The sequence below is a fragment of the Silene latifolia genome, chromosome X (genome assembly GCF_048544455.1).
Source record: "Silene latifolia isolate original U9 population chromosome X, ASM4854445v1, whole genome shotgun sequence".
Lineage (NCBI taxonomy): Eukaryota > Viridiplantae > Streptophyta > Magnoliopsida > Caryophyllales > Caryophyllaceae > Silene > Silene latifolia.
The window spans coordinates 24,916,254-24,988,342 of NC_133537.1; the positions used below are offsets into that span (position 1 = coordinate 24,916,254).

A 72,089-nucleotide genomic window follows, 5' to 3' on the forward strand; every position below is an offset into this window, starting at 1 on the left:
AATTAACGGGCAGGGGGAAGGTGGACCTGTGCGAGCTTTCGCTCGGGAAAGGTGGTCTGGGCCAAGGTCCGTCAAAGCTGACGAATGACCTTCCTCGGGGCAGTAGTGTCGCCCGTAAAGGAAAGGTCGAGTCTGGTACCAAACTCCTCCAAAGTCATCGAAAAGGTTCGGTTGAACAACCGGAATGACACGGAAGGACTAGTGGGGGCAGCGTCGTGTGCCCCGGAGGAGAATGTGAAGGAGCTGAGGAACTCAAGACTCAGCTCCAGAAAGGTGTGGCCACTCATAGTGATGAGTCCGGCCATCCCTGTGCCCCGTAAAAGCTCACAAACTGACTCGTAGAAGCCGAGTCTCTCAAGTGCCGGTCGGTCTAAGAACCGGGTAGGGAAAAACTCACAGCCAACTAAGTGGTAAAACCTCTTACGATGTACACCGTTAACGAAAATTACCTGCGGGTACTCGGGGTGAGAGTCGAGAGAGTTGTCCCCTCGGACAAAGGACGTGCCGAAGGAGCAAAGAGAAGTAGAAGTACCAGGAGCTGGCGTAGAACGGGCACGTCCACGACCTCGGCCCCGACCTCTAGAACCCGAAGTAGAAGCCCGTCCAGTGACGGTGCGAGGAACTAGAGCCGCCCGAAAAGCAGCTGCAACTGCTGGTGAGTCCGCCACAGGTGTACTCACCGTGGTCAAGTAGAGGTGTGGGTCTTTGTGACCACCACCGAGGAAGAAAGACTAGCGGCGGTGGTGGTCATGGATTGAAGTGGCAGCCGAAACAGGGCTAGCAGCAGTGCTAGCAGGTGTAAAAACTATACCAGCAGCAGAGACTAAGAACACAGGGGCTGCGGTACTAACAGAAGTGGAGGCGATGGCAACAACATGGGCCACCGTCTCAGGCAAGTATGGACTAGAAGTCGAGCTAGTCGAGGGCAGAGAGCTAGAATCCATCCTGAATAAAAAGGGAAGGGGAATTTGATAAGAAAAAGCATGAAAACAGCATGGTAATCAGCCTGAAAACAACAGAAAATTCCCCTAAACAGTCGAAATTTTTGACTTACAGCACAAAAATTCCCAACTTTCCTCAAAAACTCGTATTACAGCGGATAAACAGCGATAGGGGTGGGGTAGCAGGCATCAATAGCAGCAATTGAGCAACAACTGAAGTAAATTAAGCATATGACAGCATGAAAACCCAGTTGACAGTCGAAAATTTCGACTGAAAATCACCCTTAATCGCGAATTTCGCGCAAAATTCGAACTAGGCAAGTAAATATCAATGAGGATACGGGATGAAGCATCAAGTAAGCTAAATAGGGCAAACAAGTACAGTCAAAGTCGAAAAACTCGGCTAAATAAGGGATTTCGAACCCTAATCCTAATTCACCTCATAAAAATGCGAAATTAGTGAAATTAAAATGCAAAGAGGTGTAGGAGATACTTACTTGATAAGAATGAACCTACAAGTTGCAATTAATCGACAAATAACAAGCAGAAATGGCGATTTTTTGATCGAAAAACCGCAAACCCTAAAATCCCCAATAGACCGAGTAAAATAGCGAAAATCAGAGGGAAATTAGAGGGCCTTTGACGATTAATTAGCAGGTAACAAAATGTAGGTGACAGATTTGGCAAATGGGCAAGAAATATGAAGGATTTGGGGTGTTTTTGATCGCAAAAAGGAAGGGTTGTCGAAAAAAAATTGGGTTAAATGAAATAAGAACGAAAAAGAAAGGAGTTAAAGGAGACTCCCTGCGTGTCTTTTCCCATTTCACTCGATCGAGTGGTTTAGAACTACTCGATCGAGGACTTTATGGATCCATCTACTCGATCGAGTAAATATTTACTCGATCGAGAACTCCCCTTTTCAGCTTTACTCGATCGACTAAAATGGAATCACTCGATCGAACACATTTCACTCGATCGAGTATAAAAAGCACTCGATCGAGCTCTTTTCCTTGTGTAAGCTCTTGAATTCGTCATTCTTCCTTTGAAATTGCGTAAAATTCCCCAAACCTGCATAGAAACACTCACAAAAGTATCCCAAAATACCAAATACGCAAATTAACAGTCTATAGTCTCTAATCTACGCTAAAAATTGTCTAAATTCTAAATGTCCTAATTAAAAGCAATAAATAAAGTTCAACGGAAAATTTAAAAATTGTTTTTACAAATTGGTACACGGGGCATTTCCCCGCTCACTTCCCAAGGCAATTCAGTAGCCCCTTGGAGGGCTCCTGACTGGAGGACGTCATCTCAGCAACATTGACTGTCCTTTTCATTTTCCATGAGCTTGAACTTGAATCATTAGGAGGAGAATAGTTGACATCCACATATGCGCGAACTTTTCTCATCCTTGCTTCTTTCTCACCGGCTCTAACATTGTCACTCCCACCTTGACTGACATTAATTGCACAACACCCCTTGACAGCTCCTGCATTATTTTCATCTGTACCTGCAGCAAGGAAAACAGACGAACTTTCCTTCTTTTTGCTCTCAGCCTGAGGCGGAGGGGTCACAATAGCAGCACAATGCTCCAAATTTTCATTTGGAGTGTCAATAATAGGGTCAATAGAAGAGAGGGCATTGCAAGGCTGAGCTTGCATGGGAGCCCTCCGGAACATAGACTGATGGAATATCAGCTCCTTGTCCCCAACCTAAAAGGTCAATGTCTTGCCCCCGACATCTATTACTGCACGGCCAGTAAACAAAAATGGTCTCCCTAAAATAATAGGGGTACGGGCATCTTCGGGGATGTCAAGTATAACAAAATCAACGGGAATAAAGAACGTCCCGATCTTAACAGGTATGTCTTCTATTACACCTAGTGGCCGTGATATGCTACGGTCGGCCATCTGAACAGTCATGTTTGTGCAATTAAAATTTGTCAAACCAAGTCTCTTAGCCAGAGACAACGGTAAGACACTCACGCTAGCGCCAAGATCGCATAACGCGTTATCAATCAAGTGGGTACCAATATGACACGGAATCGAAAAACTACCTGGGTCTGACTGTTTGGGAGGTAACTTATTCTGAACTAGGATCGTCCCTACCTCGGTCAAAGCTACCGTCTCATGATCATTAATGTGCCTCTTACGCGATAAAATTTCTTTCATGAATTTAAGGTAAGAGGGTACCTGTGTCAGCAGTTCGGCGAATGGCACAGTGACCTGCAAGCTTCTCAGGAGTTCGGCAAATTTGCCGAATTGTTGATTAGCTTTAGTACTCTGCAAAGGCCTCGGAAAGGGAACCGTGATGGGTATCTCGAGTCCCTTGTTCCTCTCTTCCAACGTGTCAGCCGGATCAAGCTCCAAATCCTTCGAACGCTTCTTTCCTCTCGAACGATGTTTTTTAGGTGATTTCTCACTCGATCGAGCACTAGCAGGCTCTCGATCAAGCTGTCCTTTATCCATACTACTCGATCGACCAAAAATCCCATTCGATCGAGTAGTTTCTTCAACAGAGTCACTCGATCGAGCAGAAATTTCACTCGATCGAGCAGTTCCTTTTTCCTGTTCACTCGATCGAGTAGAAATTCCACTCGATTGAGTACTTTCTTTAGCATTTTTACTCGATCGACCTCCAGAAACTAGTCGATCGAGCACTTTCTTTGCCGTCAGCTCCTTTTCTTCGACAGAACACTGTTCAGCAGCAATATTTTCCTTCCTCGGGTCTGATTTCAACACTTCCGGTCCCTCATATGAACGACCGCTTCTCAAATTAATTAAATTTACCGTCTCATGTGGATTTTTGTCAGCTTGTGACGGTAAATGGCCCGGTTTCCTTGCAGACTGGTTCGCGGCTAACTGGGCAACTTGAGTTTCAAGTGCCTTGATTGATGCATCTTTTTGTTGATCACTCAGCTGCCACTGCTTTGTCAAAGACTGCAGCATTGTCTTCAACTCACCAAGTTCACTTATCCCACCAGAAGAGGATGCACCTTGATTAAGCGTAGGAAAGGAATGAGGCTTCTGAAAGCCTTGTTGAGTCTTATGTGGAGGGACATACGGCTGCTGCTGCTGCGGAGGATGGGTAGGATTCAGCACATTTTGACTAGTCCACCTCAAGTTAGGATGGACTGCCCCTTGGTTGTTATAATAGGAATCCCCTCCTTGCCTGTATTGTTGGAAAACAAGGACCTGTTCCTTCTCCATGAGACAGCCAACAACAGTGTGTCCGTCATTGCTCCCACATCCCTCACATGTAACAGTCTCCCCTCTAGTAAGCAGATGAACCGTCTGAGGCTCCCCAGCAGAATGCAGCTCCAACTTATCAAACCTAGCATTCATGGCTTCCAGCTGAGCCCAACCTGCTTATCGACTGCATGAACTGTTCTAATACCATCCCTCGGGTTTCCATACTCAGCACAGTGGTTCACCATCTCGTCAATAAGGGCCCATCCCTTATCATCGTCAGTGTTCTCTTGGAATCTTCCGTTAGATGACGCATCAAGTATGGCTCTGTGATCATCATATAGCCCATTGTAGAACTGGTTAGACAGAAACCACAGATCAAAACCATGGTGAGGAATAGACCTCACTAACTTCTTGAAACAGGACCACGCTTCATATAAAGTTTCATCAGGTGCTTGCTTGAAACTTGTGATCTTTGCCCTCAGCTTATTGGTGCGCTGTGGAGGGAAATATCTCTTGTAAAAAGCAAGAGCAAGGGTCTCCCAGTTAGTAACCCCTGTGGCCGCGCGGTCCAAATCAGTAAACCACTCCCTGGCTGAGTCAGTCAAAGAAAAAGGAAACAGAACCTCCTTAATCTTGTCTTGAGTTACCCCCTTTGTGGCGGGGATAGTAGAACAGTAGTCCGTAAAGATGTCCATCTGCTTCCTCGGTTCTTCACCTGCCACACCTCTATAGAGATTTCTGTCCACCAGATTGATATAGGAAGGACGGATGTCAAATGTATTCCCATCCTCAGTCTGGAGGTTGAAACCCTTTGGAATTGAAGCTGTTTTAGGCTCCGAGTGACTAGCAATGTTCGGCATCTTTACTGGTTGGTTTACAGAACTAGAAGTATCTTCTTCAAAATAGGGATTTTCTGTAAAAAGGAAATGCTGAAGCTCTGGTTCAAAAGTACTCAAGGCTTCCTTTCGTGATTCTCTTTGCAGACGGAGTCTATGCCTAAATAGTCTCTCTGGCTCTGAATCAGCTGCAACTAACTCAAACCTGTCTGACCTGGGCATACACAACACTGAAAGAAAATAAATAAGAACTGCCTCAAGGAATGAAAATTCCAAGAGACGGATAAAATAAACGAAACAAAGACAGATAGGGCAATTGCCTCCCCGACAACGGCGCCAAAATTTGACAGGGCTGTCGTATACCTATCAAAAATAACTAACTAAACTAACTATATAGCTAGGGAAGTCAGGTCGTTCTCCTCAGGGAGGCAAGATATCTGTAAGAGTCCGTCTATTTGGTCACAAAATGGGGGGTGTTTAAATTGGTTTTCTAAACTAAAAGGTTTAAAGGAAGAGAAATAGAGAAAAGAGCAATAAGGGCAGAAAAAGATGAAAAACTATCAAAAGAGAGGGGACATGTCAGGATTTCGGTTCACTACGGTAGTCCAGTGACTCAACTGTAAACAACTTAGATAAATTACTGCGAGACGGATATGGAAAGGTCCTTCCGGTCCACTTTCTATCCTAAATTACCACTAACTTAACTTCTGTCCTCGTCAGGGTAGTCTACTATTCATAGCAGGTCTATTTAGTCCAATCTTCCGATCCAGGATTAAATTTAACCAGATTAAAAAGGTGACTCAGAAGCGTGCACTCAACTAAGCCGATAAATACAGTTATATTGCTATGGTGACAGAATCTCACAATTAATTCATCTACTTTATTCACTACATCGTCACATTTCTACCGTAGATCCCCTAATCCCAACATGAAACAAGTTTAGCTACTCATATCGCTATTTATATCAAAACTAATAACAAATGATGAACTAACAATAAACATAATGAAACAATAAATAAATTGTATAAAAGTGAATTAGGGCAGAAATTAAATAAAGCAAAACAAAGAATTAAAGTAAACGAAAGAGAAATTATTATTAATAAAGGAGAAAGAGATATACAATCGTGAGAATCCGGCGTAAAGAACGAAAAAATCCGAGCGAAATAACCCCGAAAATAAAGTTACAGTGAAGTATGATAGATGAAAAACTGGAAAATAAAGTGTCGATGATAATAGAATCGATAGCTAATGACCTAGTTGACGTAAGCTTAAATAGAAAATAAAATAAGTCCAAAAGCTAAAATAAGTTCTCGGGCTAATTAAAGCCCACGAAACCAAAAACCACTCGATCGAGTAGTTTGAAACCACTCGATCGAGTGAAACTCCAGAAAAGTTACTCGATCGAACATAAATGTTACTCGATCGAGTAACTCCACTTTCCAGCACTTCTTGATCGAGTAATAATCCACTCGATCGATCAACCAAGGCTATAAAAACCACTCGATCGAGTAATAAAACCACTCGATCGAGTATTCTTCCTTCAAATCAGCCCAATCTCGTACCCGACTGCCTCGTGAACCGTGCCTTCACGCATCCCAATGCAGAAACTCACTCCGAAAAATCCCGTCTCCTCAAAATGCATGCAAAAAGGAAAAAAAAATGGTACGATTCCACTACTTTCGCGTTCATTTCTACAAAACGGACAAAACGAACCAAAGTAGCCAATTCGGGGGCAAAATGCAGTATAAACAGTATGAAAGTGCATATAAATACGTGCTAAAATAGGCTAAAAAAACTATATAAAATGCATGTATCAATGCATAACAAAAATAACAAAGTAAGAAGAAAATCATCAACTTACAAAGGTGGTGCCACACGGTTATAATAATTGGTCTCCTATCAAATAAGTCTTCGAAAAATACGAGAGCTCCAAAGATGAATTTAGAACCAATGGTATGATCTACTCCTTAAGGAATTGTACCAAGATAATCACCCTTAATACTAATTTATATATTAACTAGATACATTAAATTAGTGACCTTAAAATTAATCTAATTATTATTTCTATTACTACTTTTAGTAATCTAAATATAAGATTTTGAACAACTTTGTTTTCTATTCTAAAACTCAATTTTAGAGAGAAGAGGAGAAGAGTAAGTAGTTGAGTTGTGTAAGAATGAATGAATAATAAAAGAAGAGAAAAAACTCTCTCTTTTCTTATGGGTGGCCGGATGGCCTTGGGTAGTATGCCCAATCCATGCTCATTATTGTTCTTCTCAAGATGTAGAGTGCAGGGCTAGTAATTAGGTCTACTAGAGACATCATCATTGTGCTTAATTCTCAATTAGAGCAACAATTAAGTCCTAAAACTCCCCAACCCCTTCCACTCACACGACACCCTTGAGATAAAAGGGTCCATTTTAAGATTGTCAATTGTTCAATTTGTGTAGTGTGACATATTGGACATGTTACTAGACATGCTATTAAATAATGCATTTTTAACTTATTAAAAATCATTAGATTAACAAAATAAATCACATACAAAAATTAACTAGTAATTCACAATTACAAGTACTTAAAATGGGTCATAGAATTATAAATCACAACAACTTGTATTTATAATAAACCATTCATTCTTATTATAATTGTTTCATAAACAATTAATAAACCTAAGTAATAAAATAATTTTACATTACTTAGAATGAATTTTATTTAATCGAATTACAATAAGATACGTAATCTCGCTCACAAAACCATTTGTTCAATTTTAAGGAATTAATTAACTTGTATCATCATACAATTAATTAAATAATTAATTAATCAATTAAGAGTGTTACCCTAGATGTATGACCTTAAGGGATCAACTGATCACCACCATCATACGACAGTAATGTCAAACTCTAGTCAGCCAATCATTACCGATTAATGTGGATCAGTTGACAATAAAATATTACTTTCCCTCATGTATTCTTATTATGAGATTTAAACATGTGATCGCATTATTGTTGAGGACACATACTCCAACAATCTCCCACTTGTCCGCGACAAGTGTGCGTCACCAATTCTCTTGTCCCATTACTATCTCCCACTCAATGCAAGGTGTCTTGCAGGTCGTACTTGCATTTGATCATATCACGAGTGGTTTCCTCGATCTGGAGAATAACTGTCTGACCGGAATTATCTACAGTAGATACCTTCCGAGCGTGGCCACGCATTTCCAGTTCATTACTCCTCGAGTGGCCTTGAGATATAAGATAACCCTGACGGGGATGGACAATTCCTCTTGCACTTTTCCCTTCGATTAGCCACAGCTCATCATAACCCAAAACATGCCCATTTGACCCTAATTACGAAGGTCGTAGAGCATAAATCAAAATCATTCTGAAACTGTGCCATCTTAGGAGAATAGTCTTTAGTCGAAGAATCGCCTCATAAGAATACTATAGCAGCTCTTGCCACGACCAAGGTATAAAAATTGCCAGAACTCTATAAGCGGTCATTGCCCGACAAAGTGTCCCATACAGTCTGCCTATGTGATTGACTAGTCATCTCTCATGACTCTATGGCACTTGAACTTGCCATCAATCGCATCACACTCTAGTTAGTTCGAGACCTCACCTCATATAAGCAACTAGGGGCCAATACTATGTCAATCCAGTTCACTTTAATGGGGTTCAATATTGTCCCAACAACCCATTTCGATGTAACAAAGTAATAGAAGAGTTTTTAATAAAACTCAAATGATGAATGCATTATCACATATGTAAAATTGATACCATATCAATTACTACATAATCTATAATCCGTACTCAATATTGAATACAACTATACATCTCAACTCAATTTAAATGGCATGACTTATCATGCTTAGCCTATGAAAAGGCCTTGGTTAGCAAGTTTTAGCAACACTTTGTACTTTCCCTAACCTTATACTATTTCCCTTTGTATAATCTTTATTATAACAACCTTTTGAGTACATGTCTAGATCCAATCTAGAGATAGGTTCCTCAGCCTTGGAATCACTCCCACTGTCCTTACAGTGTGTAGGGATAGGACCTTCGATTGTTGGAACGAACTACCATGGTTCCTCTAATTCATAAAACCGAATCCTAATAACATCCCTTCCTGCTTGCATTTTTCATAATTGCAAGTGTACTCAATTTTCGTTGTAAATCTCTCATTGTTCTACTGCCTAGAGCATATCTAGCAGATATCCTCCTTAAATAATATAGCCAAGATGGTTCTCTAACCATCCTTATGTGTTTAGAACATGGTTTTTGTGTAACTCCTTGCACATAAATCCATATTAATTCTAATCACTTAGCTCCATATTTTTAGTGCTCCAAGAGTACTAACCAATGAACTATATGGCTATATAGAGACTTCTCTCAAAAATTTGATTTGCAACTTCTCGTCATACTCCAAGTATACGAAATTTAAGAATGGTGATGCATCTAAGCGTAATGAATTAATCCCGCAGCGGAAGCAAGTGGATTCAATTTTTATATGTTCAATACCTTTGAACATGACTAGACTCTTATCAATATAAGAATATTCATTTAACGCTAATATCCTCTCAGCACTATCTTTATAGATCTGGATATCTTAGAGATGTATTATTCTTCTCCTAAGTCTTCCATCATTCACAATGATCAATATGTCCCTCACATATAAGACTAAAAACACCATATTACTTCCACTAAACTTCATGTATAAACAAAACTACTTGATAATTCGAGAAATGTTTATCACATGATCAAAACATACAATTCAACTCTTTGACATCTACTTAAGACTTCCTCTTAAGTTCGCATCCTACTTTAGGATAGTTGCGATTTACAAAACTCATGCAAGATGATTTTAAAATCCAACTATATCAAATCATATCCGAATACAATGAATCGTTGTTGTTGCGTGTAAAACCCTTTGCCACCAACCAACCAAGCTTAATAACCATCTTCATGTTTATTCTCATTTCGGACTTTTGCGGAGTTGAAACTAGATAAAGCATCTTAATAAGTTACAGGTTTGTTACTTTTAAAAAATAACATGACTCCTGTCTACTTAGATTTCGAAGAAATATTTACTGATTTTGACCAAGAAGGAACATCTTCCCACGTCTTATATTCAGTTTGTGGCTCTTGAACATTTTCTCCCACTCTGTCATTAAGAAATAATTCTCATTTATTTAATAGACAGCATCACGAGCCACAAACATGTTGTTCTCTTGATAGTTGGGTTAGAAAGCCACATGCTTTCTTTCGAAACAAGCTACAACTTAGATACCATGCCTAATCATATCATATATGATTTGTACTTGATTGCTTTAACTATGTTTTGAGTTAGTGGAATAAATAAATACTTGACAAATTGTGATAGAAACTACTTCCAACTTTTTAGTAAAGATTCAATCACATCGTATAGGATTCTTTGTCACTTTCTAATATTATGAAGGTGAACATGTGATACCATATCACACTCCTTTTGGTGCACAAAAGTCTTCACTTTATTGTTCCCAATTTTAACAAAGTACCAATACTTTGGTTTTAATCTCTAGGTTTTGCTTCTTTTAAACATTCATTTGAACTTATTCAAAGAATTCTTCTTCATACCTCATTAAGTGGATATCAAGTATTTACCTAGTTCGTTGGTAAAAGAGATGAAGAAGTAATAACCCTTTTTGATTGAAATTGTATTCGACCATACACTTCAAAGTGTAAATAGGGCGAATATCTTGCTTTATTCATAATTCTTTTCTAGAAAGAATTCAAGAATTAATCTTGCTTTGAATACAAGATTTGCACACATACCAAGAGATTCTCAATCAGATGGTTGGAACACTAGTCAAAACTAGTCTCTAAATGCAATTTCCATCGAGAATCGAGAAATAATTGGGGTCACCAATTTGAGTCTTATACAATGAATACACTATAACACTTATATGTCTATGCATGAAATAGCAACTACTCTAGTTCCATTCAAGTAACTTTCTGAATTTATTCTTGCTAATCGCCATACGATTATTCAATTTTAGGATTCTAAGGATTTAAAAAAAAACCTCGGATTGTGTTATGAACACATGCTCCTCTAAATACCCATTTAGAAATGTGGTTATGACAACCTTTTGCTCATGACGTGATAATTCGCAAGAAGGTTATGTCAATGTCATACATATTCAAGAAGGAATATGTTGGTGTCACACGACCAACTTCCTTGATCTTTACTTATTTAGGAATTTGCCTCTGTTAATAGAGTGTCTAACACCTTCTCTTTCGAGCCTAGTTCCATCCTTAACAATTTAGATAGGTACTTACTTCTTATTGCTCCTACTATCTTTAAGAATTTCCATTTGATGAAGACTTATCTTCATATAAATTCCTAGTTTATCCTTCACAAGGATGAACTTTAAGTGGTATTTGGTCAATCAAAATTTCTCACAAATTAGTTTACCAATTTCACATTGTCATGTGCTTAACAACTTAAGTGTTTTGATGACAAGTGTTTAGTTTGAGCAATAAGACTTTTGAACCGTGGATGCATAGAAGACATTATCAAAACATATTTTGATCAAGTACTACTTCTATTCATATTCTTCACAAGAGAATATAGGTATGTAAGGAATTTTAAGATGTTAATCTTATAGTTGCATAGGACGATTCATATCGAGTTCTATGGAATAGAACGATTCCTATGGATCTAGTCCACAACCTATGATACGGTTCATTTTAGAAAGAGATTCTATTTGTCGTAAGTAATAGTGGTTTAACGGAGACTCGTGTTACAATCGAATTGATATCATTTATGAGTAGGAGCGATAATAAAGAACAACATAAAACAACGAAATAGTGGGAAAAACAAACATTCATCGTTATATTTAAAACATTTAAGCATGTCTTAGCATTTATATAGTGACCTCTACCCAACTACTATAAATGATCCCGAGATCCAAATTCATATTAACTCGGACACGGTGAGCCGATTCATCCCTAATCAATATAACTCGGTGGATTAACTCTTTAATCGATTCTACTTCTAGAACTCTCGGTCGATAAAATTACTTTAATATTTATCTTTAGCCTGGAACACATGCGACTACGGTCACGAATACTTCCGTTGAGCTCAATCCAAATTTCGATGTAGTAACAATTTACCACCCACTTACCCAACGTAACAAGTTTAGCACCCCGGTGAGCCGAGCCTACTTCCTTATGAAATTGGGATTCAAGGTTTCTACTATTTGGTAAGGCTAATTCTCAATTATTATTTAGTGAGATGTCTTGTCAATTTATTATCTATCAAGTTTTAAGTAAACTAAAGCGGTGAACTACGATAATTATAATTGGCACGGTCGATGACTCGATAAAAAGATATGCATGTGTAGTTATGGCGATTTGGCTATGCATGCAAACATATAAAACAAATGCAAAACATAAAGATAAAATCCTAGTATGACATTCCTAAAATAGTAAATCAAATAAACTATTTACAAATTCGGAAACCAACTCCTTTGGTCCTTTGAACTTCATTTGGCACCACTTCAAGGTAACACCGTCTTTGTCGGACCACCTTCTCGAATTACACCATCTTCAAGGAACTCCGAAATAAATAAATTACAAAGCTTTTCTACTTTATACAATATAAAAAGAAAAACAGAACTAAATAAAATAAAAGTGATATGAGATCACATTAATTACAACTGAATCGATATCCCAATTCATTTCGGGAACCAATTAAAACTAAGGCCATACTAAGTACAAATTACATAATTCAAAATTATATAAAATAAAATATGACAATTATACTAAAAATGCAGCATTAATATATGTATAAATCATGCCATGTTATGTGCCAAATTGCCCTATTTAAGCTAATATCGTATATATGGTCCGGTTTTATGGATTATTGTGACAATTAACCTATTAAAATCACAAAATATTACATAAATCACATCTATGTCCAAGTTAATTAATCTAACTTCTTAGGACTCAAAATTTAGTCTTCACTAAATATTTGACAATAATTCAACTTGATATTATACAATTGCTCTTTAATCACTATTATTCATAATAATAAGGAAATAATTCCCAAAAAGTCATAAAAATTCGAAAAAATCAAAATCAAAATTTTTTATATTTTGGAAAATTCCCAACATCCCAAAATTTTAAAAAAAATTGCCCTTTAATTTATTTTAATTTATTTCACAAATAAATCGTATAAAACATAATTTTAACCCTTTAATTCCAAATTAAACATAAAATTATGCAATAAATCAAAATTAAAATTTTTAATATTTTTAACAAGTTTATAGAACCTGGAAATGACATATTTTAAGCCCAAAATTCGAATTTTTATTTTAATGACTATTAAAGTTGCTATTTATCAATTTATATCCCGTAAAAATTAATAACCATTAAATCATACGAAAATTAGCATGCAACTTTATATCTGAATTTCATATCATACATACAACATTGAGAAAATATTTCGTGCCATAAAATTTATTTTAGCTATTTTTGCCAAAATAGTCACTATTTATTCAATTTTTACATCTAAAAATCATAAATCATGCAAAATTAAATCATTTGATCTAACAATTTACATACAGTGTGTAAATATTTTATGTGACAACATACTAAATTTTTATGGGCAGGAACAAAGTCTAACCATTTTTAACATAAATACCTCTATTTAATCGACTTTTAACATGTAAAAATCATAAATCATGCAATATTAAACCATTTTATACGAAATTTTACATAAAATGTGTAAAATATGCATGTGAGGTCGTGTAAAAATTTCAAGATCTGAATCATAGTCTAACTAATTTTAGCAATTTAAGTGACATTTTATTCAATAAAATGTAATAAAAATACTAAAAATCATATTAAAGAGCAATAAAATACCATAAATCATCAAAATGAACTAAAATCAATTTAGGAACAAAAAGTTATTCATGCAAAAAATTTCGTGGCTTTATCATCATAAATCACAAAATACAAGTTTTATATGTATACATTTTAACTCGAAAAAATTAAACCGATTATGCATGCAACAACTCTTGCCCTGATACCAATTGAAGGATTCATTAATATCTTATTAGACATTTCTAATAACTTTATAATTTTAGTTTAGTCATAAACTAACTAGATCTTATGCATGCATAACAAAAATAACAAAGTAAGAAGAAAATCATCAACTTACAAAGGTGGTGCTACACGGTTATACTAATTGGTCTCCTACCAAATTAGTCTTCGAAAAATCCGAGAGCTCCAAGGATGAATTTAGACCCAATGGTATGATCTACTCCTTACGGAATTGTACCAAGATAATCACCCTTAATACTAATTTATATATTAACTAGATACATTAAATTAGTGACCTTAAAATTAATCTTATTATTATTATTTCTATTACTACTTTTAGTAATCTAAATATAAGATTTTGAACAACTTTGTTTTCTATTCTAAAACTCAATTTTAGAGAGAAGAGGAGAAGAATAAGTAGTTGAGTTGTGTAAGAATGAATGAATAATAAAAGAAGTGAAAAAACTCTCTCTATCTCTCAGTCTCTCTCTTTCTCTTTTCTTATGGGTGGCCGGATGGCCTTGATTAGTATGCCCAATCCATGCTCATTATTGTTCTTCTCAAGATGTAGAGTGTAGGGCTAGTAATTAGGTCTATTAGAGACATCATCATTGTGCTTATTTCTCAATTAGAGCAACAATTAAGTCCTAAAACTCCCCAACCCCTTCCACTCACACGACACCCTTGAGATAAAAGGGTCCATTTTAAGATTTTCAGACATATTGGACATGTTACTAGACATGTTATTAAATAATGCATTTTTAACTTATTAAAAATCATTATATTAACAAAATAAATCACATACAAAAATTAACTAGTAATTCACAATTACAAGTACTTAAAATAGGTCATAGAATTATAAATCACAACAGCTTGTATTTATAATAAACCATTCATTCTTATTATAATTGTTTCATAAACAATTAATAAACCTAAGTAATAAAACAATTTTACATTACTTAGAACGAATCTTATTTAATCGAATTACAATAAGATAAGTAATCTCACTCTCAAAACCATTTGTTCAATGTTAAGGAATTAATTAACTTGTATCATGATACAATTAATTAATTAATTAATTAATTAATTAATTAATCAATTAAGAGTGTTACCCTAGAGGTATGACCTTAAGGGATCAACTGATCACCACCGTCATACGACAGTAATGTCAAACTCTAGTCAGCCAATCATTACCGATTAATGTGGATCAGTTGACAATAAAATATTATTTTCCCTCATGTATTCTTATTATGAGATTTAAACCTGTGATCGCATTATTGTCGAGGACACATACTCCAACAGATAGGCGCGTTATACAGAGAGGTATGTCGTTTTGCGGTAATAATGAAGAGTTGGTGTGGTGATTTTGCTACGGATTTTGTGGTATAGGTTAGGTGGTGTTCCGAATGAATTGAGATATGAGAACTGTTTAAGTAAGAGAGCCTTGGATATAGGAATGGTGAGTGTTTAGGTTATAGGCGGTTATCTTTGACATGCGGTGGTAATGAGGATAATGAGAAGATATAGTCGAGGATCTAGTATTAGTGAGTTACGAGGACGTAACATTTATCTTAAGAGGAGTAGGATGCGGCAAAGAGAGTTCGAGGGTTGTATATGTTGTAGTAAGATTGAAAGTTTGAGTCTTGGTGGAGAATAAATAATGGATTTGTATTGTGGTTGATATTATTAAAGGTCATGGCCGTGCTTGTAGTACTTCGATGTTTAGAAATGGGAGAATACTTTGATAGTGTTGACAGTTGGATGATGATGTTTATGAGTGTGAGTGAACTTCGAGGACGAAGTTCCTTTTAAGGGTGGTAGAATGTAAAATTCCGTTTGATGTTTATGAGTGTCTTGATATTGGATTTTCTAGTGGATAATATGTTAGTGAGACGAAGCTAGCGGCGTTTGTGGTTGGTATTCGGTAATGTATGGAGTTGATGTCGAGAGGCTATGATGTGGTTGATACGATATCGTGAGCCGTGTTGCGGAGGTAGGCATAGTTGGTGGAGTGAGTGTTAGGAGTTCATGTTTTGTGGTTGGGTTTGAACTTCGGGGATGAAGTTCGTTTAAGTAGGGAATACTGTAATACTACGGTTTTCTATGTCTATGGGTATCTATCGAGTGGGGCTTACTCTGTCGAGTAAGTATGTTTTTATACAAAACAGTAGTCTACCTGGTGGGTACTCGATCGAGTATGTGTGACACTCGATCGAGTAAGGGTCACTCGATCGAGTAAGTCGGTATTACAGGTTATTTTGCCGGGTTTTGATAGTAACGCGAGAAGGATATAAAAGCATCTTTCGCCAGTTTCTTTTCATTTTACCCTATTCTAAGTTTCATAAGAAATAAAAACATGTTACGTTACTCTCCTCTTTCGCATTGCTATCAAATCCTAAGGGCAAGAGTTATCAGATGAGATGAGCGGGGCTTAGGTGGGAACGGCTACGGTCCCCCACTGGCGGTGTGGAATACCTGTTGCGATGGGTATTTTGGCAGGACTACACACTTTAGTGTGTAGTCATGTGTGTGGAGCTATGCTGGAGATTGAGTGATTGTGTATTGTTTCAGTTGAATCGTTTTTGTGTAATCAGTAACTGACCCCGTTTAAATGTTTTGAAAACTGTGGTGATCCATTTGGGGGTGGTGAGCAGTTGTTTAGCAGGTATATCTTGGATACGCGCGGGATCTAGCTGGGGATGGAGTCATCACATACCAGAGTCTTTAGTCTTCCGCTGTGTTTGATAAGGCAGTTTCACTTAGTTAGTTTACAGTTTTGAGAACAGTTGTATGTTACTTTACAGTTGGTTTTGTTATGTAATCACTTTAACTTATCTATTAAAGTACGTTCTTTTATGGTCTATTTGATATTCATTGCCTTGGGTAACCGAGATGGTAGCATTCTTACGCTTTAGGTGGTCCTGGTAAGGTACTTGAAGTATGAGCGTGTTACAGATGAAGTGTGGGATTCCGTAAAAGACTTGCCAAAAATAGTTGATGCTTTTGATCAAGAATTGAAAAGATTGAAAGACAAGAATGAAGGTTGGCGGAAACAAAGCATATTCTTGGAACTTCCTTACTGGAAAACGTTGTTGATTCGACACAACTTAGACGTTATGCACATTGAGAAAAATATTTTTGAACAGCTTATCAACACGATGATGGATGTACTAGGTAAAACTAAATTTGGCCCTAAGGATAAACTCGACTTAAATGAACTTTGTTATAAACGGGCCATATCATCTTGGTTTGTTTTAGAAACTACGGAGAAAAAGGCTCTATGTGAATGGGTTGCTAATTTGAAATTCACGGTGGTTATGCTTTAGATTTGAGTCGGTGTGTTGACCATAAAAATATGGTTTGCATTCCATGAAAAGTCATGATTGTCATGTCTTTATGGAACGGCTACTCCTTGTTGCCTTGAAAGAGTTGCTCCCGACTAGTTCTTGGAATGCAATAACTGAGATATGACAATTTTTTACAGACCTGTGTACTTCTACGATTAGAGTTGATTCTATAGAACGTCTAGAGTCAAACAATCCAGAGATAATATGCAACTTAGAGAAGGTATTTCCCCCGTCTTTCTTCAATTCCATGGAGCATTTGCCTATTCACTTACCTTATGAAGCGAAGATTGGAGGACCTGTTCAATATCGATGGATATATCCATTTGAGAGATTTCTTAATCAAATATTGGCAACAAAGCTTGGGTGGAGGGTTCCATATTCAATTCTTTTTTGTTAGAGGAAATTGCAAATTTCTGTTCCCTATATTTCGAAAGTCACATTGACACAAAAGCGAAAGACTTAGATGTTGGTGTGAATTTCGATGACGACCTAGATTCAAATTTACCTGAGTTATTCAATGATGACATAGGAACTAAAACCGGGAAATGTATTCAGAGGTACTTGGGTGAGAAAGAGTATGAAGAAGCTCATTTTTATGTGCTAAGGAACTGTGAAATTTTTTTATAGTCTTATGAAAAGTAAGTTATTACTTCGTCGTTATTCAATACATTTTTAATTATCAAATTAGATCAAAATTATAGGTAATACATAATTAAAACACTTTTTTGGTACATATAGGGAATTTGAGACACATATCAAACTCACATTTCCTGATGTCACGTCCTCTGATGATGTTTGGAGCAAACATGACAAAAGTTATCCGAAATGGTTCCGAAATGAAGTACGTAATACGTTTGCTTCATACTCATATACCAATGCACGTTTTGTTTGTCCATATCTTTAGTTATTGAGAATAATATATATAACACCTTAATTAACATATTGTTTTATTGATAGTCTTGTAGATTAAAGGACCCTTTAATAATAGCTCTAGCATTAGGTCCTAGTAGCAAGGTGAAGACATGGAGACGATATTCTATCAATGGCTATAAATTTCGACCTTATAAGGAGGGAGTTGATCTTTCGAAAGCTATCTTAAGTAATGGGGTTTGTGTGAATTCTACAGAAGGGTTGGACTACTATGGAACCCTAACTGAAGTAATTGAGCTTGCTTATTATACCGAGCAAAGGATTTATAGGGTGATATTGTTTAAATGTGATTGGTTTGATAATTTCCAACAAGGACTTAATATCCATAAGGTATACGGACTTGTAGATGTAAATGAGAACAAGAAATTTCGTGGACATAACCCATTCGTGGCAGGTTTTCAAGTCGATCAAGTTTGTTATGCTCCTTATCCAACCACTAAGAAAGGCAATCAATGGTCCGCGGTTTTTAAAATCAAGGCAAGATTACATGTTGATGCTCCTGTTAACGAAATTGTTTTCCAAGATGATGTGGTTGTCAATGATCACTCATTTTCATCAATTTTGGTGGAAGAGTCACAAAGTGAAGATGAGTATGAAGTGGTTGTGGAAATGGGTGAAAGGGAATATGACGGGGATGTCGGAGAAGAAGAGGATAATGAAGTTGAAGTTGAAGAAAATAGAATAGAGGAAAATGGGGAAGAAGAGGAAGAAGTCGGAATGCTTTTTACAGATGATTAACCTATTTTGATTCGTAGTGATAGTGATGAGTGATGAGTGATGGGAGTTGTTGTAATTCTACAATATTAATATATGAATTTTAATCAAATCATTTTATGTATGAATTTTAATCATTCAATCAAATTTGAAGCACTTGTAAGGAGTTTGTTTGATTGCATTGTTCATAGTTAGTGTTCATGACACTTCATTTTTGTTGGACTAACAATTTGCATTGTTAAATTATATACTTATTATATTGTTCATGACACTCCATTTTTTTTTATTAACAATTTGTACTAACGATTTTTATTGGACTGACAATTTGCATTGTTTATAATTAGTGTATGGCAAATTTCTTTCGAAGGATGATGGGGAGTAGTAGTGGGGGATCTCGTCTTGAGGAGGATAACGAAGAGATTCATGATGACGTGGATGTTCAGAATCCAACAGCGGAACAGGAGAACATGCAGATCATTCTCTCACAAACACAAGAAGGCAGTCAATGATAAGTGTTCTAATATTTTATTTTTACCTTTATGAAAAATATATCATTCAAATAATTTTATTTGAATTTCTAATATCTATGTATGTTTTAATTTTTCAGGTGGAATGACAAGTCTGTAAAACAATATGTCACTTGGTCGTTCACTAATAACATCACAGATGACGAGTACTTCGCCAAATGGAGTGAGGCGAGCCATGCACAACGCATGAAGATGTGGACTTGGTTTAGGATAATTTGAAAGTTACCTATTATTTACTTTACGTTAATAATTTGTATTTTTTATGTAATTAAAGTCACCTTTTCTATTACTATTAAACACTTATTTTTGAAATAGAAACATGTGAAGTCCGTCGACGAAAACCATGACGCTAAGCGTGAATGGCAAAAGGCGGTCACGAGGTGGATTACCAAGATTTTTAATGGACTCAAATATTCAAAGAAAAAGCTCAATTGGGTCCCCGACACTTGGTGGGAGAATCTCAAGGTTGGGGAAGAATCAGATTGAATTTGCAAAAATTTCTAAAATAAACACGGCAAATAGAAAGTCGGGTGCTAAAGACAGAAAAGCATTAGGCACCGACACTCTAGGCCGTCAGAGTTGCTCTGATGCTTTCAAGGAATTGGTAAGTATTGTATTTATTATTTTCACAAATTGGTTAGAATTACTGATTGCCGAATATAATCAGTTTATGTTTTTATGCTACTTTCAGGGTGAGTCGGCCACACCCTACAAGTTGTTTGAGAAGACCAAAAAAAACAAGAAGGACGGGTGGGTTAATCTTCGAGCTGCTAAAACCGACGTAAGTTAATATTTATTGTATTTCTCTCATTCTTAATGTTAATATTTATTGTACTTCCCTCATTTTTAAATATATTATCATTTTTTCCTTATTTGTTGTTTTTTCAGGCCTCTTACAAGGAAGAGATGAGTCGACCAACGCCTACTGGAGAGGCTCCAGACGAGTACCGTTCATTCTACAACGTTGTCGATGGCTTTGACAAGAAGTCAAGGATATTCGGGAACGGAGATGTAGGGGCCGAAGTGTGGTATGAACCTCCATGTAACAAAGGTGATCGTCGATCGTTCTCTTACGCTCCTAGCATGGTTTCTCAAATTGCCACCCAAATGAACAATGAGCGAGCCGCATGACTAGCTCTTGAGGAACAAATGCGCAACACTCAAGAAACAATCCGTCTCCAAGCTAATCAGATGGCAGCCATGCAAAAAGCTTGGGCTCATATTCAACAATCTCAACCCCCTCCCTCGTGCTCAGGTTTCCCCACCCCTTTTCGTAGAGACGACATTGCGGATGACGGGCATGCCTTTGGAGGTAGTGATCACGTTGAGCCTCTAGGTAATAATTAGTATCGTCGTCTATGTTATTAGGTTAGTCTTTATCTTATGTTAGTATGTTAAGACTTTATCTTAGGTTAGAAACTTATGATTGTGGCTTAATATTTTAGTTGGTATGTAAAAGACATTGTTTTATAAGACGTACAAATTTAACCAAATTTTTTATGTAACAACTTCGTTCTTCCAATCGTGTTCGGTTTTCTATCGATAATTTCGTTGTCTACTCTTGATTCCCACTCCTGCGGTCGACATGAAAATAGATTCCCGCTTGGCGATCAACGGTTGTATATGGTTTTTTGCAGGTTTGGTTGTATTCGTTTGGTGTAAAACAATACAAATTCGACATTGTGGCTGGGCAGCAAGCTGCTATTTCCAGCCACTGCCTTTAATTTTGCTGACGGATTTTTCCGTCAGGAAAGTCAACATTCTGTTAACTTTCTGACGGAACAACCGTTAGAATTGTGAAAACTTTTGACGGATATTCCGTCAAAAAGTCAACAGAGTGTTGACTTTCCTGACGGAAAATCCGTCAGTAATGCCAATTATTTCCTGATGGTTTTTCAGTCAGGAAAGTCAACATTCTGTTGACTTTCTGGCCCATCCTAGATTAGGCCTTTGACGGAAAAGTCGTCACTAATCCGTCAGAAATGGAAAATCCTTACGGAAAAACCGTTAGGAACCCGTTTTTCGTGACGAATCGTAGTGAGGTCAATTCCTGACGGCAAAACCATCCGGAACCCGTGTTTCTGACGGGAAAAGTGTAATACCCGTCCTTTTAGGGACCCGTTGACCAACGTTGACCGACCTAGGGAACAAGTAATAGCCCTTAGTGATGCGTGTCAAAGCTACCTTGTGCCTTGCTTGCCTTTGGATTTGAGTGGTACTCGATAGAGTAGAGGCTACGCGATCGAGTAGCTTGGATACTCGATCGAGTAGGGGCCACTCGATCGAGCACATTAGTTACTCGATCGAGTAGCGTCTTTTCAGCGAGGGTTTATAATCGTGTTTCGTCAAAACCGCAAATCATTTCCGCCTCTTTTCTCTAAACCTAGATGTCGTCCCTTCCTCTTCCCTTCACCAAATATCTTCCATGGGAGCCTTTGAGTGTGCTTGTGCCATAGGATTGCATAGCTTGAGTCGGGTAGCAGTTCCTTTTCCAGATTTCCACATGTAGGTATGTCATCATCATCATCCGTGTCTTTGTGTTTTCAGTTAGGGTTAGAAGAGTAATGATAGAGGTTGTATTGTGTGTATAGGTGTTGCTTGATTTGCTGAGTGTTGCGTGTGTGGACATGGAATCATTGTAGTCGCTTAAAGGTAGGTTCGCCTACTCAGTTTCTGTTGATTGTCTAGTGTGTCGGTTGCTGCGTTGTTATTGTGTTGTTGTCGTGACCGTGTGGTTGAATATATATGGTAATCGGTTGGTGTATGTTTTTTTTGTTGATTGTTGTTGTATTGCAGATGTTTATGATTATTGTTGTTGGTTCTCGAGGTGCGTCCTCGGCTGAGTGGAGTCACTTGCGGGAGTGGCTTCACGCCCTAGTTTCGCCCTTCGTGGAACCCGCCACGGGAGGGGATGTGGACATTAATGGGACAGGGTTATCGCTCGGTATGATGAGCGGGGCTTAGGTGGGAACGGCTGCGGTCCCCCACTGGCAGGGCTGGTCCAGTGGACAGTCGGTGACGGTGATTGGTTGGAGTGGTGGTATCTGGTGTGTGTGCTTAGTCATGTTTGTGGTATACTAATAGTTGATTGTTGTGTCTTACCTCAGTTACTGACCTTGTGTGGTTGTCTTGTTTGTCTTGTGTGTCTACCGTGATCCCTTATGGTGAGCAGTCAGTTTTAGCAGGTGTTGTCTTGGATGATTGCTAGAGTCCGGGCTGGGATGAGTCCTCACGAGTTACGACATGAAGTAGTATATAGTGATGAGTTGTATCTTTCTTTTAACAGTTTGGTTGTAACACTTGTAAAACAGTTTAAATGTTCTTCTATTGACCTTTGATGATTACTTTCATCGGGCAACCGAGATGGTGATGTCCTTATATGCTAGGGAAGGTCTTAGTAAGGCTCCTTGGTATATGGGGGGTGTCACAAAGTGGTATCAGAGCAACGATTTTGGAACCTGTAAAAAATGAACCTAATGAACATAGTGAGTCTAATAAAATGAACCTGGTGTATGTATAATGGGAGCCCCAGCTGATGCTAGATTTTGGGTGAGTAGGCGCCCTCATTTCAAAATCTTGGCCCCATTGTACTTAAGCCAGACACTGGGTATGGGAATGTAGAGTCGGTAATCATGTGCTTAATGCGTATGGTGACTATGCTAGAATTGATTGTGTTCGAGTCTTTGTTGAAGTTAACATGTGTGTAATAGTTAAGTTAAGATCATACCTGGTAAAGTTTCGATGGAGTTAGAACGTGTGTGTGATGATAATGAGGAACGTGGAGGGTTTAATTCGATAGAAGTGTGCGAAAAGAGTAAGAACGTGTGATGTGGTAGGGGATGTGGTAACGGCTATATTTGCTTCAGCTTGATGGTAATGGTAGTTTCATACGATTTTATAAGTTCTATAATAGTGCTAATGTTAGTAATTAAGATAGTTATAGAATTGTAATGAGAGTTATAACACGTTAATGGATGAATGTGATACATGTATGGCTGAAAGTTTCCGCGTATGATGTGATTAATTTGAGTAGATTAGTTGCTTAGGTTGAAGCATAATTATGTTGCTAGTATACTTGAATGATGCCCGTGAATTTAATATTAGATGGGTAATTAGAGCAATGTGTTTACAAGTTTATTAGCGGAATAGTAGACAAAGGTTTATCTATAAAAAAAAAATATAATAATGCATTGAATGTATACATGAACGATTTCATAATGTGGTAAACAATGTCGTATGAAGTTTGTTATAGAATAATATGATATGAGTTCTAGTTGGTGAAACCGTTGCGATACACTTGAGTGGTAATGGTATAATGTGAATGAATATGATAACAAGTGACGACTTCCGAACTTGGTTTGGAATCGACACGTGATGTTGTTTTGCAGGAATCTTCAGTTAATCTCCCAACTTTAACCGTGTACCCAACCTTACTTGACCGAGTATGAGTGCCTACTAGACCAAGTAGACCTCATTCGATCTAGTTAGGAAGCTATAACGTCGAGGGTGTAGGAATTTCCTACGGATACCCGATCAAAAAGCGCCTACTCGATCGAGTAGAGGGCACTCGATCGAGTACCCAACATACTCGATCGAGTAAGCTACAGTACAGGGGCTTCCGCGGGATTCATAAACTCTTTTTCTTTCTTATTCTTCCTATTCTTCTTCATAATCTCGCAAACCCTAACCTCCATATCTCTCATCTTGCTCTCAATCTTGTATTTGTGGTGATTTGTTGGGTGATTTCTTTTGCTTATAATTGTTCTTGTACTTCCTATTTGATCAAGGTATGAATTTCCTTTCTATTTTAATGTTCTTCATCAATTAGAAACAATTAGGATGCTAGAAAAAATCTGAAAATTCGATTTATATGTGAGAAAATTTGCTTATAATTGATGTAATATGATTTATATGCTTTCCTTTTATGGTTAATTGTTGTTATAATACAAAAACTCAAATAGAAATTGCATATATGGATACCGAAGTTTCTAGGGTTTGAGAAGTTGAATTGATTTTTGACTGTCTTTTACATGTTGAAGGATGAAGTTTGAGTGATGTATGTTGTATATGTTATGTGGGGAGTTGATTTTTGTGATTTTCACCTCAAAATTTGCCTTAAAACTCCGTCTTAAAAGTGCCTCAAATTGAAATTTGTTTCATATAATTGGGATTTTGTGTTGTACATGGACGTAATTTGAATCTAGGAGTCCTAGAAATTTTAATAGATGAATTAATTCATGTTAATCGTGCCAAATTTTTGCAGCTGTAAAGACCGTCTGAACTTTGAAAATTTGAATTTTACTTGTAATTTGGGAAATTGTTGGTGATAGTGTGTACTTAGATGATTCTGTCATGGCATAATTTGTGTAATTAGCATGTTTTGGTGCATACATGTTGGTGTATTTAAATTATATATTGAACAGATGCCGAGACTAAACTTGGGAACCCGACAAAGTAAGAGGGTAAGGGCTTCTCAGCCCGAAGTTGGGGAGGGTAGCGGACCAGTAGTACCGGCTGTACCAGAGTACCCTTAGGTAATTTTGTAGACTTTAACCAACGGAAGAGGTTTGTAGCTTTACAGACTCGCAAGATGAGACCAACCCGTTGTGTTGACACGACTATCTTAGAGGACCTGGGTATTGAGACGGATGTCCGTCACATTTTCGAGACTTTGGGCTTTACTGGGCTATATCGACTACGGAAGCATTCTTATGCTTTTCTGACCCTTGAGTTCATGAGCTCGTTTAAATACGAGCCGGTTGAGCAGACTGTGCAATTCCGTCTTATGAACACCAGTTCCCTTTTAACCACGGACATTTTTGCCTCCCACCTTGGTTTGGCTAAGCCTCCCAAGGGATCTCTCCGTGACATTCCAGCTGAGTGCGGGGTTTGCCGCCTTATGCCCTGCATTACCGGTGTAACGAAAAATTTTGTATTGCGATAACTGAAATACAAAACAAGGAAACAAAATGAATTTTTATTAATATCATAAAAGTTCGTGTACAATCTCTAATAATCCTCTGATTCTAACTAAACAAACAGGATACGCATGCACGATCCACGTAGGGTGTGCGCGTGCGTTTTGTAGTGGGTGCGCGTGTAGAGGGTGTATGCACTCTACGCGCGACGTTGACTTGTATTCTTGGAAGGGTCGAACGACTTGAGTCTCTCTTGAATGTTTGAATGTTTGAATATTCGAGTTTGAATGTTTGAATATTCGAGTTTGAATGTTTGAGTTTTCTTGCGCAGGCGGCACGAGTTTGTTGTGCTTGTTGACTGCTTACGTTAAATTTCACGAGATTTTCAGAGAGAATTCCAGAGCTTTTCTTTTCTTCAAATTTTTCTATCCTTTCGAATGAAATGAATTTTGCCTCTATTTATAGATAATAGTTGGGCTTTTTTGCGGGCTTTGGGCCATTAGTCCCGTTTTCGGCTTGTTTGCAAAGTTGGCCCAAATTGACTTTTGTTTGGGCCCGAATAACTCAAAATGGCGCGAATTTGATTTAAAAAGGACAAAATAATTAAATTGAGTTAAAATGTTCATTATTAACTCAAATTAATTCATTTATTTAATTTTTGACACTTAAAATAAATTATTAGTGCCTACAAATTGCCCCCTTGAGACTTTGTCATGCCCACTTTCGAAGTGTGTTAGCGTGACGGGGTCTCGACACATTCTTTTGGTTTGACTTGGAAGTCGACGGGCATCCATCATGTTGCATCGATAGCATTTTTTTGGCCATCCTGTCATTATCTGACTTGGCGGATGACTGGCGGCTCTTCTCGATATTTATATCACCCTGGTCATTTTGTATCCTTGACGGACGACACTTGAATCTATGTCACCCTGGTCATTTTGTATCCTTGACGGATGACACTTGAGTTTATATCACTCTAGTCATTTTGTAATCTTGACACGTTGACAGTTGAGCAACGAATATCTTCAACTGATTACTTCACGAGTAGGAAATGTTTAAATTGGCACCACTGTCCCAACGTATCAAATTTCATTTGACTTGATAAAATACAATTTATTACACGGACTTGAGCAAATTGTTATTTTTTAGAGACAAAATGTTTTTTACTGGCTCTTACCAACGGTGGATCCGGCATAGATTTCCTTGTAGGGTAAGTATTCTCTTTTCCATCATACACTGTGTGTATATATATTCCATGTTGCTTTGTTGAATTTAAACAAAGGTAATAACCATTCATCTTGTTATCGTTTACTTGGGATTTATTTGCCCCTTTTTTTGTTTGATTTCTTCCTTTGCTTTGATCTTTTGTTTTCTCTTTACTTCACTTCGTGCTGCTCTGTTCTTGTTCTCAATACCTTTGTTATTTGGTTGTGTCAAATTACCATGGTCTTTTCTTAGTTTTATGGTGTATGAACTGTAGCTGACCTTCCTCTACTTTATTTCATTTTCTCAGTGCATTGAAGAAATAAGCTGAGATTCATGGCCGTTGATGATTGCGGACATGAATTCGAAGCGACGAATTAAAGAACCGTTTTCGCCTTTTTGAACAACCTGTCAGCGAGTCACAGCTGCCAAGAACGCCACGCAGGTCCATTTATGTACCGCTTCGAAGTTGAGGATTATTTGCCACTGTTTTCATTCCGTTGGCCACATGCCTATTCACAGTGACGAGCTTGCTCATGACGGTCGTCGTAGCCTCATCCAGTACTTGGTCTAAAGGTCTATCATCAGGCGTGTAGTCTATCATCATGCTTGCCGTCGCCGAGTTTACATGTTACTCCACCTTTTTTTTTCTTTGTTTGGTCGTGTATATGACAGACTATTCATGATCATTGAGCCTTGGTTGATCTCCTGATTCTCGTCTCAGGACTAAAGATACAATAGCTTTGTCATTCTTTATTTTGCATTTTTTGGTTCTTGTTCTAAGGTCTGCATTTTGGGGAAGAAGAATTTTCATTCGCAATAATTTTGTTTGTTCAACTGGTGTTATTGCAGGGATTAAATGTTGTATGTTGGATCTTCGAATTTTCTTCTTGAGGATTTTATCACTGTGCACTAATAATCCATTTTTTTTATAGTTATCTTGAAATAAACTTCATTCATTGATCGTTGGAACCATTGGAAATTCTGTTGTTCTATGCCAGACGAGGATGGTCTATCAACCCTTGGAGATTTTATTATTCCAAGTAACATCATTCTACGTTTTCTTGGTCGTTTATTCCATGGAGAATTCATTGTTTCAGGAGACGGCCTTCCTTTGTCTTACCAGCTATCATGCAATCATGCAATGAACCGACCTATCAACAATTGAATATCATGTGAAGCCACATTTCATGGAGACCATCATATTACGTGTCGAGCCCGAGCCTGAGGCGTCGTCTTGAAGATTTTTTTTTTCAGGGAGATCATTCTGATTCTCATATGAGTTACCATGCAATGAACCCGTTAGGGTCATTTCGGTTAACATATGAGCCCATGATGTAGAGCACCGAACTGTCAAGCACTAAAGATTAATTTGGAGAGCTGATTTCAATTCTCACGTGAGCTACCATGCAATGAACCCTTTGGGTCATTTCGGTTAACATGTGAGCCACCATGGAGTGAACCCATCAACTGTTGGAGATGACGACAAGCATGTGTTATTTCAAATCTCATATGAACTACCACGCAATGAATCCACTGGGTCATTTCGGTTATCATATGAGTTATTATGGCGGCCAAGCTTTGGAGATTATTCACTCCAATGACTGAAGATTATGACAATGTGAAAACGATTTCGAAGTTTCTTCGAAGTATTATACAGTTACTTGAAGAAGATTATATTACTTGAAGATTCCTGAAGAGGGTGGAAGTCTTGAAGGCTATTTGAAGACGATGGAAGTCTTGGAAGACTATTTGAAGACTAATCAAGCTGCTTCTTGCTTCTCAGAACCGTTTAGGCTATATTGGAGCTCATCCATGGATTTGAAGATAACTAATGTATCTTGAAGTGTCTATAAATATTATTGAAGACTGGAGATTTAAAGGTAATTCAAGCCTCTTGAAGAGAAATGCTTCACGACGAGTATTGGAGTCTTTCAAAGACCATTGACGCTTTTGAAGACCGAATTATCTCATGGAGTTTCGTGAAGACTTGTTGAAGACTATTATCAAGGCTTTACGGAAATGGTGTTTGTGTGGAGGGATGACTGCACTCGAGCTACATGTTCACTCAAGCTGCCTACGTACTTGCAAGGTGACAAATATGACAACTCGCAAATATGACAACTCGCAAGATTAAGCCGACGTAGTTCTTTTTTTTTTTTTTTTTTTTTTTTTAGGTATGATACACTTTTTTTTTCGTGGCTGCACTCAGGCTACATGTTCACCCAAGTTGCCTACGTACTTGCAAAGTAGAAACAGTACTTCACAAGATCAAGCCGACGTAGTTCATAGAGGTTTGCAGTTTTGACTCTTGCTTAGGAGCATGGCTTGCAGTTTACGCTCTTGCTTAGGAGCATGGTGTTGTTTCAAGAGTAGTAACGTTTGAGAAATTTCCCATTTATTGGGCCTATGAGCACACCGTCTTCATCCGCAATCTTATATGCGCCATTTGTGTAGACTTCTTGTACCATATACGGGCCATCCCACTTTGAGGTGAATTTACCAACTGGCTTGTGAGAGGTGATAATTGGTCTTCGTATTGCAAGGACTAGGTCTCCTAATTGAAAAGAACGAGGATGTACTTTTTTGTTGAATGCTCGCGACAACCTTACTTGATAACATTGGAGCTTCTGTTGGGCATCTAGTCTTTTTTCATCGAGTGCCTCTAACTCTGCTAAACGCAACTTGTCATTTTCATCCTCTGTAAGTTCCTCTTGAATAGCAATGCGTAAGGATGGGATCTGCATTTCTAACGGCAACACGGCTTCTACTCCATACACTAACGCATACGGGGTTGCTTGAGTAGGAGTTTTGTATGTGGTGCGATAGGCCCACAATGCCTCGCCAATTCTTTCATGTCAATCTCGTTTTGATTTTGCTACTACTTTTCTCAACAAGTTGCAAAGTGTCTTGTTAAAGCCTTCAGCCAAGCCATTTGCAGGAGCGTTGTATATCGATGACTTGTACTGTCTGAACTTGAACTTCTCTCCTAAACTTGTCATCATATGGTTATCGAACTGTTTCCCATTATCAGTTATGATACGTTGTGGTACACCATATCTATATATTATTTGAGTTCGGATGAAATTCACAACATTTTCCTTCTTGACTTCCCGTAATGTGATGGCTTCTGCCCATTTTGAGAAATACTCAGTACCAGCGAGAATATACTCGTGTCCATTCGAGGCTTTCGGAGTAAGAGGTCCCACAATGTCAAGTCCCCAAGCTTCGAAGGGCCATGAAGATACAGTCGGGTGTAATGGCTCCGGTGGCTGATGTATGAAGTTTGCGTAGAACTGACAGGGTTGACACTTTTTTGCGAAGTCCATGCAGTCTTAAACCATGGTTGGCCAGTAATACCCCATTCTCTTTACACGATCATAAAGTTTAGGTCCAGATTGGTGAGCGCCACAAATTCTAGAGTGAGCTTCGTGCATTGCTTCAGTAGCTTTATCTTTATTTAGACACCTCAACAAGTGTCCTAAGAAAGAGCGTCTGTAGAGTGTCCCTTTGTAATGAAGAAATTTTGGAGCACGTCGGCGTACCTCTACCTTGTGCCTGGGATCATCGGGTAATTTTTGGTGGTCCAAGAAATCGATGATAGGCTGGCGCCAGTCATCTTCATCAGCCGTGTAGACGCAAATCATGGTTGTTGTACCTATATCTTCTACTCTTTCAAGCAAAGATATTGCCCAGCGATTGCAGACTGGCACTTGCATAGATTCTTCTGCCCCCAATGCCAAAGTGGCTTAAAGGTTAGCAAGCTCGTCAGCCAACTTATTGGCACTCCTCGGTACATGACCAATATTGATGGAGTCAAGTGGATTAAGCAGTTGCAGCGCCTATCGATGGTATGGAATCAAGTCTTCCTTTCTTACCTCATACTCATCGAGGACTTGGCTGATCACCAATTGTGAGTCTCCGTAAATATCCATGTCCCTTACGCCTATTTTAATTGCCATTTGAAGACCTAATATCAAAGCTTGGTATTCTGCCATGTTATTTGAGCAAAGCTGTGTGAGTGTAAATGAGTATGGCATTACATGGTTTTGCGGAGATATGAACACAACTCCTGCTCCAACTCCGTCTCGCCTTGCAGCACCGTCGAAGTACATTTTCCATGGAGGTAAAATGTCCACGTAAAATATTCCTTCTCCTGGTAGTTCGTCTGAAAGTTCCCACTCTGTCGGGACTAGATGATCAGCGAAGAAATCTGCAATAACCTGACCTTTTACTGCTTTTTGAGACACAAACACTAAGTCGTATTGTTTAAGTAACACTGCCCATTTCGCAAGTCTTCCAGATAAGACTGGTCTTGAGAGTATGTACTTGATTGGATCAGCTTTTGAGACCACGTGTATGGTATGCGCCTGCATGTAGTGCCTCAACTTCTGGATGGCGAACACCAAAGCAAGACATATCTTCTCTATGGGCGAGTAATTTAATTCAGCTCCAACCAAGGTACGACTCAAGTAGTAGAGTGCTCTCTCCTTGCGGTCTTCAATTTTTTGCGCACACATTGCCCCTAGCGAACGTTCTTGTGCGGCGATGTATAGAATGAGCGGTTTTCCTGGAATCGGTGCTCCCAACACTAGTGCACTAGCCAGGTACTTTTTTATGCTATCAAAAGCATGTTTGCATTTTTCATCCCACTGAAATGGAGTATCCTTTTTCATGAGATGACTCAACGGCTGACAACGTCCTGCTAGGTTAGAGATGAACCTTCGAATGTACAATAAACGTCCCTGCAACCCGCGCAGCTCCTTTAACGTCTTTGGTTCTGGCATTTCGTTGATAGCTTTGATTTTTGTCTGGTCGATTTCAATGCCTCTATGCCTTACCACGAACCCCAAGAACTTCCCGGATGTGACGCCGAATGCACACTTGAGTGGGTTTATCTTGAGTTGACATTTTCTAAGTCTCTCAAAGACGGTCTGAAGGTCTTTAACATGGTCTTTTCTTTTCTTTGATTTGACAACCACGACGTCGACATAACACTCTATCTTTTTATGCAACATGTCATCAAAGATTTTTTGCATTGCTCGCTGATATGTGGCCCCTGCACTTTTGAGTCCAAACGACATGACTGTGTAGCAAAATATCCCTTTTGGTGTGCGAAATGTCGTTGCTTCTTGATCTTCAAGTGCCATTTGTATTTTATTGTATCCAGCAGTGCAATCCATGAAAGAGAGTGCTTCGTGACCAGTAGTTGCATCGATCATCAACTCTGTAACTGGCAAAGGGAAGTCGTCCTTTGGACATGCATCATTAAGATCTCTGAAGTCGACGCATACACGTAGTTGCCCATTTTTCTTTCTGACTGGAACAATGTTGGCTATCCAGGTAGGATATCTGACTTCACGGATAAATCCAGCCTCAATGAGTTTGTTAACCTCTTTTTCGATTTCAGGTATAAGCTCCGTCCTAAAGCGACGTTGAGATTGCTTTCTAGGACTGATTCTTTTTCTGATTGCCAATCGATGAACTGCAATTTTTGGGCTTAGTCCAAGCATTTCCTTGTAGCTCCAAGCGAAGATGTCCTTGTACTCAACCAATAATTTGTAGTATTCCTCTTCTTCCTCTTTAGTCAACAGAGCACTAACGTAGATTGGACGAGGATCTTCATCAGTTCCTAGGTTTAGTTCTTTTAAATCATCTACGGTTGATTGTACCTCATCTTCAAGTGTTTCAGGTGCCTTGTCAGCCTCTACCTCTTCGTTGTCATCAGGTATCTCTTCTGCAGTGATATGATAAGAAGTCAAAATTTCCAAGTCTTTTGCATCACGGGAGTGTGAAGATGGAGGTTTAGACTCTTCAACATTGTTTGAGGAGAGACCAGTGAGAACTAATACTCGTCTTCATGCTTTTAATGGCTCGTGCTGGATGATGTCCACCACTTGCAAACGCTTCATGCGAGAGGGTATTGCGCTTCTCAAGTAATCACTTATGCTTACTTCTTCATCGTTTTCTTCCACGGAAGTTGAGCACAGAAGTGTCTTACCACTATCATTATTGGAAGCTTCTAAACGAATGAAGACCGTATTTGAACGAACACCTAAACGATCACTTAATGCACCTTTCTTTCTTGTACATGGCGGAGGGGTTGGCGACTTAACTTCATTTGTTCCTCGTTTATCCAATCGAGTGAAGACAGAAAGACGATTTGTTGTAGGACTCGGTCTCCCCAGCCTGTCGAATACAAAAGGACGGGCTCTCTGTGCAGGTGGACTTATCCTGTCAAAGACTGAAGATGTTGATAGTGTTTTAATGTCTTATGCTTCATTCTCCTCAGCCTCTTCCACTGTGATATGTTGTGAAGATGTAGTAGTTCTGTTCCTACGAGCACTGATTTTCACGGGTGTGGGAAACTTATAACCAAGCCCCGCTTTAGTCTCTATAAAGCTTTCTTCTTGCTTGTACAACTCCTGTTGCGTTTTGTTAAGCCCATATGGTTCAACTTCTACAACTTTCCCAAGCGGATTTGGTTTTTTAAAGTCGTAACCTGCCTTTTCCAGTAGCTTGTATGCGTTGGAATGAAATATTCCCACATTTTGATCGCTTGATGATTGGTTTGATAAACAGACGAAACCAACTGGAGGAGGTCTCATAACTATCTTTTGGTTTGAACTTGGAAGAGGTGTGGTGACTTTCGCCATCCATTCTTGCTTGATCATTGGACTTGGTTTACTTTTGTCTTTAAGATATCTCTTTGTTAGACATTCTGCAAAAGGACTATCTCCTTCTTTTCGGCGAGACTTGGGAATATACCGCAATACTGGCGAGGTAGATTTTTGCGGCATTTCTTGCTTCTTGGATGATGTAACGGGAGTAGATGATTTACTAGTGTTGTTTATATTTTGCTTATCATTTTTTTTAACATGACTCGTAACAACATCTTCTTTGGTATTCTCTTTCAGCTTACCTCCTTTTCCAGTTGAAGAAATGGTAGTTAGCATGAACTCACTAAAAGTACCATTTTCTTCAAAGAACTTTGCGTCAGCGAAGTAAGAGTCAGCCTTAGTGAAAGGCTTGGCGTCTCCATTTATTTTCCTTTCACCGCCGCGATAATACTTCAAGCATTGATGAAGGGTTGATGCAACGACCCCATTTTCATGTTTCCATGGTCGACCTAATAATAACTTGAATGATGTCTTGGCCTCGATGACATAGAAGAGTGTTTCAGATGACAAGTCACCCATGTTAAGGTTTACACGAATCATGCCAATAGCCCGTTCTCCATTTAAGTTGAAACCGTGAATTACTGTCCGACTGCTAGAAAGTTCATCAACCGTGATGCCTAGCTCTTTCGTGGTTGCTTTGGGCATTAGATTTACTCCTGAGCCTCCATCTATTAAGATTCTGTTGAATTTTTTTCCTCGAATGTAGCCTGACACATAAAGCGGCCTATTGTGAGGCTTGGAACCAAGAAGAAGATCTTCATCTGAAAAGGTCAAGGCTGCATTGCAGGAGACACATTGTGTTGACGGTTCTGCAAGCTCTCCTACATCTTTCATCTTGCCAGCGTATAGTTCTGGTTTATCAAGTCCTTGGAGTATTATCTGACGCTTCTCTTTCGGCAGGTGAAAGATTTGTCTCCACCCTATATTTACGGGAAGGGCGTTGAGAGCCTTTACAACTTCATTTTCCTTTTGAGGGTAAGATTGTAATTGTTGTGATGGTACCGCATCATCTGCTTCGTTTTCCTTTACTTTTTCTTTATCATAATGACCTACTGCATAAATGGTACATACGGTAACATTGTTCAAGAAATCTCTTAGAAGGAATTCCTCTAGAGCAGTATGACTCAACGATTTTTCCTTAGGCATATTGATAGGCAAGACACATGGTTTGACCACTGTTTCAGACTTCTTCTCCCTATCAGACATGCAGGATTTCATCTTCTTTGATTGCTTTCATCGATGATGGACATGTTCGACTGCTTGCCATACTTGTTTCTTTGTCTTCTTGTGAGTGACTAAGGTCCACCCTTCGTCATCATCATATACATTCTTCTCATCTTGAGGACCTAACCCTGCTTTTGGGGATATCGATGAAGATGGCTTTTGAAACCATATAGCAACAGGTTCAAGGCTTCCGAATTGCAACATGCATACATCCCACCCACGATGCATCGTTGGCTCCTCATGTTCCTCATGCTGCTCCAATGCTGCAGTAGTTTGATTTGTAGCTACTGTTTCATGCAAGTCAAGGATAATCTTTCCGTCTCTGGAGAGCTGCATAATTTTCTCTTTCAGTGTTATACACTTTTCAAGGGGATGACTTACCAGTCTATGATAGCGACAATAGTTAGGATCACTTGTCTTGTTAGCCTGGTCAGGTCTCTTGGACTCTGGCAGTTGTACAACCTTTTTCTCTAGAAGGTCATCTAACATTCCGGCTAAGTCAGAGTCTGGTAAAGGGTACTTCTTAGCTTGTAACTCTTTTAATGTGGGTTTGTCCCGCTGATAATTGTAAGCATATGAGTCCTTCTTCTTTTCATACTTAGGCTTTGATGAGATTTTAACGGGCGAGCCGCTGGTTTCGACGACCATTGTCTCCTTTCCTATCGACTTGAAGCCTTTATCTGTCTTTCTGAACTCCTTCTTTTCACTTGGCGTCTTAGAAGAGGTTGATCGAGCTTTGCCACGCCCTTTGATTGTAATTTCCATGTCGTGAGCGAGGGTTGCCAATTCTGGAAAGCTTTTCGGCTTGATTCCTTTCATTATATAAAGAATATCCCAAGTCATCCCGTTAATGCACATTTCCACTGCTGAGGATTCACTTAAGCGATCTTGGCATTGCAGACTCAATGCACGACGTCGATCGCTGTAGTTGACGATAGGTTCATCCTCCCACTGTGCTGTGTTTGTTAGTTCACTCATGCTGACAATACGCCTAGTGCTGTAGAACCTGTTAAGACATTCGTCTTCCATGCGACCCCAACTGTCAATTGACTCAGAGTCCAAGTCTGTGTACCAATCAAAAGCAATTCCTTTAAGATAACGTACGAACTGCTTGACTAGATGATCACCATTACTTCCAGCATTGTTGCATGTCTCGACGACGTGGGAGACGTGTTGTTTTGGATTTCCCTTCCCGTCGAACTGTTGAAACTTTGGAGGCTGATAACCAAGAGGCATGCGCAGACAGTCAATCCTCTTAGTGTAAGGCTTGATGTACTGTCCACTGCTTGTCGAACTTTCACCTAGCTGACTTTTAATTGTCTTAGCTATCAACTCCTGGAGCTTCTCTTCAGTGAAAGCGTCAATTTCATTGCCAGAATTCTTTCTAGTATCATCTTTGTCATCGTCCTTATCAGTATCATCATCCTTGTCAAAGTCAGTGTGCTCACTTGAGATCTTTTTCTTGCGAAGCTCCACCACCTCCTTTTGAAGGTCATCAATCTTCTTGTTCTTTTCTTCATTCTCCTTCATCATCTTTTCAAGGAGCTTATTCATGCTTTGGACTTGCTCCTCAAGTGTAGAACCAGCAATCACCATGACTGAAGCGCTGATAGGAGTGGAGGCATCCTTCTTTTTTGGTGACGCCCTAGGTTTGCAAGGGGAAGCATTTTTGTCGACCTTAGAAGTTTGAGTCTCTTCACTCGAAGGAGTAGAGGCAGCAAGGATAGCTGTAGCAGCAGCAGCAATGGAGGCAACAGAGATCTTGCGTGGCCTAGTAGGGATATGTGCAGAGCGTAGGCTAGTAGCAGCATCGTTGATAGCAGCTTTCTTTGCAATTCCTCTAGTGCAGATGCCAACTGATTGCACAGCTGGGGAGGTAGCAGCAGTGGGAGTGCCTTGCAGGATAGCTGCATAGGTCTTCTTGGAAGCGTCAGGTGACGTGTCCTGCTTGGTAGACATCCTTTTTAAGTAGACTTGGCTTGTAAAGTAGTAGAGATGAGAGGTAGAGAGTTTCACGTCGGGTTCACCAAATTTGTAACGACAAATTTTGTATTGCGATAACTGAAATACAAAACAAGGAAACAAAATGAGTTTTTATTAATATCAGAAAAGTTTGTGTACAATCTCTAATAATCCTCTGATTCTAACTAAACAAACAGGGTACGCATGCACGATCCACGTAGGGGGTGCGCGTGCGTTTTGCAGGGGGTGCGCGTGTAGAGGGTGTATGCACTCTACGCGCGACGTTGACTTGTATTCTTGAGAGGGTCGAACGACTTGAGTCTCTCTTGAATGTTTGAATGTTTGAATATTCGAGTTTGAATGTTTGAATATTCGAGTTTGAATGTTTGAGTTTTCTTGCGCAGGCCGCACGAATTTGTTGTGCTTGTTGACTGCTTACGTTGAATTTCACGAGATTTTCAGAGAGAATTCCAGAGCTTTTCTTTTCTTCGAATTTTTCTATCCTTTCGAATGAAATGAACTTTGCCTCTATTTATAGAGAATAGTTGGGCTTTTTTGCGGGCTTTGGGCCATTAGTCCCGTTTTCGGCTTGTTTGCAAAGTTGGCCCAAATTGACTTTTGTTTGGACCCGAATAACTCAAAATGACCCAAATTTGATTTAAAAGGGACAAAATAATTAAATTGATTTCAAATGTTCATTATTAACTCAAATTAATTCATTTATTTAATTTTCGACACTTAAAATAATTTTTTAGTGCCTACAACCGGGAAATCAGCTCCCACCGCTAGTAACATGTTGATTAATGATGTGCAACATGTTACCTTGAGAATCTTCCTACGTGATGTGTCGAGCCTTCTTTACGAAAGGTCGGATATGAGTAAGTTGAACTCTCACAAGTTGTTGCTTCTGATGGCCTATCTTAACCCCGAGCGGACCGAGAAGGTGATCTTCAATGCTCTCGCTATGGTTTGTGCCAGCCTTGCCTTGATGGCCTCTTCTAGTACCCGGTACCTGAGTTGCGGTGCTATTGCCACCTGGTTAGCTGAAAAGCTAGCTTCATTTAAGGCTTCCTCTGAGTACATTCCCTTAGCCACCCCGGTGTCTACCATGGATAGAGATTACTTCCTCGACCTGAAATGGTTGAGAACTTTGGCGGATGGTAGCTTAGCAATTAGCATGGAGGGTGTGGGGTATGAGTTGGATGAGGATACCGGCTTCTGAGCACCTCCCACCGACTGAGCCTTTAGATGCGGTTGATTCTGATGAGGAGGAGGAGGAGGATGTACCTTGGCCGAGACAGACGTACCTCATTGATGATACGATCCTTCAGGTTATGCCCAAGCCGAAGAAGGGGGATAATGTGAGAGCGGCGGAGGATAGACCCAGGTTAGGGAGAGGACCATGTCGCGTGAGGGAGTGGACGGCTGAGACCCAGCCACAGCCAGCAGCACCACCACAGCACCCATTTCCTTGCTATCCCTACCTTGATACCCCAGAGACACGTTCGAGCTACTTGGCAGAGAGAGTGTCCTCAACCTTGACGCTCCGGAACATGCATGAGATGGCATATACTGAGGGTATTGGGACCAAGGGACCGCATCCAGTGTGCTGGAGCGGAGTTGGAGACTACAGCGGGGTTTTCCACTCCTACGGGGTGGACATGTCCGCGTGGGGAGCACCACAGTATTTTGCTTTTGGCGGTTTGACCCCATGGTATGTGAGTCCAGAGGGTGGAGCAGGGGATGGTGCGGGTCTTGGAGCTTCGGGGGCAGGTACTTCAGGTGGTGACGGAGCGGAGGATTACGTCATGGAGGAGCAGCAGCAGGAGTGATACTCCTTTCTTTTCTTTTGAGTATGTTTGTTGGTTATGTTGGATGTTAGTTTATTTCATTTCGAACTTATTACGTTGATTTGTATTGGTGGCCATAAGGCCGTATTTGCTTAGCTTAGACATGTTTGCAGGATTTTGGGTCGGGTTATCATCCCGACTCGCAGTTATGTGATATTATATATATACCTTGGGTTATGTTAGGGAGTTTTCGAGGAGTTTTGACCTTTGGCCACTCGACAGAGTGCCTCACACTCGATCGAGTAGCTACAGGTATGACAGGCTATAGAGTATTCTGATTTCGGGCAACTCGATCGAGTAGCTAAGACACTCGATCGAGTAGGGCAAGCTCGATCGAGTGCCTAACCCACTCGATCGAGTTACACTGTTACAGATCCTTTTCGAAAATAAACTTGTTTGAATGCTTATATTTCTGCACATTTCAATAGTTATCATGGTTATTGAAGGTTGGTAGCATATTTGGGTCAATTAAATAGTTATGCTTCGGCCCATGCTTGGCTTATAAATGACATTTTGTGAGAATACATGGGACATACAGGTTTCTTTTATTGCATTCGTTTTAATTCCTCACGTCTATTTATTATTATCGAAAAGACTTGTTAATTAGTTCACAGAATTTTTATAACTATATTATATACAATTGACATGTGCATGCCTTTTATGGTTCTCGATAATTATTCTCGTGAAAAAGATTATATATATATATATATATATATATATATATATATATATATATATATATATATATATATATATATATAGAGGCAGGATCCGGTGAGTTTGCCACTTTTCGTGAGTTACCCCCGCATTTATATACCATTGGATCTAACAAGATCAAGGGCTGAGATTAACCCACACAAAAATACACAACCTTAATTTTTCTCTCTCTTCCAGTTCATTCTTGTTCTACGTTACCCTGCTTACTATTTTTCCCCCTCCCTTTCTTCATTCTTCCCCTCTTTTTTCCTATTTTCTTCCAATTTATGGCATAATCCAATCAAAGTTTCTCAAAACTTGAGTAATTCAAGTTGAAAACACAAAATTAATTCATTATCTTCATTCAATTTGATTAATACACGCATCAATCGTCAGTTTTTGCCCAAAATTTGCAAAAACCCTAGCGCAAATTGACAAAACGAAGGTAAGTGTAGATTATGTAAGTGAATATATGTTATTTTGCGAGTTATTTCAATTGTTACTCCGTTAATATGCTTGTCTATCATACCGTTGGCATTTGATTGGTGATTTATTATCATAATCCTGAAAAATTGTTGGTAATATAACTTAGCACACCAATTGTATGTTATAATGTCTAGTTCAATATAGATACTCAGTTATTGTAATGAAGAAACGTGGTTATTTAATAGTTATTCAAATGCAGAAACTCAGTTATTGTAATGTAGAAACTCAGTTATTGTAATGTAGGATGTCAGTTATTGTAATGTATAAACTCATTTATGGTATGTAGAAACTCTGATATTTGTAGTTATTGTAATGTAGAAACTCGATTATTGTAATGAATAAAGTCAGTTATTCTATATGTGATTCAGTTATTCACTCGTTAGTTGTTTAAATCAATTACAGTTATTTTATAGTCTAGTTATTATAATATATTGACCGAGTCATTCTATATGATGTTCTGTTAAGTTATATTCTTCTTTTTGGTGATTTGCAGATTGAATCAAGATAGACGCGGATAATTGACGTTCAATGGAAAAATTGATGTATATACTTGGTCATTTGTTGTTAGCTTTCATCTTGTTTAATTGAATAGCTCAATTATTGTAATGTAGAAACTCAGTTATTGTAATGTAGAAAAGCTCAGCTATTGTAATGTAGAAACTCTGGTATTTGTAATTATTCCAATGTAGAAACTCAGTTATTGTAATGTAGAAACTCAGTTATTGTAATGTAAAACTCCGGTATTTGTAGTTATTGTAATGTAGAAACTCGGTTATTGTAATGAGTAAATTGTGTTATTGTATTAAGATGAAACTCAAATATATTCAAATATCTATCGTGTGTTTGTTTTCATCTTCTTTAATTGAATAACTAGTCATTTTCATTCAATCAATCATTGAGATTGGTTAATGCAATTAAAAAATCTGAAAAATGAAATAATCATATATAACAAGGCTAAAAAAATTCACTTACTTTCATTATATAACTATTTTGTTTCCAACACATTACACTCAAATATCTCCAATAAATTATAGCTAAGCATCATCATCATTACATCTAAGCATTTCAAATAATACATCTAACAATAGTACATCACAAATATTACATATATTTATCTCTATTACAACGTCTAAAAATATTTCTTCCAACGAGAACCGTGTCTTGACGTTGTGTTCACGTTTCTTCCACCGATATTTCTTCCCGACGAGAACCATGTCTTGCCTATTGATGTGGGCTGAACTAGCAGACAACAAAAGCTCACTGAAAGAAATAAAAACAAAAAGGGAGTAAGTTATAAATTCCTATACAACTATAAGCAGATTATATAAGACCACAACAATAATTACAAATTTAAATAACTAAGTTAAAACAATACAATAATTGAGATGTAATATTACTATAACCAACTTAAACAGATTATATAAGAAGACGTCATCTTGCAACAACTCTAATTTGAAATAACTAATTTAAAACAATACAATAATTAAGTTTGAATAATACAATAATTCGGTTAAAGCAATACAATAATCTGTTGTTATGATTAAAACAAAAAAAAAAGTAATCGCAAAATACAATAACTGAGTTTGTATAATACAATAACCGTAAAACAACTATAAAATAATCGGATATTTTAGAGAAGTAAAGTATACTATTATAACCGACTATAAGCATATTATATGAGACCACAATAATAACTCCAAATTGAAATAACTAAGCTAAAACAATACAATAATTGAGGTGTAATATTATTATAACCAACCTAAACAGATTATATAAGAATACGCCATCTTACAACAACTTTAATTTGAAACAACTAAGTTAAAACAATACAATAACTAAGTTTGAATAATACAATAACTCGGTTAAAGCAATACAATAACTATTATTAACAGAATATATTCAAACATAGCAAACAAGAAGTAAATACAAAATACAATAACTGAGTTTGAATAATACAATAACTCGGTTAAAGTAATACAATAACTGCTATTAACAGATTAACCAGAGAATTCGAGATATTATCAAAGATACAAAAAACACAATTGAATAAAAAAAAACCTACTCAAACACCTTACAAACAAGATGAAAATGCACAAATCATTTAGAATTCTCATCTCAAACTCAAAACCTTAGAAATTATTCGGCAAAAACAATGAGAGAACAAGTAATTTAACAACAAAGACATAAGAACAAGCAGATATACAACGAATCAACGAAAATGAAACGAACATTAGATAAGAACGATAATGAAAACGCACAAATCAGATCTGGAAAAACAAAATTAGTACTTACCTATTGTGAAATTGAAGAGAAATACGAAGATGAGGCGAAAGTGACGACGAAATCTCCTTAATTGATGACGAATTTGAATGAGTATGATGAAGATTGAGTTTGTAGCTGTAACTTGAACGAAATTGATGAAGATTGAATTTCATAATTCTTATTGATTCTTTTTTTTTTTGTTCTGGTTTTTTAGAGGTTGAAGGAGGAGAGAGAGTGATTTTTTCTAATAATGGGAGATATTGAGGAAAAAGTGGGTATTTGTAGGTTGGGTAAGATCTAATCTCAGCCATCCATCTTAGATTAGATTAGTGGTTCAGATTTAGAGGGGTAACTCACCAAAAAAACCAAACTCATATGATCCTATTTATATATATATATATATATATATATATATATATATATATATATATATATATATATATATATATATATATATATATATATATATATATATATATATATATATATATATATATATAAGACTATGTTCGTCGTGATTCGTGAGTAATGTCGACAAAGTGCTTTACGTGTAGGAATTTGTTTGATGGTGAACTTCGGGGACGAAGTTCCTTTTAGAGGGGAAGAGTAATGTCGCAAAATAAGAAGACCGATATTATAATAATTTTGTTGCATGTTTGTAATGTTTTCTGTTATCCCTGTTATATTGCTAGCATGAAGTATAAGTGTTTTAATCGTTTAATGAGTAATTTGTATGTTTAAGTAAAAGTGGAATAATTTACAATGAAAAGATAGTCATAAAGAGATAAGTATGTCGGGAACGGTAACGAAGTGTTGGAATCACGCAGTGTAATAAATCATTGTGCGACATGTTTTGATGTTGGTAGTTCTATGCTAATGAAAGTATAATCTCGTAGTTGCGTGGCTAAAAGCTTGGAGTAATAGTATAGTCATTGGTCATGTTGGTACTTGTTGTGAGTTGGTAATTCAAGTTGTGGGTTGCAGAAGTTGGTGTATGTGGTGTGCCGGACATAATGATGATGACGTAGTGGGGTAATGCTTCTAGAAAGTAGTGACCTGTGTCGAGAGAACGGTGACCTTGGTTTCTTGGGTTGTGAGTGGGGGAAGATGAGTTGAGCTTCGGGGACGAAGTTGTTTTAAGGGGGGAAGACTGTAATACCCGTCCTTTTAGAGACCCGTTGACCAACGTTGACCGACCTAGGGGAACATGTAATAGCCCTTAGTGATGCGTGCCAAAGCTACCTTGTGCCTTGCTTGCCTTTGGATTTGAGTGGTACTTGATAGAGTAGAGGCTACTCGATCGAGTAGCTTGGATACTCTATCGAGTAGAGGCCACTCGATCGAGAACGTTAGTTACTCGATCGAGTAGCGTCTTTTCAGCGAGGGTTTATAATCGTGTTTCGTCAAAACCGCAAATCATTTCCGCCTCTTTCCTCTAAACCTAGATGTCGTCCCTTCCTCTTCCCTTCACCAAATACCTTCCATGGGAGCCTTTGAGTGTGCTTGTGCCATAGGAGTGCATAGCTTGAGTCGGGTAGCAGTTCCTTTGCCAGATTTCCACATGTAGGTATGTCATCATCATCATCCATGTCTTTGTGTTTTCAGTTAGGGTTAGAAGGATAATGATAGAGGTTGTATTGTGTGTATTGGTGTTGCTTAATTTGTTGGGTATTGCGTGTGTGGACATGGAATCGTTGCAGTCGCTTAAAGGTAGGTTCGCCTACTCAGTTTCTGTTGATTGTCTAGTGTGTCGGTTGTTGCGTTGTTGTTGTGTTGTTGTCGTGACCGTGTGGTTGAATATACATGGTAATCGGTTGGTGTATGCTGTTTTGTTGAGTGTTGTTGTATTGCAGTTGTCTATGATTATTGTTGTTGGTTCTCGAGGTGCGTCCTCGCCTGAGTGGAGTCACTTGCGGGAGTGGCTTCACGCCCTAGTTTCGCCCTCCGTGAAACCCGCCACAGGAGGGGATGTGCACATTAATAGGACAGGTTATCACTCGGTATGATGAGCGGGGCTTAGGTGGGGAACGGCTGCGGTCTCCCACTGGTAGGGCTGGTCCAGTGGACAGCCGGTGACGGTGATTGGTTGGAGTGGTGGTATCTGGTGTGTGTGCTTGGTCGTGTTTGTGGTATACTAATAGTTGATTGTTGTGTCTTACCTCAGTTACCGACCTTGTGTGGTTGTCTTGTGTGTCTACCGTGATCCCTTATGGTGAGCAGTCAGTCTTAGCAGGTGTTGTCTTGGATGATTGCTGGAGTCCGGGCTAGGATGAGTCCTCTCGAGTTACGACAGGAAGTAGTATATAGTGATGAGTTGTATCTTTCTTTTAACAGTTTGGTTGTAACACTTGTAAAACAGTTTAAATGTTCTTTTATTGACCTTTGATGATTACTTTCCTCGGGCAACCGAGATGGTGAGGTCCTTATATGCTCGGGAAGGTCTTAGTAAGGCTCCTTGGTATATGGGGGTGTCACAAAAAGCACGCTATTGATGGAATATTTCCGTCAGTTTCCCGTGTTTATTTTGTAGTGTCCTTGGCTTCGACCCTATGTTGCTCATAAAATCGACCTTCGTTCTAAGCCCTGCATCTTTATAGGATATTCGACTCATCAAAGTGCCTACCATTGCCTTGACCCGACTACAAATTGCATCTATACTTCTCGCCATGTCAAGTTTGTTGAATCTGAATTTCCATTCTCTGAACTCCCTAATTCTGAAGTGTCCTATTACTATTCCTCAACTCGATGGTGCCCTCTAGCACTTCCTATTCCGCCCTCCCCGCTCTTTGACTCCACACCCACTATGTGTTCTACCAACTCTTCCACCGACCCTTCTTCTCCTACTGCCCATACTCCCGCTAGTTCCCCCTCCTCCTCGGCCTCTCCTGATTCCTTCTCCTCTGTTTCCCCTGCTACTCCTCCAACTAATACTCCCACCGTTACTTGCACACCTACCGCACCTCCTCCCCCACCCCACCGAACTGTCACTACTCGGCTTTTCAACAACATTAGGAAACCTAACCCGAAATATGCCAAATCCGCTCTCTTAAACTCACCTCATGCTCTTCCCACATCAGTCAAACATGTCCTATTTATCCCTCACTGGTGTGATGCTATGACTGAAGAATTTAATACCCTCACCAAAAACCAAACTTGGACTCTCGTTCCCTCTGACCCTCACCGAAATTTAGTTGGATGGAAGTGGGTTTTTCGTATTAAGTATAATCCCGATAATTCCATACACAAGTATAAAGCGCGCCTCGTCGCAAAAGGCTTTCATTAAAGACCGGGTATCGATTACTCGGAAACTTTTAGTCCGGTAGTTAAGCCGACCACTGTTCGTCTTCTTCTATCACTCTCTGTTTGTAATAATTGGCCTATTCATCAATTGGATGTCAATAACGCGTTCTTGCAGGGTTCTCTTACTGATGAAGTGTACATGGCGTAACCGCCTGGTTTTGTTGATGGTTTGAAACTATCTCATCATTGTCTCTTATCCAAGGCCATCTACGGCTTAAAGCAAACTCCACGAGCCTGGTATCTTGAACTCAAGGCTGCTTTATTAGCCTATGGTTTTCTCACATCTCCTGCTGATCCGTCTCTTTTTATATGTCACAAGACTACTGCTCCTATCTATTTATTGGTTTATGTCGATGATATTATTACCACTTGTCCATCTCCGTCCTGTCTTGATTCGTTTATTCACACTCTTGCTGCACGCTTCTCACTTAAGGATTTAGGCCCTTTGTCTTATTTCTTGGGTGTCGAGCTAACACCGACTTCTGTAGGTTTACTTCTCACGCAGACAAAGTACATCTTGGACCTCCTTGAGCGTCACAAGATGCATTAATCAAAGCCTTTGCCCACGCCTATAGCCAATCATCCTCCGTTGCACCGTGATCAGGGGTCTGCAATTTCTAATCCGTCTGACTACAGGGCCATCATTGGCGACCTCCAATATTTATCTTTCACTCGTCCTGACTGATACGTGCAATTTATATAGTTTTTTTAGCCTTTTATTGCACGCATTTCTGTATCATTTACATTGCTTTGTATTGCAAAATGCCTCGAATTGGCTACTTTGGTTCGTTTTGTCTCATTTGCAGGAATGAACCCTTAGAGTGGTGATATCGTACCTTTTTCGCTCCTTTTAGCATGCATTTTGAGGAGATGGAGATTTAGAGCAGAATGTCGTACCTCGGGAAGCGTGAAGGTGATCCTTGGAAGCTAACCAAATGAGTCAAGGCTGTTTTTCAGTGGAAGACACTCGATCAAGAGGTTTGTTGTTCGATCGAGTGGAATTGGCAGTTGGAAGTGTTCGATCGAGTCCCTGCTGTACTCGATCGAAGAAGGCTATTTTGAGAGTGTTCGATCGAGAGCCTTTGTTGCTCGATCGAAAGGTTTTTCTGGAGAATCACTCGATCGAGTGGTTTCAAGTTGCTCGATCGAGTGGATATCTTATATACACGGGATAATTAATCCGTATTAGGTTTATTTTTGTTAATAAAACGCTTCCCTATATAAAGGAAGTCGTAATTAGGTTATAAACATCTCATATCATGTTAATCAGACTTTACTCTTAATCACTGCTGCTACTTTGCTTTGCTTCTCTTTACTCTGGATTCAACTTTGTAATCATTCTCTTTCTCTTAATCTCAATTTAATACTTTGCTTGTTCCTAATCATTGTTCTCTTACTTAATATCTTTGTTATCATTATTTTTTATGCTTCATCTTTATTGTCTTTTTATCATGTCTTTCCTTATTGAATTCATTGTTTTTGTTTATTACTCCGATAGCATGAGTAGCTAATTCTCCTTATGTTAGGATTAGGGGAGCCATGGTAGAGAATTGATGAAGTCGTGAATAGGCTAGACGATTGATTGTGATAACCTGTGCCATTAGCAATATAACTGTAATATGTTTAGCTCAGTGCACGCTTCTAAACCCTTTAATCTGGTTAAATTCGCTCCTAGATCGGAAGATTGGAATGAACAGGCCTGCTATGAACAGTAGACTACCCTAATGAGGACGGAAGTTAAGTTAGTTGTAATCTAGAGTGGATAGCGGACTGGAATGACCTTTCCCTTGCCCTTCTCACAGTAGATCGTCTGAACTATTTATGATTGAGTTAGTGAACTGCCATGGCGAACCGAAATCCTGACATATCTCTACTTATCTGATCACATTCTTTGCTTTTCTTGCCTTTATTGTTCTTTACTTTATTTCTATTGCCTTAGACCTTCTGTAGTTTAGAAAACAACTTTAAAACCCCCAATTGTTACTATACAGACGTAATTGACAAATAGATACTTTAGCCTTCCTGTGGAGATCGACCCTACTTACCGCTGACTTCTGTTGGTAATATTAGGTATTTATTTTTGATACTAAAACGGCGGTATCACTGACATCTCATTTACGGCAAACAAGCTAGCTCAATTTATGGCTTCACCTACTGATGCTCATTGGCTTGCGGTCAAGAGTCTCCTTCGTTATCTTCGTGGCACCGCTAATGTTGGTTTGCAACTTTATCGTGACACTCCCCTAATTCTTCATGCCTATTGCGATGCGGATTGGGTTGGGGATAAGGAGGATTATATATCTACCACTGGCTACATTATTTATCTTGGTCGTATTGTTATTGCTTGGTCTTCTCGTAAGCAACGCATTCTCGCGCGTTTGACTACTGAGGCGGATTTCCGCGCTATTGCAGATACAACCGCTGACTTAGAGTGGGTTCATGCTCTCCTCCTTGATCTTGTACTTCTACATCGTCTCCTGTTATTTATTGTGATAATCTTGGTGCCACTCACTACTCAGTAAATCCCATTTTTCATTCTCGTATGAAGCATGTTACCATTGCCTTTCATTTCGTTCGTGAACGTATTCAAGCTCGAAAGTTGCGTGTTCAACATAATGCTAATAATGATCAATTTGCCGACCTTTTAACCAAAGCTTTGTCTCGTCCTCGGTTGTAATATCTCGAAAAAAAAAAATTAGGATTTGTATAGTAATAGGAATACCCGAGACTTTATAGACTACACTCGTATATTTTCTGTCTAATGAAAACGGTTCCACTTTATGAATTTACTACAAGTATATGAGTCGGTACATGTATTAGAAGTAACCCGTAAAATCTTCTTCTTATGACGTAAGTTTTACTATTTGTCATAATTATCAAACAAAAAGGAAAAGAAAAAACAATTACCCAAAGCCCACGTAGCCTCCCATAGTGACTCATCACAACATATATGTATGTTTTAACAAAACATTCCACGGAAAGAAATCAGCCATGGCTAAGTAGAAAAACAGAGAAGGTGAATAAACAAGTGTAGTATTAGCTTATGCTAGGGGAGGGTATAATGATAGGGTAACACTAAGCGAGAAAACAAGGTCTATTATGCTTAATAAAGGTATGATTTTGGGACCCTTCATCAATATAAGTAATTGTCTACCTTTATTTAGCTTGAAATAAGAGATTAGAAATAATTGATTACTTTTATTCTTAATTTCATCTTATGATTGTTATACTGCTCACATGTTATATTAGTTACCGTCTTATGAATATATGATTGTGATAAGGTTGCTGTGGTCATAGTGCATAATTGGCCAATTGTAGTATTCGGAATACGATTATTGGTTTGAGATGACATTATAAAGAAAACCAAAATTGTGTACAAAGTAGGAGTGTTGGCTCCATATGAACTAAAGGGGCAGCATTGGCAACCGGGTCGTTGGCTCCATATGAAATAAAGGGGTGTTGGCCCAGGGGCGTTGGCCCATGTGAAATACGTAATGTCCAATCTCTTCAGTAATGGTATATCGGCATTAATGTGATGTGAATATTAGGGTTGAGCAAAACCGGTTACCCGGCCCGGTTTTGCAAACCGGTTCGGTCCCCGGTTTTAAAAACCTTAAATTTCTTAAACCTCACCCGCACCTCTTTTAATCCGGGTAACCGGTTTTTGTGAAATTTTCAAACCGGATTTGAAAACCGGTTACCCGAACCGGTTTTCGAACCCGGTTTTTGGTTGAATGCTCTTGAATGGCACAATAAACATGCTGCCAATTTGACTTTTGAAGACATTGGTTGTCAAATGTTAAAATTACTTCATAAAAAAGTCATACATATTAAAGTTCAAAGAGTCATAGACATGTAAATGATGTTCAAAACTACAATTAAAGAGTCACACATCTAAAATTACTTCATAAAGAAATAGCGTTTTGATGTTTTGGGCTTAAGTCTTGGCTTGGGTGTGTTTAATTCATAGATGAAATTATATTTTTGAGAAAAACGTCAATCCGGTTTTAAAAGCGGTCTCCGGTTTGATTTTATTTAGACCCGCATCCGCACCTCATTTATGCTTAAAAATTCGGTTCGGGCCCCGCACCGGAAAAAACCCGAATTTTTCGGTCTCCATTATTCGGGTTTCGGTCCGGTTTCGGTTTAAAAATGCGGTTCGGTTTTTTGTGCTCAACCCTAGTGAATATATATCTTCTTGTTAGGAAAATCATATATTATATTAAAGCTGAAACCAGCAGCCCCTTTGATCGCCACGTGTCAACACCTACTCCTACGCCACGTGTCATTTGCTGAAATCCTAAGACTATAAAAAAATGATATATGCAAAATCACGTACAAAATCCTAAAATAGAATGATAATTGTTGATTCTTCCTAAACACATGAATATTTGATATAATATTATTTCCATAATAGGGAGAGCTTATTGGAGGAATTAACATGATTATAGCCTATAGGAGAAATTATCATTATTAAATTAAATTTGGAATTAAATCGTGATTTGTTGAGATTCCGTCTAATCTACACTTTATATCGCAATATTAGGCGAATAAATTTGTTGCATTCGTTTAGGTAAATTTTATTTAAGGAAAAAAAATTAGAATTATGTCATTTTTTTTTTCATTTTTTTGTTTATCAAATTGTTCATTTTCAATTTGCAAAAGTGCATTAGACTCCAAAAGTGCATTAGACCCAACAAGGGACTTGATAAATGTTGGGAGCCATTGATTGTTTTATTTAATTGTTAAGGAACTCCAAATGTTCTTTTATAGTAGGACATCTTGATGTATACTTCGTATTGAATGTCACGTGTCATAACCAGGTGAAAGACTATATATTAAAATATTATTACCATATATTATATTTGTCAAACTGTTAATGTTACGGATTGTAAATTACCTCAAATAACAATAGTGTGATTTGCGTTAAATTTGGCAGGTGTAATTTAAATACTATCCTCATTAACTTCAAATAACAGCATCTCCCACAAAATTAAGAAAAAAAGGGATTCCTTTCCAATTAAAATTCCAATTAGAAAATTAGCATATTCATTTGCCAAAATTCATTCAAAATGATGATTTGGATTATGATTATTCCAATTATGATTATCCTCATTAACGTCAAAAAGGGATTCCTTTCCAGTTAATATTCAATGAGTAGATTGGACTGGAGTACTCCATATTACTCCCTCCGTCAAAATCATTTGTTTATCTTTGATATTCTTTGTGAGAGGTCTTTTAATCAAAGGTATAGAAATAAATGAATGAATAGGACGAAGAGAGTATCTTTCAAGAAATGCAACTAACACAAATTGATTGAATAATTTATTGGAGACGAGTTAGATAGAGGTTAATATTGGATTCGTATAAATTGATATGTTAAATAAATCATCATTTGATTCATCTTTTTTTGTGCTCTACTCTACTCTTCACAATACTTCTTTTAACTTGCCGTTACTCTAATTAAGGATGATTTAAAAATATATATTTACCATATAATTTTACACAAGTGACAATACAACACTAACCAATGACGTAGAAATTCACAGCGGTTATGGTTGTATTTACCACCATTTTGATACTTCACATTATAAATGCATAGTTGGTATTTCTTAAGATGAGTTAAATAACACCGTACTTGGATGGATCGAACAAGCTTATTATTAATCCCTAGATATTATGCTTTTGTCCTATGTTTTTTATTTGATCCGTTATAAGTTTAAGACGGGGTATTAGAATTTAGAACGTAAACATTGATATGCCAACGGGGTAGGAAAATAACATGTGCCGCATTGCAATAGTTCCAGTTGTGTAATAACAATTGGGTAAATAAAATATGCAGTTTCATACTCCCTTAAGTCCTTTCATCCCGATCATTCGTTTGCTTTTGGTTTGGACACAAATGCCAAAAAAAGAGGAGGGTCAATTATTAAATAACAAGTTAATCAAATTGAGTGTGGAGTATCAAATTGCTTATCAAAGGCATTCCTAAAATATAAAGGCACACAATTGATTGAGACAACGCAAAATGGAATAAGCAAACAAATGAGTGGGACAAATGGAATTTCATATAAGGAGTTACTTATCCATTGTTTTACACAATTCGGGTTCAGATCAAGTTTTGGTCCTGAATTTGGGTGACGGGTAGGGTTATTCGGATCAGCTCAATTTTGACAAGTCTAAGTTACCTCAGCCGCCTACTTCGACTACTTGCCAATAACTTATCAAAAGTCGAGAAAAAAATCATAGTATTTCGAATAAAAAAAATCATAGTATCAAAAGTGTATGGTTAGTAGACAAAATGAAATTTTCTAAACTTTAATAATTTACTAAACCCCAAAAATATGTTTTATTACTTTTAATAATACTTTTCGTTTCCACCCGTGCAGTGCACGGGTTAAAAAAACTAGTGATATATTGTTTGGATACCATATTGGTCTCTGGTAAGCTAGGTACTCTGACATTATTATATTCTATTATATAATGAGAACTGTTATTGAATAATAATGACATAAGGCCGGTGGAGGCAACTTGAGTCATACTGAGCTTGTGGTTGACTGATTTCGTTACGTTCACTCTTTTTCAGGTACAAGTATCGGGGAAGGTCAAGTGTGAGAAATTTCATATAAAAGATAAGACGTATAAGATGTATAGTTTAGCTTAACTTGGTTTTAGTTTTAGTTTTACAAGTAGTGTATTTATTTTATTGAATTAGTCTTGTATTCTCTGAAGAGGGAATACGACGTTGACGCCCTTGTAATTCAGTTGTTGTCTATTGTTTATAAAAAGAGCTATTTTGAGTTGCCTGCTTATTTTTCGGGGCGTTACATCGGTTCTCTGATCTTTGCTCCAAGATTGGCATGTCCCTAGGGACGTCCATCTTGCGAGGGCGTGTTAATCACTAACAATATCTCGTGTCTATATTTCCGTATATTGTAATTCCTTTCTCGTTACTCTTTGTATCTTTATGTAATTCTTGTAATTTATTCTTTCCAATTACATAGCTTAGGCTTTAGGTAATTAGTTTATTACTTTCCTTATTCTTGTATATGCACAACTATAAATATTGTACCTCATTGATCAATACGATCACAACATTCAAAACAATTATCTTCAATTCTAACATTTCATACATTTCACGTCTTTTTTAAAGGATTTTTTAAAATGAGTCTAGCAGACTAACGCAAAATTAGAATAGGAAAAAACACTTAATTATATACCAAACAAATTATTCTTTTTGGTAATTTTTTAATAATGATTGACATATTTATCAAGAATTTGATAATTATAATACTAAAACTACTTCTTATATTAGGGAAAAAGTATTTATTAGACCTATTTTGTACTATAATAGGTGAAAAATAAATAAAAGAATGAATGCTTCTTACTACTGAGCCTAATAAATAAGAATGAAATATATTGCACAATAATTTATTTATTTCTGAATTAGGGGGTGTAGTTCCACCCATGCACCCCATGAATTGTCCCTCCTATTAGGAGTATATTAATCAGGACTCGTTACGACTTTCATTTTTACTACTTCGTAGTTCGTACTATATTACTTCCTCCATATCAGATTAATGGTAACATGGTAAAAAATGGGAATTTTTAAGAAAATAGGGTAAAAGCAGGGGTAAAGAGGGGAAAAAATAGGTGGGGTATGTAATTGTGGGTTGATCTGTTGGGTATCTAATGACATTTTGTGTAAATATCAAAAGGGTATAAGGATAATTCGGTAATGTTGTGGGTCAAATAAGGAATGTTACCTTTAATGTGATACGACCGTATTAGATAAGTGTTACCATTGGTCTGATATGGAGGAAGTAGATAATTATCAAATGAAAAAAAATCACGCAAACTACACGTATACCTTCGGTCCGTTTTTCTTAAGACTATTGCTTTTGGTCTGAAATAAGACCGGTAACATGTCATCATTTTACAATAAAATGTTGTTATTTTTTGGTAACATGTTACCATTATTGTTCACATCATTTTCAGGGTAAAAAATAACACATCTAGTCATAACATTTTGTGAATTAATTAGTTACATTTTCTTAAAAATTGGTAACATTTTATCCGTCTGACAAATAAGACCAAAAATGTCTGTCTGAAACAAGAATTTGTGGTATACCTTACACTGTGACTCATCATACCTATAGCGGTGGGATTAGAATTATCGCACCGAAGACAAGGATCAACATGAGAAGACTTAAAAGAACAGAGCCAAGTGATAAAAATGATCAAAGAGCTGAGCACTTGAGCCATGTATCATACGACCCAACAAATGAGAACGTGAGATAAACCATGCAATATTCACTTAGATCGATTTTATACCCACATAATAAGGTATGATTTCATGACCATTTGTCAATAAAATTAAATTATTTATTTTGAAATAAGACAATATTAGAAATAATCGGCTATATTAGATTTATTGTAAATTTCATATTATGGTTGTTATATCGCTCTCAATTCCCATCAATCCCATGTTATCTTTATGTCTTATATGCTATAATGTTTGTCATACCGGTACCGTTGTTATAATTTATAATTGGCTAATTATAGCGTTTGAGATACGATTATTGGTTTGAGATGACATTATTATGTACCCTGTGTACACAAAAGGGGTCTTTGACTCCATATGAACTACAGTTCTGTTATCTATTGCCGAGGTGGGTCTGAGACCTTAAGTTATTCTTATTCTATGACATGGAGGTGGGTCTTAGACCTGATAGGAATTCGTCTCATTTCAGTAATGGTAGACCGGTATTAATGTGGTGACAATGTATATTGTTAGTTGAATGATAATGTTAGAATGTTTTTGGATACCAGATTGGTCCCTATTGGGGAATATTCTATTCTGATAAGTTATTGTATTGGGAGATATGGTGATGAAAATTATTATCGAATAAAGAAAATGACATAAGACCGGTAGAGGCAGCTGGAGTCATACTCAGATGTGGTTGCATGACTGATCCCATTACGTTTAATCGTTTTCAGGTACAAAAATATCTGGGAAGGTCAAGTGTGAGGAACTTCACATAGAGAAATAAGTTAATAGGATGTATTTTTTTTATTAATGTATAAGCCTTGTACTTCCCGAAGGAAAATATGGCGGTGGCGCCCCCTAATTCCGATGATGTCTAATAGTAGTAAAAAAGAGCCGATTTATGCTCCCTCCTTAAGTTTCGGGGCGTTACATATGTTTTGGAAATTGGTTTATTTCCAGGTACCAATTCAATTGTGAATTCTATTTCACGATTGAATTGGTACCTGGAAGTAAACCTATTTCTAACGCCCCTTAGTTCACGTGTTCACCCTCACCATTGTCAGATACATAAATTACTCTCTCTCTTTTTCAACGGTGATCAGTTCCCGAGCCAGAGCCTCAAAGGTGGGATATCACGAGTCATAAAATGCTCCTCTATGCAAATACTTTTAATGATTTGGAATTCCATTTACCACCAAGTCATCATATCTATTTGGTAAGGAAAGATATGATGACTTGGTGGTAAATGGAATTCCAAACCATTCCAAGTATTTGCATAGAGGAGCATTTTATGACTCATGTTATCCCACCTTTGAGGCTGTGACTGGGGAATTGATCACCGTTGAAAGGGAGAGAGTAATTTATGTATCTAACAATGACAAGGATGAACATGTGAAATAAGGGGCGCTGGAAATAGGTGTACTTCTATGTACCAATGCAACCGCGAAGTAGAATTCACAACTGCAAATACACCTATTTCCAAAATAATGAATGAAAAAGTGGATGAACAAGTTGGGAGTAAAAAGACGTTTGGAAAAGAACACGGCCAAGCAAATGATGAAAATGATCAAAGAGTTGAGCACTTGATTCCTCTTTAGTATACGACACAACCAATGAGAACGGGAGAGAAACCATGCAATATTCACTTTAACTCTATTTTATACCCGCATAATAAGGTATGATTCTGCGATCCTTTATTGATAAAATTAAATTATTTACCTTAAAATAAGATGGTATTAGAAATAATTGGTTATATTAGATTTATTGTAAATTTCATATTATGGTTATTATACCGCTCCCATGTTATCTTTATGTCTTATATGTTATAATGTTTGTCATGCTGGTACTATTGTTATAATTCATAATTAGCCAATTGTAGCATTCGGGATACAATTACTGGTTTAGACGACATTATTATGTACCATGTGTACACAAAAGAGGGAGTTGGCTCCATGTCAACTACGATTCTGTTATCCGGCAATGACCGAGGTGGGTCTTAGACCTAAAGTTTTTCTCATCCTCTGTACATGGAGGTGGGTCTTTGACGAGAGTGTCGATCTTCGTAATGTCTCTCCTTTCAGTAATGGTAGACTGGTATTAAAGTGATGACAATGTATATTGTTACTAGAATAATGATAAATGTTATAATGTTTTTGGATAATGGATTGGTCCCTGGCAGGGAATATTGTATTCTGGTAAGTTCTTGTATTGGGTAATATGGTGATGAAAATTCCTATTGAATAAAGAAAATGAAATAAGGCCCAAGTCATACTCGGCCTGTGATTGTCTGATCCCGTTAAGTAAATCTTTTTCATGTACAGATATCTGAGAAGGTCGAGTGTGAGAAACTTCACATAGAGAATAATAGGATGTATTTTTTTTATTATTAATTTTTAAACCTTGTACTTTTCGAAAGGAAAATACGACAGTAACGCCTTTTAATTCCGCCGCTGTCTATTGTTAATAAAAAGAGCTAATTTGTGCTCTCTGCTTAAGTTTCGGGGAGTTACAAATAATAACTTGCCAGAGTACATAGCTTACAAGTAATACATTAGCTTACCAGAGCAACCTTATTTTTATATATTTTTCCAGGTTTCTGTGGTAACCAATAGAGTCATATTCAGCCTGTGGTTGGCTGATCCCGTTATTTTTATATATTTTTTCAGGTTTCTGTGGTGGGAATAACACGGAGTGAGATTTGAAGCAGATGAGAGTTTGTTAATTATGTAATGAATAAAAAGAATGGTTTTTCAGTACCTCTAGTAAGAAAAAAAACTTGCCTCGATTTGTAAATGAGCCTTGTATTTTTCTTAGGGGAAATACGACAATAATACCATGTAAAATATTATAATTTCTGCTATTTTGTAAGTTTTTGTTGTTTATTAAATAACGGTATTGTTTATATACCCTTTTCTATTTATATTTGTTATTAAAAAATCAAAGCGTTACATATAATGAACTGTCTTATGATCAGGTGATAAGTTGTGCTGTCATTTATAAAAGGAAAATGAGATGGCGCCACCGGGTAGTACTCAAATTGGGCGCCACCGGGGGTATTATAGTAAATTAATTATATATTTTCATTTTCGTCCACTAAAATCTAAATTTCACACTGATTAATTGAAAAGGGTAGTTTGGGAACTTTACAGTACATATTTAATTATAATTCACTACGCCAAATCTGACAATCAATAAGGAGCGTATCACAACGGTTTAATGGATTTAATAACGACACTTAGATTATCGTTTTCCAAATATTGGCGGAAACCTAGACCGCGATAATGAGAATGACGGTTTCCCACGAAAACCGTTGTTATTATAATGTGACAACGGCTACTTAACAAACCGTTATCAAAAATGTGTAACGGTTTCCAAAAGCTCGTTATAAAATCTCTCTTATCAACGGTTGTTAGACAACCGTTACCAGTTTAAGAAAACGGCAATTCAAAAACCGTTACTAAATTAGCACCCGCAACGGTTTGTGGTACCCGTTATTATGTTATAGATACGGGTTTCTTGTAACCGTTATCATTTTCAATTATGAAAGAACGGTTTTTCAATTCAACTGTTGTCACTATCTGATTAGATTTCTCAGTTTGACCACTGCATGCAAAACTTTATCAGAACTTTAATAAATAATCAATTTGACCAATAATATTCAATTTGACCAAAATAATTCTATAAATATGTCTTCATAATGTTTTTGGTCAAAATCTAAATTATCAAACATTTACTCTTTAATTTCTCTCTAAAAAAATATGGCTGGTGTATCGGAGCTACAATCACGTTTTCGTTACGCACAGCCTTTTACTTGTATTCTCCATAATATCCCGGTTCGTTATGATGTGAATGGAAAGGGTTTAAACCATAATTTTGGGTGGTTGACGCAAATGCTTCATGACTCTGGTTTCACTACGGTTAAAAAAGTGTACCCGCGTCTACAAACAAGCAAGGTTTTGTAGGCTTAGCTTTTATCGAGTTTGACGAAGCCAACTGCCATGATAGTTTTTGTCAGGTATGAAAATTAGGAGCTAGATTTGGGAGGAAAGAGGATTTCTATTCGGATGCTAGACAAAAGGGTCCTTATCTATGGGTTGCGACCCATGTTGATCATCATCTGCTGACACATTACAGGAGGCATCACATTCCTACCATCGTGCCTATGTCATGGGAGAAAGAGGCCATTCCACTTGGCTGCCCGCTGATGATGAAGAGTCTATCTACGACTTGATCTATGCCGAAATTGGGCATGAAGACTATCCTAATACTTCATCAGATTCTAATTAAGTCTTTAGTTATTATCTGACATTATGAGTTGTATTTTGATTATGGTGGTTATTTGAATTAAAGTTTAATTATTTATGTTATTTGATACGTTTTAATTAAGTCATTACACTCAAAGGCAATCCACCAAATAAAATATTATAATGACCAACTTTTTACTTATAATAATAAAAAAGAATAGAAATGGCATAATAAGATAATAAGAATTGGAACCGTTATAATAATAAGACAAAATGATAACGGTTCTTTGTTAAGCCGTTATCATATTACATATATCAACAACGGTTATTTTAAAGCCGTTGTCATATTACACCAATTAATAACGGTGTTTCTTAAAACCGTTGTAAAAACAGATCCACTGTGAAAACTGAAAAGTTTGTGATTTTAGTTTACCAATGCATGTCATATTATTATTGGTTATTTAACCATTATTCACCTCATGCATGCATGCACAATTACAACAGTTCTTATAAGAACCGTCTTAGATTATGCAACTCTAAAAATAAATGAAATTTTAAAGGTATTAATAATAGAATGACTGACGGTGAACAAGCCAGCTTTGCCGTCGTCGCCGTTATTAATCTTTATAGCTTAAAAAAAGTAATTTTATTTTCATAGCTACTGGCTATATATGGGTCGTACTTGGATGATTGATGGTGAATATTGTGATCCCATTTATAATGATGGAATTGCTGAATTTTACAATTTCGTTAGTGAAAATTTTCATCTCCACTCATCAATCCCCTACCCTTGTAATAGATGTGGTAATATTAGGGTTTTGCCTATCCCAGATGTCAAAATACACTTAGAAAAGAATAGTTTTAGTAGAGATTATAGGCGTTGGATGTTTCATGGAGAATTAGAGGTTGAGGATGAGGAATCTGATGTAGAGGTAAATAATCATACACCTGAAGCGGTTGGTTTAGATATAGGGGATGAGGGATATGATGTCTGTGTAAACAATCGTTCACCTACACCTGAAGTTGTTTTAGGTGAGAAGTTTGCCGAAGATGATGGATTCGATGATTTTGAAGCTATCGGTGATGGGGAAATAAATGCTGATGGTTTAATTGAGAAGTTGAATCAATCTGAAATGCCTTTATTTACTGGTTGTAAGAAGTATACCAAATTGTCCGCGGTGGTAAAGGTATATAACTTGATGGGGACAAATGGGTGGAGTGATAAGAGTTTTACGGATCTTCTAACTTTGCTATGTGACATGCTTGCTGACAGTAATGTTTTTCCGAGTCGGACATATGAGGCTAGAAAAATGATTAGAGAATTGGGCATGGAATATGAGAAAATACATGCTTGTTCCAATGACTGCATAGTGTACCGTAAAGATTATGAGAAATTATCATATTGTCCGCACTGCTTTGTATGGCGTTATAAGACTAAGAAAGGGATCTCAGCTAAGGTGTTGTGGTATTTTCCAATAATACCAAGATTCATAAGGATTTATTTGAATGAAAAAGATGCAAGAATGTTGACTTGGCATAATAGTGGAAGGATTGAAGATGGAAAGTTAAGACACCCAGCGGATGGTCAATAGTGGAAAGAGTTTGACGCTAAATATCCTGACTTCGCCAAAGAAGCAAGGAACTTGCGTCTAGCGCTCTCAACAGATGGAATGAACCCTCATGGAAACATGAGTACCCAACACAGTACTAGGCCAGTTGTGTTGGCCATCTATAATTTGCCTCCATGGGTTTGCATGAAAAGGAAGTATTTGATGTTGTCTTTGTTGATATCTGGCCCTCGACAACCTGAAAATGATATAGATGTGTATTTGGAACCACTTCTAGATGATCTGAAGATTCTGTGGGAAAGAGGGATACCAGTGTTTGATGGTTATAAGAAGGAAATTTTCAATCTGAGAGCTATGTTATTGTGTACAATAACTGACTTTCCGGCGTACGGCAATCTTTCTGGACATACTGTACATGGGAAAGAGGCTTGCCCATTGTGTGGGGGATGTTGAATCAGAATATTTGAAGCATTCTCGCAAGCATGTGTACAGTGGAAATCGTCGATGGTTATGCCCTGATCATCATTATCGTAAGCTTCAGAAGCCGTTTAATGGGTGTCCTGAGCAACGTGGGAGTCTTCAGATTTTGAATGGTCATGAAGTGTATGAGAAAGTGAAAGATATTGAGATAACGTATGGAAAGAAAGGACCTAAGTTATTGATAAGTAGAATTTTAGTCGCGTTTTACCCCTCATTTATACCTTACTCCGACTCGATTTTGCGTGCTTAATTGATCAAAAGGCTCATTTAATTACTAATTTATAATTATTAGCCGTCTTAGTCATATTTAATAATTATTCGTATTGTTATTATAATATTAGTATTATTACTACTCCCTCCTATTTCCTATTATCTTCCCTCTTTCCTTTTTCACACAAGTTTGATTATCTTCCCTCTTTCCTTTTTTGGTAAGTTTCATTTATTTTTTATTAATTTCTCTCTCCTAAAAAATCAACAACTCTCATTACTTTATCTATTCTTTATTCATTATTTATTTTTTTATTATTTTCTCTCCCCTATAAATTTCACAACTTACAATACTTTATTCTACTTTATTCCTTCTTTTTTCCCCTTTCTTAATTTTGTGCCCAAAAGAAAGGAGAAGATAAAAGAAAATTGGAGGGAGTATTATTTTATTAATATATTAATATAATTTGTAGGCAAGGCGGAATAATATGGAGATCGAGAGAATAAAGATGGGTCAAGGCAAGAAAACAAAGTGGAAAGTCAACAGTTGACTCTCATCATCACCAACAGTCAACACTCCTTCATCAACATCCCTGCATTTCGTGTCTTCATCACCTGCATCAACAACCATTCATCTCCCTCAATCCACCATACTCCAGCCATCACCATCGTTTTCAACAACTTCAATCACCATCAATAACACCACCACAAACCCGCTTCATCCTTCACCTCTGCCTCACCTCTGACCCACGACATCATCAATTGATCACCACCATTGACCAACTTCACCATCATCATCGTCACCTTACTCAACCAATTCGACGACCAGCCTCATCGTTAATCACTGCCACCATCAATTTTGCCTTGCCTCGAACTCGAATCAACACGGAACAATTTGAAACAAGACGCAGTTCATACCGGCTTACCGGCAGTCGACTACCCACACCGGCAGGCACCAACATCAGTTCCTCTCCCTTTTGTGAAGAGATCGTTGCCGGCATAGGCACCGGCAGCCGACAGACCGGCACACAGTTCCTCCCCTTTCAATTCTCACACAAATTGCCATCCTATGCCGGCTTAACGGCAGCGGACAGACCGGCACCCACCACCATCCAACATTAATTCATCCCCTTTCTCAATTTACTCGCTGCCGGGAGCCAAGTCGGCCGTCGGTTGACCGGCAGCCCCCCCTTCTGCTGCGTTTTGTCTTTTGTCGAGTCTCCCCTCTCCCCTTTTCAATTTGTCGAATTACCGTGTCTTTGTTTTAGGGGGAGTATATTAAGATTAATATTATTATTAGATTATTAATATTATTATTTTTAGATTATTAATATTATTATTAGTTGTATCATTAGTATACTAGTATAAAAAGAGCTCACACATTAGAATAGAGAGAGGGAACCTTACATTAGATTAGAAAAATTACTCTCTCATTATTGTAACAAGAACCCTAAATTTAGTTTCCCATTATTACCAAGTTTCAAACTTTGTTAATCTTTCCTTAATTACTCTCTAATCTTACAATAATTAGCATAATCTTAGTCTAGAAATTGGGTTGTAATTGAATTGAAGATCTCTCCATTCTTGTTCAATCCAAGTTCCCTTCTTTTGCAATTAAGTTGGTACAATTCTCTCCCTTTATGTTCATTTGTTTACATTTATTTTTGATACCGTCGTAGAGTACCAAAGATAAATTTATATTTCCAAACTACTACTATAGCTAGTGGCAGTCAGGGTCGAACCACAGAGAGGCGATGCAATTATTAGTTGTCTGATTTTAGTTTTAAAGTAACAAATGAGTGGGGGTTTGTTTTGAGTGGTTTATAGCTAAAGGTAACAAGGCTAAGACAAATAAACGAGCTAATAAAAGAAGTAAATGAAATCGAATATTAAAAGGATACTAAGATGATCGGTTCACTATAGTTTCGGCGGCAGTACACTAGGTAGGTCTAAAACAATCACATGAGACGGGAAAAATAAGAAGTCCTCTCGGTCCATTCTTAACAGGTAGCATCTTTCGATCTCGCCACAGGTCCCTAATATCACTAATGCTAACTTTCGTCCTGAAAAGTGATTTTAAAGTCCAAATTAACTTATCTCTCGATCTTATTAATTTAGTCGTCTTAATTAGGTAGTCTATTTCCCTTCCCTATCTTTCGATCTTTATTGGGTCGGTCAATTCCTAGGCATTCAACTAGTCGCGTGCACTCGATTCGTCAAATATAGCAATTAAATTAGTTAAAACGAAGTAACGCTCACGGAGCCGGTCGATCGACCAGGTAGGCCGGTCGATCGACCATGGCGCGATCTAGGTCTTCCTAATTCTAATGCCGCCTAACCTACAGATCCCCTACATCTTAGTACAGGGTATTTAGCTACTCATACTAGAAATAATGACAGCAATAAAATCAACAATTAAAGCATTCGAATTCATACTTAAATTAATTAAATGAACAATTAACATAAAACGATAATTGGCTTTGGGAATTCTAACCTAACAATTCTATACTACGAACGAATTAAAGCAGCGAGTATTAAACGAAGGAACAGAAAATACCGTAGGGAGAATTGAAGAGGAAATATCAAAACCGAATGCAAAAAGTAATCTTTATTGACGGAAAATAATCTATAGTAATGACTATCGAATTGTATGTTAAGAACTTGATGATAAAACTGGATGATTATTCTGAAAACTAAGGTTACGTTATAGGAATATTATGTAACTCTTATTCCTAAACCTAATTACAATGGGCTTCAGAATTCTCGTACTATTAACTTGCGTCAGAATTAACGGTTTGGTCGACCGACCACTGAGACCGGTCGATCGACTGAACTGCGCTGAACAGTAGCTTCTGTAAGTCATGCTCTGGTCGATCGACCATACAGGTTAGTCGATCGACCACTGTAGCTGGTAGTTTGCTCCAAAAAGCCACGTAAAGTCATCTTCCAGGCCTCGAAATGCGCACCAAGTTCGTTTCTTGAGTGAATACTTTACGTCAAATGCAATGCAAGGTGCCTAGGAACGGATTCGGCTTGATTTCCGCTGGATTCTTCACATTTCTGCAAAAGTATACAAAAACACGAAAGTTGACGGAAATAGGGAGAATAGTAGCATAAACTACACATATGAGCTCTGAAATGCGTGTAAAATAGGGTGTAAAACATCATATTTAGGACACGCATCAAACTTCCCCAAACCAAACCCTTGCTTGTCCCCAAGCAAGAACTAGACTTGATCCTAAAACCTAATTGGAACGATTTCATCCTCAGAGCGAAATGCAAACTGTAAAGCCTAAACCAGTTTAATGCAACAACCAACAATCAATTAGCGATGTGAATCATGCAAACGAGTTATGAAGTCGTTAAAACTGCTGAACCGTCAACTGTAGAGACTTATCATTATGGACTCTCACGGGTCGCTCATATCACACATAGGCACAGGTGAGTATATGTAAAGATAGAAAGAAGTAATATTGTAAAGACTCTCACCTAACTACGACCTATAAGAACATGCTTGCAATCTAATATGAAAATAATCTCTACAACCATACATATGCATTCCAACCAAACAAATGACCATGACACATGCCGAGGTAAATATTGATATGTGAGGCAATGGGTAAGAAGGAGCTAAGATGAATTTGGATAAAAACCAGAGTTAAAAGCCAAGCTAGTAACTAAGGGAATCAAATTAATAACAACATCCCAGCTTCTTGCACAAGATTAAATCGAAACGGTGCTAATAGTAAGCACAAAACTCACAATCTCCATAATTAATCAACTCCCCATAAGATACAAATGAAACATGGGAGCAAAAATCGCCATTTAATAAAGACTTTGATTTATGCGATTTGATTTCTTCCTCTTCTCGGGCTTCAGTCGATCGACCAATGAGCCCAGTCGACCGACCAAAAATCGAACTTGTTTTTTTTTTTTCCTTTTTTTCTTTTTTTTTCTCTTTTTTTTTCAATTCTATTTTTTTTTTCCCTTTTTCATCTTCCCAACATCATCTCAAAATGAGCATTAGCTACCAAAAACAAAGTAACAATCCCAAGAACATAAACTACTAGCTTGACAAGGGCAGGCTAAGTGTAGGATGTAGTTAACGGGACAAAAAGGCTATTTTTGGCAGTGTGGGGCTTATGGGCAAAATGAACAAAGGGGTGACCTCTTCCACATGTGTCAACTAACCACGAACCCGAATGCATATAGGTATTAAGCAGATTAAGTTCATATTTATGCAAATTTATGTAACATGTCTCATAAGGAGTACTACTCACAATCCTAGATAAACTGGTCATAGATGTCACCAGTTATAAGCTCTAAACCTCAGAAAATGATGTAGTTTGCCAAAAATCAAAGTCAAGTCTCAAGTTCAGCAAGAAATTTAACGAAAACTCGTAGATTATGCATATATGATTCTACTAATAACATGTCAATCAAGCACGGCTTAGACATAAACAGATGCAAATGCAGTGTCATCATTGAAATACTACCGTTCCGACTCGACCTATAGGCTAAAATAAACGTGCATTTTTTTGAGATTTTTTCAATTTTTTTGAATTTTCTGTATATATGGAGAAATTAAATAACAATGCAAACAGAATAATTAAACGTGAATGCAAAAACATATGAATGCTACGCAAAACCCTTCCCTAAACCAAATCACACAATGTCCCCATTGTGCAAAATCATATAATGAAATAAAAGGGAAACGGGAAATTGCGTGAAAATTAACTAAATAAGACATGAAAAGGACTCGGAAACTCACAAGACTTTAAGCGCAGCAAAAGGAAACCTCCCCAAACCAGCGTGAGCTAGGAGGTTTGGTGAGCAGCAGATGCCACCATAGGTACACGAAAAAGAGAAAATACCGCGCGTAATTCCGAGAAAACAATTTATTAAACGCAAAATTATATGTAAAATAAAGAAACGGAAGAAAACAGAAATGAGTCGGAGAATAAAGTGGAGAAAAGACTCCCTCAACTCCACAAATCGACCAAACACAACAGGGGAATGATCGAAAACAGGTACAGCAGCGTTGGGCGGTCGATCGATCACATCACCCAGTCGATCGACCAGAGTGAACAGGAACAGAAGCTCCTGGAATTCGTAGCTTAGTCGATCGACCATAGGAGGCGATCGATCGATCGGAAAACTCTTGTAAGTTCGATCGATTTTCTTCGAATTAGCTCAATAAATTGAGCCAACATGGTCTATAAACCTGCAAATACACATAATAACGCGCCAAAAATTGCGCAAAACCCAAAGTAACAGTCTAAAGAATTTAAAATCCCAAGCAAACTTATTAAAATGCGAAGTCTTGCGCACACAAAAACAATAAAAAGAGTCTAACGAAAGCAATTAAATGTTTTGTAAAGTCTTAATCAACTAATAGTTGATCAAGAATGGCCACGGAATGGCCCACTTGCTCGGCTCCTGGCTACAAGAAGTAGCCTCTACAGTGCTCATCTCTTCAGCTGCACTCCTATCAACTTCAACATTCGCAGAACTCAACGGATCAACAGCTTCAGCATTTCCCCAATCAATAACTTCATCTGACTCGTCAAAATCCAAATCGGACTCCGTCACTTTGACTGGCTCCTCATCAGGCTCCTCATCAGTGCCATAGCTAAGACATCCTAAGCCGCCTCTTTGAACGATTGGCTCCTTCACAGCTGGAGCAACATGCGGCTCTTCCTTCCCCAAACCAGCTCCCGCAACATCCAAAATAGAAAAATCTTCCTCCAATTTGCTCCCAATCTGGGGCGGAGGTGTTATAACAGGAATAGGCATAGGGGCGGGCATATCAGAAAGCACAAAATAGGATTTCTTTTCAGAAACCACATTACAAGTTACTGGCCATATGGGGTCTTTCTTCTTAGCTGTCTGGGCAAAGACGATGGAATGTTTCCCTACTTTGAAGGTCAAAGTCCCTGAGCCAACATCTATAACTGCACCAGCAGTTTGCAGAAATGGTCTACCCAGAATGATAGGAATGTGGGCATCCTCGGGCATATCTAACACAACGAAGTCAACTGGGAAAAAGAACTTCCCTATTTGTACAGGAATGTCCTCTAAGACTCCTATAGGCTGGACCGCAGAACGATCAGCCATCTGTACAGTCGTGTTAGTAACTGCAAATTTGGTCAAACCCAACTTCCTAGCCAGACTCAATGGCATGACACTAATGCTAGCCCCTAGGTCACACAAGGCCTTCTCAATAGAAAAGGTGTCAATACTACATGGGACTGAAAAGCTACCTGGGTCTTCTAGTTTGTGAGGTGCAATATGAGTTAAATAAGAGCATGACTCCTCAGTTAGTGCGACAGATTGCACAGTACCAAGTGACTTCTTTTTAGACAAAAGCTGCTTCATAAATTTCATGTAAGCAGGCACTTGATTAACCAATTCAAGGAAAGGAACTTGCACATTTAAGCTACGAATAACATTTTCAAATTTGTTAAATGATACCTGTTCCTTTGTCGGCACTAATCTCTCTGGATAGGGGGTTGTAAGAAGCAACTTAGCCCTCTCCTCTAAGTCTCTCATACCGGCATTAGTGGATTTAGGCTGAAAATCCACTACCTTCTCCTTGTTGAAGCTCGAACCTTCTTCAGACCGTCTCAAAAATGAACCATTAATCTTCATCGGGTCATACTTTGGAATCAGGACTGACCCATCAGCATTTGGGTCTTGCCTCAATATTTTCGGAGTCGTCGTACCCCGAAACAAGTGATCCCTCAAGTTATTTGGCATTGGAGGACGAAAAGATTCAACATAAGCAGCGTTTTCAGTCGATCGACCAGGTAGGTCGGTCGATCGACTGGCTTCTACAGGACCAGAAGCTGCATTATGTCGCGGACTGGTCGATCGACCGGGTATGTCAGTCGATCGACTGATATACCTGGTAAACGTCTTTTTCTTGCCAGTGTTCGTTACTGCCTTCTTCTTACTTGGTTCCGCCTCATCTTTTCCAGTAGCTTCCTCGACCATAGCGGGCCCATCAAGGGTAGACCCACTCCTCAAAGTGATAACATTTAGGGTCTCCTTTTGATCCGGCTGCGACGTTAATTGCCCCGGAGCTCGAGTTGCACTTTTGCTCGCCAGTTGGGCAATTTGGCTCTTTAACATCTTCATCCTGGCCGCTCTAGCTTGAGACTCCTTTAGCAACAAATTTTTCAACTCGGCAAAATCGGAGCCATGGGACTGCTGCTGCTGCTGCGGAACATACGGAGGCTTTTGGTACGGCTGCTGCTGCTTATGAGGGGCACATAGCTTTGCTGCTGCTGCTGCTGCTGTGGACCCGGATTAAGGACATTCTGGTTAGTCCACCTCAAATTGGGGTGGAGATTAGAGGAATCGGGGTATGTACCAGTCTGCCTATAATGTTGAAAGGCAGCACATACTTCAGTCGAACTGGGACAAAAATCCGAAACATGTCCCTCAGCTCCACATCTTTTGCATAAAAAAGGACCGTCTGAAACAGCATTAACTTTATAAATCCCTCCTTTTTGAGATCCCCCAAAATCTATCTTGTCAAACCTCGCAGTAAGGGCCTCTATTGCAGCTACAGCAGGTGATTCAGCTGACCTCCTCTGATTTCCTCTAGAATTCCCATGCTCAGCTTTATGGGTGGCAATGTCATCAATGATTTTCCACCCCTTCGTCTCACCACTATTTTCTTGAAATCTCCCATTAGCTGCAGCATCTAGGATGGCTCTTTGATCATCATAAAGACCATTGTAGAATTGGTTGCACAAAAACCATTTCTCAAACCCATGGTGCGGAATGGTTCGCACTAGTCTCTTGAAACGGACCCATGCCACATGAAAATCTTCATCAGGACCCTGTTTAAAGCTCGTGATCTGAGCTCTAATTGCATTGGTCTTCGAGGCAGAGAAATATTTCTTGTAAAATGCTAGGGCCAGAGAATTCCAGTCCGTTATCCCATTAGCAGCTCGATCCAAATCTCGGTACCATTCCCTTGCAGCATCACGAAGCGACAATATGAACATAGTCTCCTTCACCTGGTCTTGGGTCACACCTGCTGGTGGGGGTATGGAACAGCAGTAATCAATGAATGTCTCCATATGTTTGGCTGCATCTTCATTTGCAGCTCCCCCGAATTGGTTTATCTCAACCAAGTTAATATAAGACGGTTTCGGCTCGAATTTTCAATCCGTCCCTGGTAATGTGAATCCCTTATAGAGATTCTCGGCTGTCGGCTCAGAGTGACTAACTATACTTGTTTCTTCAGCCATATCTGGAGATGTGACGGTCTCAGCTGAAGAAGTGGAAACAGGAGATGAAGGTGGATCCTCCTCAAATAGCTCGTTCTCGTAGTAACTGGACAGAGTACTCAGCTCTTCCTCTGTCGGCAATACTCTTGATGATTGTGTCAACTCACGCAAAGTCTTCTCAATCTCAGGATTGAACGGTAGTAATTCACCACCCTGTGACCTGCGCATAAGAAGAAACTACGAGTAGAATATAAGAAGAGTTTAAGGAACCGATGTCCCTTAAACTAAGATAAAGACCAACATAAAATCAACTAAAAAATTAAACAATTGCCTCCCCGGCAACGGCGCCAAAATTTGATACCGTCGTAGAGTACCAAAGATAAATTTATATTTCCAAACTACTACTATAGCTAGTGGCAGTCAAGGTCGAACCACAGAGAGGCGACGCAATTATTAGTTGTCTGATTTTAGTCTTAAAGTAACAAATGAGTGGGGGTTTGTTTTGAGTGGTCTATAGCTAAAGGTAACAAGGCTAAGACAAATAAACGAGCTAATAAAAGAAGTAAATGAAATCGAATATTAAAAGGGTACTAAGATGATCGGTTCACTATAGTTTCGGCGGCAGTACACTAGGTAGGTCTAAAACAATCACGTGAGACGGGAAAAATAAGAAGTCCTCTCGGTCCATTCTTAACAGGTAGCATCTTTCGATCTCGCCACAGGTCCCTAATATCACTAATGCTAACTTTCGTCCTGAAAAGTGATTTTAAAGTCCAAATTAACTTATCTCTCGATCTTATTAATTTAGTCGTCTTAATTAGGTAGTCTATTTCCCTCCCCTATCTTTCGATCTTTATTGGGTCGGTTAATTCCTAGGCATTCAACTAGTCGCGTGCACTCGATTCGTCAAATATAGCAATTAAATTAGTTAAAACGAAGTAACGCTCACGGAGCCGATCGATCGACCAGGTAGGCCGGTCGATCGACCATGGCGCGATCTAGGTCTTCCTAATTCTAATGCCGCCTAACCTACAGATCCCCTACATCTTAGTACAGGGTATTTAGCTACTCATACTAGAAATAATGACAGCAATAAAATCAACAATTAAAGCATTCGAATTCATACTTAAATTAATTAAATGAAAAATTAACATAAAACGATAATTGGCTTTGGGAATTCTAACCTAACAAGTCTATACTACGAACGAATTAAAGCAGCGAGTATTAAACAAAGGAACAGAAAATACCGTAGGGAGAATTGAAGAGGAAAGATCAAAACCGAATGCAAAAAGTAAATTTTATTGACGGAAAATAATCTAAACTAATGACTATCTAATTGTATGTTAAGAACTTGATGATAAAACTGGATGATTATTCTTGTAATACTACGGTTTTATGAGTCTCTGGGTACTCTATCGAGTGGGCCTTACTCTGTCGAGTAAGGGTGTTTTGCAAATTGAAATAGTTTCTGACCTGTAGGGTACTCGATCGAGTAGCTTTGGTACTCGATCGAGTAGGCGACACTCGATCGAGTACGTCAGTTACTCGATCGAGTAGCTCGGTTAGCGGGTGATAATTCGACGTGTTTTGTTAATAACATGGATTAATATATAAATCTTTCCGTCAATTTCATAATACACTTTTACAAACCTAATAACATTAAAAGGGATATTCAAGTTACGTTCTTCGCATTCATCCGTGTTATTGACAAATTCGGGAGCTTGAGAGGTCGGATTCCATCGTTCTTTACATCTTTGCGATCCTTGCGTCGAGGGTAAGATCTACGTACCGAAATTGTGATATTTAATTAAGTCTTGTTAAACCCTAATTTTTGGGAATTGGGGATTTGTGTTAGTTTTGTGATTGTTAGTAATTATGTGATTATATGTTAGGAGGAGGATTTGTAGAAGAGGAATTTTGATACAGCTGTTGAGACCGTCTGATTGTGTTGCTGTTCCAGGTAGGGTTTCCCTACTCAGTATTAGTCCCATAATGCATTGTTGGTATTTTGTGATTGTTGAATATTATCGTATTCGTATTGTGACGGTTGTTGGTTTGATTGTTGTTTAATGGTTGTGATTGTTTGTCTCTGGTTCTCGAGATGCGTTCTCGGCTGAGTGGAGTCACTTGCGGGAGTGGCTTCACGCCCTAGTTTCGCCCTCCGTGGAACCCGCCACGGGAGGGGATGTGCACATTAATGGGACAGGGTTATCGCTCGGTATGATGAGCGGGGATTTGGTGGGTACGGCAGCGGTCCCCCACTGGCAGGGCTGGTCTATTGGACAGTCGGTGACGGAGATTGATTGGAGTGGGGGTGATTGTGTGTGTGACCGTTTGAGCTGCTTGTTTACTGTGTTGTGGATTATATAAATTGTGTGATTAGTACTGACCCCGTTTAATGTTTTAAAAACTGTAGTGATCCATTCGGGAGTGGTGAACAGTTATTGAGCAGGTATGATATGACGCGTATGGGATAGTTGGGATGAGTCATCACGTGGCAGTTAGAAGTCTTACGCTGTGTCAGACGATGTTTTATAGCTTTGATAATTTTAGCAGTAGACCGTCTGAGAATCTTGTATTTCAGTTTAACAGTTTTGGTTTTGGTATTGATCATGTAATCACTTTAAACTATTTTGTTATTTAAATTATGTTTCTTCATTGTCATTTGATTATCATTGCCTCGGGTAACCGAGATGGTAGCACTTCCATGCCTTAAGTGGTCCTGGTAAGGCACTTGGAGTATGGGGGTGTTACAAAATGGTATCAGAGCGACGATCCTGAAACCTATAACCAATGAATCTAATTACTATAGGGAGTCAAATTAAAATGAACCCGGGTAGGAGTTGTAGGAGCTAATGCAAAGACTTGGGAGACGTCCTAAAGTCGCGAACTCGCCCTACAATTTTGAACCGGTCACCATGGGATATGAGTCGGGATCGTTATGTGTTTATTTTGTGAACTGTGTACCAATATAGTGATGTGTGGCATGAATAAGTGTGATTTTGTATGTTGTTGGTTGAAATCATGTTGGATGATAGTTGGTTTACCATGTTGATTGGAATAGTTGGAAAAGTATGTGAGAATGACGAATGATGTGGTGGAAAAAGGAAATAGTTCATATGTGATAATATGTGATGAATAATGATGTTGCAGGATGAATGATTTATAATGTGTACATACTAGTAACTTGTGATTAGGGGATTTGATATGATTTTACATAATTCTGTTTGTGTAAAGTTAGATAATAAGTTCGTATAATTGTCTACTGTGGTATCATATGCACTTGTAGATGAAGAATGTGGTTGAAATAGATGAAAAGCTTGGAAAAGATGGAGTGTCAATTGCATGAGAATATGGATTTGGTGAATATGAATATGTTTAGATGATGAAGTGGATTTGTAATATTGTTGCGTTAGTAACATGGAAATAGGATTTGTAATGTATGAGAATGTTTTGGGTTACGAAAAGTCATAAAATTAAAGCATGCGGTTAGTACAAGATTAATAAGTTAAATAGTATATGTGCATGATGGATGTTGTTGCTTGACTTTTGAAGATAGTAACATGTGATTAGCAATACTGGTTTTATGATTACTGAGTTGTTTTTGTCTACCTTGTTGTTGTTTAAGTCGTTTGGAAGTAAAAATCAAGTAGTTGTGTTTTTCGATCATAGAGAGGTTGTCTTTAAACTGTTATAACTTGAGATGCATAAATGATTTTAATGTGATTCCAATTGGAGGTGATATATTGTTATTTTATGATTCTAACGATATGTCACACGCCCAAAACGACCAAGAAATGAGTGAGTTATGACTGTTTTAGGAAAACTGGACAGTGCTGAGAAATGCGTCGGGTACTCGATCGAGTGCACCTTGGTACTCGATCGAGTACCCCTTACTCGATCGAGTGGCCCTGGTAAATTTTTATATACG

At 38.1% G+C, this 72,089-nt stretch overlaps 2 protein-coding genes and 1 non-coding gene across 3 annotated transcripts; 1 reads left to right on the forward strand and 2 right to left on the reverse strand.

The window, feature by feature from the left end:
• The first annotated feature begins 4,507 nt into the window (after positions 1–4,507).
• LOC141625399 (small nucleolar RNA R71) lies at positions 4,508–4,614 on the forward strand. The gene has a single exon (XR_012535182.1). It is a non-coding gene; the product is annotated as a small nucleolar RNA R71 (small nucleolar RNA).
• Positions 4,615–29,053: 24,439 nt separating this feature from the next.
• On the reverse strand, positions 29,054–29,434 carry LOC141617066 (uncharacterized). The gene has a single exon (XM_074434236.1). It carries the CDS (start codon positions 29,432–29,434, stop codon positions 29,054–29,056), a length of 381 nt encoding a protein of 126 aa, XP_074290337.1.
• A 111-nt stretch (positions 29,435–29,545) lies between these two features.
• LOC141617067 (uncharacterized) lies at positions 29,546–34,585 on the reverse strand. The gene is made up of 4 exons (XM_074434237.1): positions 33,028–34,585; positions 32,593–32,931; positions 30,566–32,499; positions 29,546–29,959 (listed from the first exon to the last, which is right to left on the reverse strand). The coding sequence occupies exons 1-4, from the start codon at positions 34,583–34,585 to the stop codon at positions 29,546–29,548; spliced, it is 4,245 nt and encodes a 1,414-aa protein (XP_074290338.1).
• Positions 34,586–72,089: the final 37,504 nt, after the last annotated feature.

What these genes read in the sequence shown, in the direction of transcription:
- LOC141617066 (XM_074434236.1), bottom strand. Translation starts at nt 29,434, where the DNA reads ATGCAGATCCCATCCTTACGCATTGCTATTCAAGAGGAACTTACAGAG.
- LOC141617067 (XM_074434237.1), bottom strand. Translation starts at nt 34,585, where the DNA reads ATGAAATCCTGCATGTCTGATAGGGAGAAGAAGTCTGAAACAGTGGTC. An exon ending in ACCCGTGAAAATCAGTGCTC is followed by an intron (nt 32,932 to 33,027) that starts GTAGGAACAGAA and finishes CAACATCTTCAG; the next exon opens with TCTTTGACAGGATAAGTCCA. An exon ending in AATACCCTCTCGCATGAAGC is followed by an intron (nt 32,500 to 32,592) that starts GTTTGCAAGTGG and finishes ACAATGTTGAAG; the next exon opens with AGTCTAAACCTCCATCTTCA.